Consider the following 72,089-nt stretch of genomic DNA (forward strand, 5'->3'; position numbering starts at 1 on the left):
CCTGACAATTCAAACTCTTCGATTTAGATGCTATTCCTCTTTATTTATTTTTCCTCAACAACTAAAAATAGCATAGGAAATTGATCATTTTACATGCTCGATAAAAATGGAATTAAATAAACTATCATAGAATTTTAATTCTAAAAGTGAAAGGTAAGAATGTCTACCATCAATTGTTGGTAAAATAAGGTGAAGATTGTGGCTTAGTGTCCTGTTTTCTGGCCATGTCCTCTAGTGTAACTAGTTTCCTTCTTTCATAAGAAAATGCCCATGGTTTTTAAATTTGAGGATGCTGCAGAAAGCTCTTCTGTGCTACTTCCTTTTCAGTTATATTTAATCCATAGCTAATCCTTGTCAGACTCCGTGGAACAGATGATTACCATGATGTGTAAGCTCTTGCTTGGCTTACTTGCATAATATTACTTTTGATGGAGTGTACCAACAGCCTTTTAGGCATGTTTTTAGTCCAAACCACCAAGTTATCTTCTTCCTTTTAAAGTGATTTTAAAGTTTCCATAATTTTAAGGCTTTTTCATTCACTACTTAGGTCTTTTTTGCACTCTTAGCATAATGAACTAAATGACTGCCTGATTTAAAATGGTAAATCCTTGTCCATTTCAGCTCACTAATGCCTAAGATGGATCATTATGTGTATATAGATCTTTACGCGTTCGCTTTCACTCTTGAAATTTTCTGACTTTTTTCTAGATTTATACTTCTTGCATTCCAGCTTCAATCATTAATAGATATTTGCAGATATTTGTTTTCTCTCAGTCCTCTCCAATAAGCAAAGGATGGCCCTGTAGTCTTTATGTGTGCATCTATGGCTGGCCCCACTGTGAGAAGACAGCTCTTCTTCAGTTCTTTTTAAGTGTTTCACACTCTGAGAAGCTCAACTTCCAGCACTGTGTCTGACCATGTGTCTGACCATGTGTTGCGGGTTTGAGTCAATGAAGACCACTGCAATGTCCAAGTCAAATTGTGGGAGATCTTTATTATATCCGGCTAGCTCAGACTCCAGGGCCCTGTCCACAGGAACAGTCTGCCAGGCTGACGTCCTGATGATTCTTTGGCTGAGAATTTTACAGCATTTAGGAAGCAAGTGGGTGCAGTGTACAGAAAGCAGAAAAGCAAGTCAAGAATGTATATAACATTCGTGAGTAACATTGACAGAAGCAGAAATAGTTCTCCAGTGCCCTATTTTATGTTTCTTCCCTGGATTTTGTCTTCAGCTAAGCCTCCCTGATAAGGGAAGAATAACACACCTTCCCTGGGAGAATGACTTACTGGTGCTTCTTGATAAGGAGAAGCGGGACAACTACCAAGCAGCATTTGAGGTGGTGATAAAACACATATTGCCTTGGACAGCGCAAAGCCGATCTGGGAAGGATTCATCAAGAAGTCTTTGGAGGATGAGAAGAGGAGGAAATTGTTGAGGTGTTTTAACCTAGCCTTAGGTTATTTAAAACGGGGTGACAAGAGTTCATCTACTTCTAATGCTATGCTGCTGTTCAAAGTTGTCCAGTATGTCTGATAATGTTCCGGAGGTATTTAAAAGGTTTTCAGCAGATAACCACTCAGAAGTGGACCATCTGTTCCTTCTTCATAGCCGGCTTTTAGTTTGGAAGCTCTGCTGAAAACTGTTTCCCTTGGTTCAATTCCAGCTGGATGAACCCTAGGAAGCAGCACCCAGCATCGGATGGAAGACAGGTTACTAACAACAGTGTATGTTCATGTGCAGATGTTACCACCTTCCTTGATCAAAGCTGGGCAGGATTGAGGCATTTGGTGAGAAAATCAAGGGTTGTAGCCTTCAGTATGGATTAGAACTAAACGTAAAGAAAACAAAATCCTCACAGCTGGACTAACAGACAGCATCACGATAAATGGAGAAAAGAGTAAAAGAGCAGATTAAAGGTTTCATCTTGCTTGGACCCACAATCAATGCCTATCAAAGCAGCGGTCAGTCAGAAAAGCAAGCGAAAGACAAATTGTAGTAGGTGAGTCTGATTCACAAGACCTCTTTAAAGTTTTAAAAACAAGATACTTTGAGGACAAACGTGTTCCTGACACCAGCCCTGGTCCTTTCAATTTTGTCAAATGCATGTGAAAACTGAACATTGAGTAAGGAAGACCAAAGAAGGATTGATACATTTGAATTATGATAATAGTGTTGAGAATTCCAGAGAATAAACAAATATTTCCTGTAAGAAGCATAGCCAGAATGCTCCCGAGAAGTGAGAATGGCAAGACTTCATCTAATGCACTTTGGACAAATTATCAGGAAAGACAACCCCCTGGAGAAAGACATCATGCTTGGTACAGCGGAGGCGCAAATAGAAAAGAGGAAGATTCTTGAACAGGTTGCAACCAAGGTCTCAAACCAAACACTCCTGAGGAGGGCCCAACACTTGGCATTGGTTCTGCGACTGTTATTGTTTTGTTTCTCCTGCTCTTCAAGAGCTTGAGGCACCTTGAGTTGAAACTGGCTTCATGGGACCCCAAAGCAACAACAATTTACATCTTTAGAATCAGAGTAAGGTAGCAAAGTATAGGAAATGGCTCAGGGTCCATATCTGACCTATTCTGGCATTCCTGTTGCCCTTTGGTGGAGGTTAGACATGCCTCCACCCTCCATCTTTCCATACCTATTCTGACACCACTATTCCTCCCATAATTCCCTACTTCCAAGGTCAGCGTAATGACCGCACAGAACTCACAGACATTCATGATGTAGGGGGGCTCTGAGAGAAGTTAACAGCTCACCAAAAGTCAGGATGTGTAGACAGCAAGGATTCAGCCATTGATCCACAGCAACAGCTCTCCTCAGCCAGAAACCAGCTCTCCATCCAGTCCCTGGCCTCGTGGTCTCCTGGTCTCTGCTTCTGTGGACCACGAAGCCAGCCTGCTGCTCTGCCTCACGCTCGTAGTCTTAGTGCTGCTGCTCCTTTGCTCAGTTTATGGCCTCCGTGCCCCCAGTCTCCGATCTCAGCCTGGCGCGGCCTCTGCTCTTGACCGCTTCAGACAGGGGTCTCACCCTCCACTGGCAGGCCTTCTCTCTTAATGGTCTTGGATGTCTTTCTTATTTTGAGATGAGTCCTCCTTAAAACCAAGAGATTGGCAACTAAAATGGACCAATTCCCCCTATTAGGGTTACCCACACCCTGTTTGTAAAATTCCATTCAGTCATTTGGTGGGAGTTACAGAGGCATGCATTGAAGAACCATATTAAAAATTTCACACTACCACATGAAGAAAGTGCATACATTTGGGGAAAATATTTTAATACATACTTCTCAGGTTATTTGCCAGAGTGAAATGGACTAAATGTGAACATGAGGAGTTTATGCATGCGTGTGTGTGTGCAAGTGTGTATGTACATGTGTATGGATGCAATGAATGGTATTGTCAGGTGACATTTTTTTTAGTTAAATCACTTTTTATTTTATTTTTTACTGTTTTTTTAATAAATCATTTTATTGGGGCTCATACAACTCTTATCACAATCCACACCTACATCAATTGTGTAAGGCACACTTATACATTTTTTTATATTCAGCGGCATTATTTGATACCACAAAGCTTGCTCATTAATGAGAAAATATGTAAGAAGTAACATTTCACTTTTTATACTTTTATTTCTCTTAAACATAATGGTAAATGCATTCATTATATAAGAGATGTGCACTGTAACAGGACTACTTTTATTTCTAAATTTATCACATTTCTAGCCCAGAATATTCTGTGATTTTCATCTTTTTTTGGAAGTTTATTTTTATTGAACTTGAGAGTACATACTTGATAAGGTATCTTGAGGGTTTTTGTTGTAACTGTTATTGTTCTTGCTCATTTGCTGCTGTATTTACAGTAATTATTGCTATTTTCTTTCAATCAGGATACACAGTAATCTACCACTTTTCTTTTGGAGTTTGTTTTTGTTCGTTGGGTTTTATTAATACTCACCATGAGAGGCCTCTGAGAGCCAATTGAGAGAGGAAAATATTATATCATAAATTAATGTGCTTTTTTACAATTTGGAATTTCTAGTCAATCCGATTATATTTAATGTTTTAATTTTGAAGGGAAAAAGTAAACTAATGATTTTTACAAAAGTGATAGTAGCATTTTCAGATGTAAGTCATTGATCCTATTGGAAGCATGTCATGGTAGGGGCAGCAAAACAGGGCCTGATGCTTGCTAATACCACATTTAAAGTAGCTGCACAGACACTAAATGATCTGGTCAAGAGAGCTTTTGATCAGAATATTGAGAATCTAAATATATAAGATCTCTGATATGTCAGGATATTAAAAAAAGAATGAAAATTTTACTACTAAAAACCAAAATAAAACACAAACCAACCAATTACACATAGTGATTAAAAGGGGAAATAGCAAATATTTTAGTGCTATATGAGAGTCGCAAACATATTTGGCCAGTAGAGAAAGAGAAAGGATCCCAGGGGGGTAAAAATATATACTAGTGCAATAAAAGGAATTATATAATTTAAAATTATATCAGTATATATATATATAATTAGTTTACATTGCATCTAAAAGTATACACATATATGATATATGTATATAACAAAGATCCATATGAGAAATAAACTCAGGAAATTTCATATGCATACAACTAATAGAAGTTTGTTAATACTTCAGTATTTCCTCAAATTCTACTGTGTCCTGTGAATCAGAATTGGCTCAATGGACATGAGTTTTTTTCATTTTCCTAATTCTTAGAGGACTTTCTTTAGTGATTCTTGGAGGCAAGTCTTGAATTCTTTCAACTTCAGTATTTCTGAAGAGTCCTTGATTTCACCTCTGGATAAAGAAATCTAGCACAAACGATGATTTTCTTAATTTATTTTCGTTCATCTTCATTCATATTGTTCCATTTTCTTCTAGTTTATACATCACATTTAAGAACTGTCCCTTTATCCCTACCTTAGTTTCTTTGTATGCAACATGTTCCTTTAATCTCTGATCTATAATAAGATATCATTTAATATTTCTATATTATGATGTGAACTAGAATAGTTTCCTTCACTTATATTTTGTTAAAGATTTGCTAAATTCTCGTATCTATTGGTTTATATTCACCAAATTTTGTAACATTTGACCATAGTTTTTCAAGTATTGCTGCTGCCTCCTTGCTTTTATTGTAGTTGCTGTTGGTAGATGCTGTCCAATCAGCCCAACTCATACTCACACCTCTTACAGCAGTAATCTCCCCCTGCTGGTCTCCAAGGGGGTTCCACATTTAATCTTCAACTGTTCAAGTTATGTCAATTATGGTGGCAATTCTTAACTATTTATTTGGATATGTGTCATTTAACCAATAAACGTTTTGTACCTTTCTCTAATATAAATCACATTTTACCACAATGCTGTTAGGTAGGTGCCTGCCATCAAACTGGTTCAAACTCACAATATCTTATAAACAAAAGAAGGAAATACTGCCTAGTTCCAGGCCGGCCTCACAATCTTTCTTATATTTGAGCCCTTTGTTACAGCCACTTTGTCAGTCTATTTACGTGATGGCCTTCCTCTTTTGTGCTGACCCTCTATTTTACTAAGCATGTGTCCCTTCCAGGGACTGGGTTCTCCTGATCCATATCCTTGCTTGTAAGGAGCATTCTGGCTATACTTTTTTCAAAATAAATATTTTTTTTCCTTCTGGCAGTTCAAGATACTTTCACTGTCCTTCACCAGCAACATAATTCAAATTTCTGCAATAGTAATACTTGAAATGTCTGCTTTATGAATATCATTACTCCTGTAGGTGGAGATCTGATGCACATTTGCATTTTATGTTTTTGTTTTTAACAAAGATTATCAAGGAGTAAGATGTAAGGTATTTTGTTTCTCAGCACACACTTATACATTTCAGGAAAGCACACACAAAAATTTTAATAAAATATATAACATCCTTGAACCTATTAAAATATTTACTCAGGATTTATCTGCTTTCCTGTTACTTTGTCAGTGATTATTTTAAGAGGTAAAATATGATCAAGGACCATTGGTATTGAAGGACAAATTCCAAGCTTCCCTTACAGTATTAATGAAAAACATCAAAAAGTGGCCTCTGGGAAATGAGGACAGTTCAAATGAAAAGCCTGAAAAATAAAAGCAACATTAGAGAATTCACTATTCTATGCAAAGAAATTTGGCAGACAGTTATGTGACAATGACTAAAAGTGATTCATACATAATGATACCTCTAAAGTGAATCACAGACACCACACATCTATGAATAGATTATTCATAGCTATAATATAAGAAAATTGATTTTATGACATGGCCCTACTTATTGCTTAGCTACATGAAGACAATGCTATAGCAAATTATGGTGAAAAATTTATATAGTTGCCAGCAATAAGAAAAAATATCATCTGGAGTCTTAAAGTTTGTCTTAACACAAGCAGTAATCTAAGAGAGTTTTCTGTGCACAAATAAGAACCACTCAAACCTGTGTGAGTCAAAGATTGCATTTAATAAAATTCAAATCTGAAGGAGGGAAGAGCATCAGATGACAATTGGCAGAGACAGTGGATGGCAGTGACCATGGATTGGGACTCTGGTGACTCTCCTCTGACCACAGTCCAGGAATAGGAATAGACTTGCGGTCAGAGAGAGGTCATTGTGGTCGATTATGGTAAATGCAGCTAAAATTTAACAGCTTATCATTAGCTCTCCTTTTGACTCACTTTAAAATTTATGTTTTTAATATTTTCTGCTTTCCTTTTCATTGAAGTTTTCCTATGTTATGTTATCACTTCATGTTCTTGTTTTGCATGATAATTTGTATATGAAATCCAGGGTAGGCAAATCTATAGAGACAGTAACTGGATTAATAAGTATCTAGGGGTATTACAGGGGATTTGGGGGAAATGAAGAGTTTATAACAATGAGTATGAGAAAAAGAAAACATTCTAAAGTTGATTGCAGTCATGATTTCACAACTCCTTTTAATATGATTGAACTATTGTATTATACATGTGAATGAGATTCTTATACAACTATTTTATAAAATGATCCATAGAAAAGTGCTTCAAAATGTTCTCTAGAAAAAAAGTGAAATAAAAAATAATAGAATGTTTCAAAATACTTGAAACCACATTATATTTGTGTACATTTCAAGGAAACATGTTACTACGTAATGCAGATACTATCAAACTATATCATTAATATCACATGCAAGTAGAATCTTGATGAAAATAATTAAAAGAACACTTAACACATAACTGCGAATTCAGGTCCAACTGAGAAGAGTATCTGGAATACAGTATTTTATCACTCATGTCAGATGGATATTTGCTGAAAGCAGAGAATATTAGAAAGATGTTTATGTTCATTTTATTGACTATGTTAAAGGCATTTGATGGTGTGAATTTAATTATGGATACAATTTTTAAGATCAGGAATTAAAGAACACTTAGTTATTCTCATGTAGAACTTTTCCATAGACCCAGAAGCAGACTTGTAAACTGAGCAGAGGAGTAGAGATACTGCATAGTTTAAAATCTCTGACACGACATACAAAATGCATGAACGAAATATCCTTTTACTATAATTATTCAATTTGCATCCTGAGAAAACATACTGAAGAGATGAACTCCACAAAGAAGAACCCAGCATCAGGAGTTGAGGAAGACTCTGTAACCTCTTAGATACAAATGACACAGTGTAAGCATGTGTACAGCTTTCTAGATGGATCAAATCTCAGCAGAAAGAAAACAAAAATCCACATGACCAAAGCAGTAAACCACATCATGACAATTGAGAGAATATTAAAGTTGTAAAGGTTTTCATTTAACTTTGATCTAAAATCAATGCCCATAGAAGCAGCAGTCAAGAAATCAGAGTGCACTGTACACATTGGATAAATCTACTGTAAAAGATCTGTTTAGAGTGTTAAAAAGCAAGGATGTTACCTTGACAACTGGCGTGCACTGATCCAAGCCATTGTATTTTTAATCACCTCTGATAAGTGTGAAAGCTGGACTGTGACTGAAGATGACCAAAAATTTATATTGCTACAGTACGGTGTTGTTGAAGAATATTGTATATACTATAGAAGGATAGGAGAATAAATAAATCTGTCCTGGAAAAAGTAAAGCTGGAATATTTCTTAGAAATAAGGATGGGCATAAGAGGTATTCAAACCTGGAGAATAATGATCAATGAAAATCAAACAGGCCCTCAACAAGGTGGACTGACATAGTGGCTACAAAGCAGGTTCAAACAGAGCAATGGTTTAGTGGCTGATGGATGACCTGACAATGTACACTGCTATGTTTGAGCTTAGTGTTGAAGCTGTTGTGTCTGTCCATCTGGTTGAAATGTGTATTTTAATCACATTTTGTCATTTTTTAAAGTAATATGCATCAAATCATAGAAAAATGTAAAATAGAACGACTGTTGCAATCATTTAATACACATTATTGATAAGGTTTATTCTTTTGAAAAAAAGAAGCTTTGGAAAATATTTTAAATGTCTTCAAAAATAGATTTTACAAAAATTTTCTATCAAAAATAATTTTAATCATAAAAGTATATGTGGTAGGAAATACAAATTTGGAAAACACAAAGCTGGAAATGCTGACATATCTTTAATGTTTCAAATTTGGGGGTATAGTATAAAAAACAGGGAGTAAATCACAGTTATATTCAGTTATAATAAAAAAGTCATTATGCATTTTTATAATCTCAGAAGATGAATATCTATACTCCTCATTAAATGGCACGACAGATTGACTTACTTATTATAGTTGTCTGTGTCTCCATAACCTATTCATTTACTTAACAAACTAAAAGATTCTCACTTACATTGTAATCACAACTTGTTAGTTCTGGTTTGTTGCTAATTATTTAATTAGCCATTTATGAATTCAGTTTGAAATTATAATGAAACCTTTAACATCACTCTGGGAGAGCAAAAGTTATTAGTGTCTTATTATATTAAAACATGATTATAAAATTCTTAATCTTGAGGAAAACTTTGATATATAAATACAGTTCATAAAATTCTTATAAAAATTCTACTATATCCTGAGGATTCTGGGAAGTCGGGTTTTCCTCCCTGGAGGTGGGAGACACACTCTCTCTCTGCTCACACCCTTCAAGACATTTCTGAGTAAAGCTAACCTGAGACAGTCTGAGTTATGGAGCTGAAGGAACCACATGGAGACCCCTGCCAGGGCAGAGATGCTCACAACACCATTGGACCGCCCACCCACTAGCCTGTGATCTTCCTGCATTCGGTGTCATTGCATGTGTTGCACAAATCTGAAGAGGACTTTATAGATTGGTACCCGACATATGGGCTAATATCGAACTTATGGACTTGATTTGGGAGGTTTTCTCAGATCACTAGACTGGGTATAAAAGGAGCCAGTTCAGAACCAGCAACAGAGAATTGTGCAACCATCAAAAAACAAGGGCCATGAGCAGAACCTGGATTGAATCTATTTGAAGTGATCGTGGCCCTGTGTGAAGTGGCAGAGGCAAGAGAGGCTACAAGCACTGAGATTTTGAGATAGAGCTGCAAGTCCTGGGTACAGAACAAGTAAAGCTAATGGTGCTGGGCAGGGAGGTGGGTTTCAGAGTGGGCTGCCCTGTGAGCATTGAAGGCTGCTAAAGGAGCAGGGCGAGGCCAAGAAGCTCCCTGGCTGAAGGCTGAGTATCACAGAAATTTTCTAGCTGGTGTGGATGTGAAGTGCTAAGGACAAAAGGAATGTATCCTTAATATTTTTTTGAAACTGACTTGTAACCTGTTAACTTCTCTAATAAACTGTATAATCACAAATTTTGTGAGTTCTGTGTGGCCTGTGAAATGGATTACCAACACCAGTAAATTCATATATTACCATGGGAAGGATCATTAGTGTAAGAATAGGGGAAAGATGGTTGGCAGGTGGAGTCATGTCTAATCTGTGTCTCAATTTAATCATTTTTGGGCGCATGTGCAATTGGAGTCTCCTTCACCACTGTGTAGTAGTAAGTGGTCAGGAGTAACTTCATGTTTCCTTAAGTATGCAGGTCAAGATTTACTGGACTCAGATGCATATATTCTAAATGCATTTTAAAAATAAAGCATTATTTAAAAAAAACATCTCCAATAAAACTTGGTTTATTCATTTATGTATTTTAAAAAAGAGGTTTTTAGAGGCCGATCTACACTATAAAATAGTATGACAGAAAATAAATATTTACAAGCTAAAAATATTTTAAGTAACTGAAAGTATACATACAGAATTATCAGCAGTTATTTCATTTTAGAAAATATAATGAAGTAACTTTGTATGGATGTTGGCAAGATAACGGGAACAAGGGTGGTTGAGCATCAAGGACTAGCAATGATGGCAGGCTGTTAGCATCCCGAAAGTGAAGGGGCTATGCAGACTTACTAATACCCTAGACATGACCGAGGCCAGAATGAGCAGCTAGATATGCTGAGTGGATTATCTCATTGACTTAACTCACTAAAATAATTGAAGGATATAAGACAGGACTATATAATGCAAGCCTCCCACTTCCAGGCCACTAGAAATCTACATACAAAGGAGTCATAATGTATTCAGTTCGCACCACTTGAAATTTTCAGAATAAAATTAGAACCCAGAGTATTTGAGTTGAAGAAATTTTGTCTACTTGTCCTACATAGTTTATTTAGTTATTTGGTGGAGTAGAACAGAGGAAGAACTCTAACTCTTCACTGAGGCAGAAAGCCCTGTCTTTCTCCCCTCTCTCCCCCCCTCCCCCCCACCAATTTGCTGGTGGTTTGAACTGAAGACTGCATTGAGGAGCCCAATAAGTAACCACTACTCTTCTTGAACTCTTTTCAAGTGTATGGATTCATTTAACAAGAATAATTAAATGAAACCAGAAAACATATTATTAATAATATGTTTTCCCATCTTTTTAAATTTGCTTTATTGCAGTGGTATGGAACTGAACCTGGAATATTTCTTTTCTTTTTTAATCATCTTATTGGGGGCTCATAAAACGCTTATCACAATACATACATACATACATTACGTCAAGCACATTTATACATTTGTTGGCATCATCATTTCCAAAGCATTTTCTTTCTACTTGAGCCCTTGGTATCAGCTCCTCATTTCCCCCTCCCTTCCAAACCCTTGCTCCCTCATGAACACTTGATAATTTATAAATTATTCCAGGGAGGGGTTATATGTAGATTATTGTGAACTGCCCCCCCTGCCCCTTCCCCTCCTGGCATCACTACTTTCAGTTTTAGTCCTGAAGGGTTTATCTGTCCTGGATTCTCTGTGTTTCCAGCTCTTATCTGTATCCATGTACATGATCTGGTCTAGCAGGATTTGTAAGGTAGAATTGGGGTCATGACAGTGGGTGGGGAGGAAGCATTAAAGAACTAGAGGAAAGTTGTATGTTTCATCAGTGCTATATTGCACTATGACTGGTTCATCTCTTCCTTGTGACCCTTCTGTTAGGGGATGTCCAATTGTCTACAGATGGACTTTGGGTCTCCACTCTGCACTACCCCACATTCACATTGATATGATTTTTTTTGTTCTGAGTCTTTGATGTCTGATACCTGATCCCATCAACACCTTGTGGTCAGACAGGCTGGTGTGTTTCCTCCATGTGGACTTTGATGCTTCTCAGCTAGATGGCCGCTTGTCTATCTTCAAGCCTTTATGACCCCAGATGCTTTATCTTTTGACAGCTGCGCACCAAAAGCTTTCTTCCCCACATTTTCTATGCACTCACTTTGTCTTCAGCGATCATGTCCGGAAGGTTAGCATCTTGGAGCACTAGGTTATTAGAACAAAATGTCCTTGCGCTGAAGGAGTATTTGAGTAGAATCCCATTATAAATCCCAATTTATAATGTCAGTACTCATATACATTCTAGTTTCTCTTAGAGAAGTATTTTGTTTATTGTAAATATATTGGTTAAATAAAAATGATAATACAGTTGAATTATCCAAGTGACAAGTCCCATATTTCTAAAATTTGCTTCTGAATATCCCCTCTTAATTCACCTTCTGTTATTTACTTCATTTTCTGGTATATCTATGTCACTTTAAATCATTTCTCAGTAAAGTTTGAATCTATTTAAAGCTTCTTATGCATTTATCTCAATATTCTTTCATAGTGGCATACAGTATTACAAAACAATTCATTACATTGGTTTATTAATCCTTCCAAATTGCAGTTTCATGTACTCAGTTAAAACTTTCATCATGGCTCATCAAAAATAGTTATTACATTACAAAGAGAATTCGTTTTAGCCTTAGAATTATGTCAGTGTTCTTCTATTCTAATTTGCATGACAAACAAAGTGAAGGTAAATGCTGCAGTTACCCTTTTATGTAAGTATTTGTGGAACGTAATATTAAAGAAGTCTATACAGCAGTTCCTAGATTATTGACAAGATCTAATCCTAACCATGATTTTATATATATATAAATACTAAATATATATATATAAATACTAAATATATATATATATATATATTATATATATATATATGTCAGACTTTCAGAGTGGCTGCTCTATGATGGCAAAAGAAATGCCTCCCTGATTTTTTAAAGTTACAAGGGTCCAGACAGACAGCCTAAGTGGGGGAATATGTATGGAAGCCCTGGTAAAACGTGATCTCTCTCTGTGCAGTGGTCACACAGCAACTAAAGTTGCTGCTCTCCGATTTGGAGCACAGTCTGGAGCAGCTTTACCCGGCTTAAAAATGGCAGAGCTCCCTGCTGGCAGATGGCGGCTGGCCAGGCTGCTTTGATTTGTGTTGCTCTCCTAAATTCCCATCAGTATTCCCATCTACTCTATCTGACTCCTGAAATAGTCCGCTATGCCTCGTCTGACGCTTGTCACAGTGCTTCTGAGAGGTAGAAAGATCAGGGATACCAGGGGTTGTCGCCACCGAATGCCCAAGCTGAACAAAAATTAGCTGGGCATGCCACAATAAAGGGGTTTGAAAGAAATCGGGCACACACTAGACTCCTAGGGGCCCAATCCAAAGCTGGGAATGCGCAGACCCAGGCTACTAGACACAGGTGAGGTTCAACCTGGGCAGCCCCACTGGGCAGCCATTACATCACATCAAGTTGCATCTGAACTCCTCCACCAAGAAGGGCCAATCCCCTCAAGCCCAAACCGGTAGCCAGGTGAGCAGCAGGACTGTGGGGAGGGCGCTCTCTTTGAGGGCAGGATTGCTCTTCCACGCACTCGAGTGCACTCCAGGGCTTGTGTCCTCTGTCTCTTTTTCTTTTTTCGTTCCAGGGCTCCTCTTTTGCTTCTGTGGACTCCACTTTTCAGCCCTTTTCCACGTGATTTTCTACACTCCTCTGAAATGCTCGTTATGGGTGGCAAACTCTCCCGCGGCTCTGCCACGCAGCCCTGTAGCTTGTCAGAAATAGCGTGGTCTTGCTGGAACTGTTTTACCTGAATCTTCCCTGTCCCTCAGAACAGTTGCTGGGGTTACAACTAGGCTTCTGCTGCGTGAATCCTTTTTTTTTTTAATCATGTTATTGGGGGCTCTTACAGCTCTTATAACCATCCATACATCCATTGTGTCGAGCACTTGTGTACATACATTGCCATCATCCTGTAGTCACGGGAGTTCTTTCAGTGTGGAGAAGCAAGAACCGAGGACAACTCCTACAGCAACCTTACAGTTTGACCAATCCAGGTCCCGTGCTGATTCTGGCAAATGGTGCAACTTGAAGTCTCTTTTTGCTTACTTCATAAGCCATGAGAAAAATGGTATAAAGGTGAATAGGCACTGTCTGTAAATCCTACTTCACAACACCGTAGACTACCTAGAGTTAGGTTTCCTTTTATTCTTTTAATATGTTTTAACCCATTCAACTTCGATGTCATCTGGCCTAAAAAATGTTTATACAGGTTTTTGTAAATGAAGTCATAGATGAGCAAAAGAACTTGCATTTACTGACATATAGTAAATCCATTTGAAAGGTACGAAGATTAGGGATAAATGGAGTTGTCTCCAACATATGCCAACACTAAACAAAAATTAGCTGGACATACCACAGTAAGCGGTTAGGAAGAAATCAGGCACACATTAGACACCTATGGAGACCATCCAGAGCTGGGGATGTGCAAAAGTCACCTCGACACCGGTGAAGGTCAACCTAGACACACACTAGGCACCAGCAACATTACATCACAAGTATGCCTGAACTCAGCCATGAGACGGGCCAACACTCTCAAGCACGCCTCCCCCAACCCCCACGTGGGGCTAGTTGGGGATAAACAGCACAGACTGCAGGACTGAAGCAGGTGTCACTATCATTTAGGTCTCTTGCAGCTGGGAGGGCGGGATCTCTTCCGAGTGCACAGCATGCAGCCTCTCAGGGCGCTCGCTCTCCTTCCCTTCTTATTCTGGACTCTTTCAGTTCTGTGGACTCCTCTCTCTGGCCGCTTTCTCTGTCGTTTTGTTGTTGTTTGTGTGTTTTTTGGTGTACTCTTCCAAAGTATCCATTTTTGGTCACAAACGTTACCACAGCCCCTGCCAGGCAGCCTTGCATGCTTTCCAGAGGTAGTGACAGGTTGCCAGACAAAGGGGGAAGCACTTCCCGAAGCCCGTGCTAAACGAATTTAGTGGTCCATACCACCATAAAGGAGTTGGAGAGAAATCAGCCACACTAATCAAACACCTATGGGGAAATCCAGAACTGAGCATGCTCAGACACAAGTCACCTAGACCAGGAAAAGGACACTTGGGCCCACACACCACGCTAGGCATCACAGCAACAAACAAATCACCGTAGTAGGACAAACTAAGAGACACGGTGTGCTTGTTTTCATTGTTTCTTGTCTTTTATTTATATTTTCACTAAAAATGTGTAAAACAAAGAAGGATATATTAACGAGTGGCACTTACAATTCACAGCCTCTGGCAGGATGGTTCCAGTAGGCATTGGCCTTCTGCCCTTCTCAATCAGCGAGGTTTTTCCCCAGGTCATTTTCAGAAGGTGTTTTTCTCCTCTCAGCAGCAGTGCATCATTAGCTTCATTCTTTACAAAATACAGTAACAAAAAAAAAATCATTAAACAAAGAGTGGGACCTGATTCACATTACGATCAACTCTTAATCTCATCCTGTTCCTGTCCCTTAGAAGATAAGGCTGACCAAAATGGGGCTATAGCCATATGCATATGAAGTCCAGAATTATAATATATATGGGTTATAACTGGAAGGGCCCTTTTAGTTTAGGGTAGTTCCATTAGTCCTAAGAAAAATTTAACTACATACAAGGGTATTTTTCTAGATATTTTAGGTGTTCTATTCACCATTCCCATCCCCAAAAGAAATATTTCTAGTTTCAATATTATATGATTTTATGACATCAGTATTGCTGAATAAAATTTTGAAATTAATTTATACTTAGAATTGATTAAATATACATTCCTAATTTATATTCAACCCACTTTTCCAAACATAGAAAATAGTTGAATAAGAAGATAATGTATTCAATTTTTATAATAATTTTTAAAAATAAAATTGTATTGTCTTTAATAAGTTTACACAGCATATTCAGCTTTAATTGAATAATTTTATACTTGTTCTATGACATTGGTTACATTTTTCAATAAAAATAAATCAGAAAATAATAATAGAAGAGAACAAATTATTAATGGTTAAAAGAGAAAACAAATGATAAGATGCTAAATTTTATCCTCTCAGAATTGACGTGATGGTAGTAACTTTTATTTTATTTTGAAATAATTTATTTTCTGATGTATTCTGTTTGTGGGCGGAAATTTTCACATCCCTGGTCAATGACCCAAAGGTATTCAATGTAGGCTTCTTCCCCATAAGTTTTCTGAAAATTAATGTTGGGTTTTCACTGTCATCCATAGCCTTTGCTATGGTCCTCTTTCATATTGAAAACATTTATGTTTGAGTCCATTGAGGCAGCCACTATATCAATCCCATCATCTTCATTGTGTCTCCCTGGGATAATCCAAACGAACCAACCCAGTGCCCCCGAGTCAATTTCAACCCATGGTGCCTTCCTGTACTACAGAGTAGAAATTCCCCATAGAGTTTCCTTGGCTATAACGTCTAAAGAAACAGATCACCATAATTTTCTTCAATAGTATTAGTTAGTGGGCTCCACCATTCTCCCTCCCCTACGGAATTTTCTTCATAGGAGTCAATTGTCATATAGGCTAAGAGAATGAGTCCTGAGTTCACTCACACAGTCTAGTGGCCCCACACCAAGCATACAAGCTGAGGAAGCCGGTGCTTGCTGATTCATGGAACAAAGGCATTTCGCTAGAAAAAGAAGGTTACAGTCCAGAGTTGTACGAAGCCGGCTTCTGGGAAAAGAGAGGGTAGAAGAAATAGTTCTGCTTCAAATGACTAGTTTATTTAGAACTCAATGAACAAGAACCTTTTTTAAATGAATGTTTTTCTTGGTGTTAAACAAATAAGTAGAGACTGGCATCTCTGATAAAACAAAGCAACAGAAAATCAGAAGTATAATGGAGAGAATTAGGGATATAGATAGCTAAGAACAGCTCTACTGGGCTCTTGGTAAATTCTGGGAGTCAAGAGGTTGTATATATGCAGTCAAATCAAAACATTTAAATTCACTGTCATGGAATCAATGCCAACTCATAGCCACCGTGTGAGACAGAATAGAACTGGCCCTTTGAGTTTCTGGCACTCTAATTCTTTATAGGAGTAGAACGCCTCTTTTTTTTTTTTTCCTCTTAGACCAGCTGGTGGTTTTTAATTGCTGACCTTGCAGTTATCACCTCAACGTGTAACCACAACACTAGGTTACACTAGATTGAGAGCAATCAGAGAGCTACCCCGACAGACTTGAAAGCCCATGTGGAAGAGTTCCCAGGTGTTTCCGCATGCTGATCAAACTCCATTTGGGATTTTACAAGTAGACTTCTTTCACAGTATGAGCATTTGATCTCTCCTATGTCAAGCACTTACAGTACCCAGCAGTTACTGTTTTTCTTAGCTTCTCTCTAAAAAAAACTTCTCATTGGTGTACTTTGGAGCAATTTTTAATCTTGCAAATGCTTACCCAACTACAGTTATAATATCCTCTAATAAATTCATTTACTTTCATTTTAACAGAATATAAGGTCTTATATCAAGTGTCAGAATTAAGTTTGGCGAGGCTAACAGGGCTATATGCCGTGTTCCCATAGGCTGAACTTGGCAGAATTAAAGTTTCAGCCCCTTAAGTTTAAACTCATCATTTTCTTTAAAGTGCACATCTCAGGGAGCAGCTCAGATTCAGGTGTTAGTGCACATGTAAGTTTCAATGCATTTTAAGGTTTCAATAGCATATGAGTTCACTATTTTGGTACAATTGGAAATGCCGGTTGTGTTGGACAGGGTTCCCTAGAGAGACAAATCAGATTGCTAGTAATTATATATAAATATATTTATAAAGATAGATATATAATATAAGAAATGAACCATTAAATTATATACAGATAGATAATACAAGAAATTAACAGTTAAATAATAAAGCAGTGAGACACTAGCAGTCATTTAAGGCTTGAGAGCTGCCAGTTGCCAGTCCTTTTCTGTTGAGAGAGCTGGGCTATAGGTACCCAGGCAGCAAACAGCAAGGCAAATCAGCAACTGTCACCAACTGTCGGTCCCCAGCTCCAGAGATGAACATTCCAATTTTGTGGGATTAAAGGGACCTCAACTTGCAGCGACACAGACCACAGGCTAGGCATCCCACAGGTAGTATACCCCTTTAAATTGAGGCACAGACCAAGCAAGGCGAGGCTCACGGAGCCATTTATCCCTCCACCCTTCAATTAATCCTACTTGTGTTTATCGACCAGGCTGGCACAATAAACTATTGCACTGGTTCTAAATTTTTACCCCCCAAAATAAAACCTCACTGCCATCGAGCTGATGCCAACTCATAGTGACTCTATAGCAGAGGTGGGAGATGCTCCCAGGAGCTTCCCAGATTCTAACCTTTGATGGGTTTAGGTAACAGACTTTCTCCAGCCAAGTGGTTGATAGTTTCAAAGTGTTGACCTTGAAGATCAGATTACAGCCCAATGCATAACCATTACACTAGTATAGGGTTGCTTTAAGCACCCTGGTTTCTGACATACAGAAACCCTTTGACCTGTTTGCTGTTGTAACACTGACATGTCTTTGTTAAAGAGTAAGAGGGGGAAGGGGGAGGGGGAGTGCCTGCTTCCATGCAAGACCCAGTTTCTAAACTAACAGAACAATCAATAAAGGGAGGTACAATACTAAATACTTATTCTACCTATTCTTTATCCCCCCCACCCCCCATGGACTTGACAAATGTATTAGGTGTAATGGAAAGTACTTTGAAGATGATAAGGTTGTTTTGTAAAAAAAATTAAATATGCAGCTTTGAAAAAAATTCATTTGGGGGGATATCCCCTTGTGTACACCCACATATACATATATATTTATAAACAGATTTAATAGTTTTGATGAAATAAAGTAAGATAGACATTCTTTTTTTTTACTTGTGGTTTTTTCCTATCTTTAAAAAAAATTCACCTGTGTTTCCTTTTTGACTACTTCTCCTTTTTATATTACCTTATCTTGCTCTTCTCATAATTGCTTGTCTGAACTCCACTCCCTGACCCAAAAGAAACAACTGAGAATATAAAATCAATGTTTTAAAATGCTTTTGCAACTTCATTCTGTAAGCTCCAGGATACTGAAAAAACCAAAACCAAACTCACTGCCATTGAGTAGATGCCAACTCCTAGTGATGTCCCATGGGTTTCTGAGACTGGCAGTTTACAAGATTAGCTCAGGGATAAGTACCACAAACACTCCTAATGAGCCTTGTGTATTCTTTCTTCCTTGGATCCACACAGAATTACCTAGCATTGGTAAAGATTTCCAATAACTGTACAATGATCCTTGTAAATTTTCTGAGGAATTTAAAATCCTTAAAGAAGCTTACCAATCAGTTTCCAGGTTTATATTCAAGATTCCACCTGTTAATAATGTCCATTATGAATTAAATGATGGCCTTACAATTACAATAATTACAATCTCCTAAGCAACAAAATAAGAATCCCCGATGGCCCTGTGGCCTAAGTATTTGGCTGCTAACATCAAGGTTGGTGCTTCAAACCCACCAGCTACTGCACAGGAATAAAATGAGCTGCCTGCTTGTATCATGATTTTACATCTTTAAAAGGCTGTGAGCTGAAATCAACCCAACAGCAGTGGATTTACCAACAAAATAATGTACACCCTTTAGAGCAACGGTTCTCAACGTGTGGGTCGCAACCCCTTTGAGAGTCAAACAATCCTTTCACAGGGGTTGCCCGATTCATAACAGTAGCACAATTACAGTAATGAAGTAGCAATGAAAATAATTTTATGATTGGGGGTCACCACACTATGAGGAAGTGTATTGAAGGGTCACGGTATTAGGAACATTGAGAACCACTGCTTTAGAGACAATAATTTTGGTAAAAATTGCTCACATGTAAGTTAAGGCTGAGAGAGAAGAAAATAAAAACCAGTCTAAGAGAGTCAAAATAGAAACGGGTATGCTGTTGCTGTTAGGGACCGTACAGTTGGTTCTGACTGCAGTGACCCTGTACACAACAGAAGGAAATTCCCCTGGCCTTTCGCCACCCTCACCATTGTCTGCGCCTGAGTTCAAGGTTGCAGCCACAATGGCAATTCATCTTGTCAGGGTCACCCTCTTTTTCGCTGTCCTTCCACTTGACTAAGCATCATGCCTTCCTCTCGGTAATGGTCTCTCCTGACAACACATCCAAAGTATGTAGGATGGAGTCTCACCATGCATGCTCTCTCTAAGGAACACTCTGGACACACTTTTTCCGAGACCAAACTTACGTATTTGTCCCTTTGGCACTCCATGACATGTTGCATGTTCTTCCCCAGCACCAATATTCAAATGCATCCATTCTTCTTCAATCTTCCTTAATCAATGTCTAATATTCACAGTCGTACGAAGAAATTGAAAATATCATAGCTTGGATCAGACACAGCTTATTCCTGAAAGTAACATCCTTACTTTTCAATACTCTAAAGAGGTCTTTTTCAGGAGATTTAACTAATCTAACATGTGTTTTGATCTTGACTGTTGCTTTCATGAATATTTATTGTGGATCCAAGTATGACAAAATTCTTGACAACTTCGAGAGTTTCTTCTTTAATCGTGACGGGGCTAGTTGTGGTGATTTTAGTGGTTTTGACACTGAGCAGTAATCGATACTGACAGCTGCAATCCTTGGTCTCCATCAGCAAGGGTTTCATGTCCTCAGTTTCAGCAAACACGGTGCCATCTGCATAGTTCAGGTTGTTAATAAGCCTTATTTTGATCCTGATAGTGCAATCTTCTCCATATAACTCAGCTTCTCTGATGATTTGCTCAGTCTAGGGATTGAGTAAATATGGTGAGAAGATGCAACGCTGATGCACGCCTTTCCTGATTTTAAACCATGAAGTGTTCCCTTGCTCTGTTTGTACTACTACCTCCTGATCCATGGACAGAATCCACATAAGCATGAGCAAGTGTCCTGGAATCCCCATTCTTCTCGTGTTATCCATAGTTTGTTATGATCCACACTTGAGTATATTCCCCTGGAACTTCAATAACTTCTTAAGACCAGACTAGACACATTGAACACTAATGTCAGAAGACCTGATGAGCTATGGAGTGGCATTAAGAACACCATAAAGACAGAAAGAAAGAAAGTAGAAGAGAAAGAAAGACAGGTTGTTAAGAAGACAAGAAAGAATGAAAATATCATAGTAGATGTTTGAAGAGACTCGGGAACCTGCTTATATCAAAGAGTAGCTAAGGGAAATAGAGAAATTATGAAGTCAAATAGCTAAATAGAAACATTCAACGGGCAGCTCAAGAAGAATAAATAACTTATTATAATGAACTATTCACAACCCGAGTTAGAAAACCAGGAAGTAAGTAAAAAAGCCATAGAATTATAAAGAACACACTCTTACACAGAAAGAAGTTGATTAAGAACTCTGAGCATCAAGTTGCAAATGGAAAGATTCTTTTGGTAAAATATTGAATGATACAGGCAGAATCATGAGAAGGTAGAAAGAATGTAGAGTCACTATACCAAAAAGAATGGGAAAAAACTCAGTTATTACAAGAAGTAGCAAATGATTGAGAACCAATAGTATTCACATAAGCAGTCCAAGCTGCCCTGAAAATATTGGTCAAAAACAAGACTCCAAAAACTGATGAAATACAAATTAAATGTTTCCAGTTGATGAAGCACTGGAAGTAGTTATTTGTCTATGACAAGAAATTTGGAAAACAGTTACCACCTGACTGGAAAAGATCCATATTTGTACCCATTCCAAATGATGGTGACCCAACAGAATGCTCAAATTATAGAACAATACCATGTATTACATACTAGTAAAGTTTTGCTGATGATCATCTGACACCAGAAATTCAGGTCAAATTTAGGTTAGGGGGTGGAACAAGGGATGTCAGTTGAAACTTGGTTTAAAGCAGAGAATATTGGAAAGGTGCTTACTTGTGTTTAATAGACTATACAAAGGCCTTTAACTGTGTGGATCATAACAAAAAACCCACAACTATGGATGCCTGAAAAAATGGCATCCAGAACACTGAATCATACTTATGCAAACCTATATATAAATTAATAGGCAGTGGCACAAATAGAACACAGGAAAACTGCAAGGTAAAAATGAAGAAAAGGGTGCATTGCGCATATTTGTTCACCATACTTATTCAATATGTATGCTAGCAACTAATCAGAGAAACTGCATTTTATGGAAAAGAATGTAGAATCAGAAGCCTTATAAACATCCTGTGATATAGAGATGACAAAACCTTGCTTGCTGAAAATGAAGAGGCCCTGAAACACTTGTTGACAGAAATAAAGGGTTACAGCTCAATATGAGGAAAAGCAAAATCTTCAGAACTGAACCAACAGGTAGCATCATGATAATTGGAGAAAAGATTGACATTTTCAAGGACGTTGTCTTGCTTGGATGCACCAGTGATACTCATGGAAGCAGTAGTCAAGAGATCAAAAGATGTATTGTATTAGGTAAACCTGCTGCACAATATCTCTTTAAAGTATTGAAAAGCAAGGATATTATTTTGAGGACTATGGTACACTTGACACAAGCCAAGCTGTTCTCAAATGTTTCAAACGCATGTAAAAGTTGGACATTGACTAAGGAAGACCAAAGAAAAATGGATGTCTAAATTGCAGTGCTGGGAAGAATATTGGACTAATCGGATAGCCTCAAACTTATTCTAACTTATGTAGATATAAGAAAAGAAGTGGCCTATAGTGCAATGATTCAAAAATGTTTCCCAAAGGAGTGAATACATGAAATAGATACGATTATTCCCTGTCATTCCCTACCAATCAGTATTTTGGAACGGCAACTCATATTTGTCCCAAATAACTAAATGCCTTTGAGAAATTCAATGAGTCAGCTTTTCAAAAAAGTTTTAGTGACTACGCCAAATCGTGTTTGACAACTAACGTACGTTTACAGAGGAAGACGCTTTGAAGGGCTGTGGTTGTATATAGTATTCCTGAGTTTATTTCCTGAAAGTACTGATATCTATTTCCCGTCAATTGGCAGCATCTTTAACGTCATACCCCCGAGAAAAGAAGAAAACTCTCATAGAAAACAACAAAGGTCGAGCAAATTACCAAATTTGATCTTGAGGAAAGAGCTAAACTCTAATGAGCAAATCAGTTTACTGTTTTACAGAATCTATCTACACAATGTGATAGAAGTGTCTGAACCTACAACATGCAGATGGAATAGTATTTCCTTTTGCTTGACTAATTATAGCAACTATTTAAGGATTTCCCAAATGTATCTCCCCAGATAATTACTTAAAGACACTGCAAAAGGCAGACATCGCTGAAATTTGGTTTTCTTACATATTATAAGCATAACTCTATGGATTGCTTCTTACTTTTTATTAAAACCAGGTCATTAAAATTATGTTCTTTCAAGAAGTAATGTGTTTTTTTAACTACTGGTAAGCGTCCTCTATGGATACAATGTTCTCTCCAAAACTCATTTAGTGATGCTCCTCCTGAGAAACTATATGACAGAATTCAACCAGGAAAATTGTTGTGTGTGAACAAAGACATTCTTGCATTTTTACCAATCTTTCCGCATAATTCTTTGAAATTGTTTCATTTTTCCACTATTAAAGATGAATGCTTTTCAAACTATGCTCTCATAAAGGGTAATGAAAACCTGTGTCTGATCCAAATTATGAAAAGACTGTGATTTCTCTCTCATCTAGAAATATAAAAAGCAAAGTGGAATCCTGTTACAACAACCAACCTGAGTTGTCTACGTGAATCATTGCTTTTGAATAATCAGCAAATGCCAATACCACCCCACTAACATGAGGATTTTTCTAATTTAAGCATTTTCAAAAAAGAAAACTGCCTATCTTGCAAGGTTAATATCTTATTTTTAGCATCTGTATTTGCTACACAGATTATTTTGAATTCTAATTAAAAAATTCAACACCTATGCAACCAAGTCATTTTCAGCATACTTTATCATGAAAATAGTAAAAGTTTACTTCTAATTTTATATTTAAATTAATTAGTTAATGGTCAAGCAGTTGTCAAAGGGCACAATATTTGAAAAGTGAAAACTCATAAAAATATGTAATCATTAGCAAAATACTTGCTTAAAAACAATTCCACAGATCTACTTAAATTTGTTTTAAGAACAAACTAAAATTAAAAGAATAAAGATGGCCATCTAGCTGAGAAGCAACAAAGCCCACATAGAAGAAGCATACCAGCCTGTATTATCACAAGGTGTTGAAGGGATCAGGTTTCAGGCATCAAAGAAGGAAAAATTATATCACTGTGTGGCCGCCTTCCTAATATAATGGCTGAGGACAAATGGGGGGCATAAGCGAATGTGGTGAACAAAACTGGTGGTTCCCGGCCATCTGGGGTCTTAAAGGCTTAAAAGTAAACAAGCGGCCATCTAGAACAGAAGCATCAAAGCCTACATGGAAAAAGCACACTAGCCTGTGTGATCACGAGGTGTCAAAGGGATCAGGTATGAAGCATCAAAGAACAAAAATCACATCATTGTGAATGAGGAGGAGTGCAGAGTGGGGACCCAAAGGCCATTTGTGGGCAACTGGACATTCCTTACAGAAGGGTATTGGAGAGGAGATGAGCTAGTCAGGGTGCAATGTAGCAACGATGAAATATACAACGTTCCTCTAGCTCCTAAATGCTTCTTCTCCCCAACTATCCTAATCCCAATTCTACCTTACAAATCCACCTGGACCGGAGGATGTACACTGGTACAGATGATAACTGGAAACACAGGGAATACAGGATACATGAACCCCTCAGGTCCAGTGGTGAGAGTGGTGATACTGGGAGGGCAGAGGGAGGGTGGAGTAGAAAAGGGGAACGGATTACAAGGATCTACATATAGTCTCCTCTCTGGAGGTCAGTCAACAGAAAAGTGGGAGAAGGGAGACACTGGATAGTATTAAGATATGACAAAATACTAATGACTTGTAAATTATCAAGGGTACATTAGGGATAGGGAAATGAGGAGGGTGGGGAAATGAGGCACTGATCCCAGGGACTCGAGTCGAAAGCAGATGTTTTGAGAATGATGATGGCAACAAATGTGCAAATGTGTTTGACACACTGGAAGGATGTATGGATTGTGATAAGTATTGCACGCATCCTCGATAAAATTATTTAATAAAAAGAATCAAGAGATTCCTTATGAAGTAATTTTTCACAATAATAAATGTGAGAACCCCTTGACCAATTCTCTAACTCTTCAGGAAGAAAGTTGTTCCGTAAAAGAAAAATGTGGCAGTCTGCTTCGGTAAAGGTTAGTGAGCTGGTCTATGTTGTCCTATAGGGCAACTACAACTCAAGCAAAATGAGTATTGTTTTGTTTGGGGTTTAGAAAAGGAAGCCAAGAAAGAAAATAGAAAGAGAGATCCTTCCACACGACTTGAACACTGGTGCAGAAAGGTGAATACTCTTTTTATCTCTAACCCAGTGGTTCTCAACCTTCCTAATGGTGTGACCCTTTCATACTTCCTCATGTTGTGGTGACCCCCCCCCCCAAGCATAAAATTATTTTTTTACTACTTCATAATTTTAATTTTGCTATTGTTATGAATCAAGCGAGCCCTGTGAAAGTTGAGGATGTATAATCTGATTTCTCTTTGAAAAATAATTAAGAATGGAATGGCTAGGTTACATAGTAGGTACCTAGTAAATGCTTTAAATTAAGAAATTTTAGTATATAGGTATATGACAATTTTTATATTGACAACGTATTCCAAAATATTGCCAATTTCTTATTCTAGTTGATTTGTATTTTTTCATATTTTCCTTGAAACTTTCTACATAAGCACACTTTATGAGAGCTATGCAGTTGAACCCAACTACATCAGATAAGTACTATAAGGAATAAGGCATAATTATATGCTTTCTGTGCACTTCTGAGTTTAAAGGTTGTATTTATGTGGCAAGTACTCGACTATTGGCTACATGTAAATAAATTGAAACCTATTAACTAAATACCTGTATGAAGAGTTTTTAAATTACCTTTAGTCAGAAATAGAATTTTTAAAATTTTATTAAACTGATTTAAAATTTACTTAAAAAGAAGTATACCTGGCTGTAATCATTCATTGTGACCCCACTGTACTCTGTACTCAACAATTTTTCTCTGGTTTAATTTGACTATTGTTGTTTTCTTGGTGTTTGGTTTTTTTGTGTGTGTATATTTCAAACACATGAAATTCAGGATAGGTAAATCTACAGAGATCATAACTTGACCCATGGCTTTTTGGATTTTGAGAGAGTGTTAAGGGAAGTTGGAGGGACATGTGGAGCTAATAATGAATATGAGGAGGAAGAAAATGTCCCGGAACTGAGTATAGTGATGATTACAGAAGTCTGTTTAATATGACTGACCTATGGATGTGTAGGAGAATTATATGTCAGAAAAACGATTTAAAGAAAAAAATAAGAGAATTAAAGTGCTGCTGTGGGGAAAAAAAGTTCAAAAAAGTATCTGAGTATAAAATGTATGTCTCCTACTGGTGCTACATACAAGGTATTTATGATGTTAGCATGTAAGTAAATCTCGCTTATATCAACCTATCAATAGCACAAAGATAGTTGTGACAACAAAAGTCTCTATGTCAATTCAGTAGTTATAATTATAAATTATTTTTAAAATTATTTTGATGAGAAAGAAAAAGAGAAAATGAAATACAACCATAGAATTAAAGCCAGAATGAATAAATATCATATGTAGGTAAAAAATAAGAATCTTAAATCAATAATAACTAATACATACTAGTCCTGAAATTAAAATGTTATGTTAAATAAACAAATTTTCTTCATTTACAAAATGGGGACACTCATGCTCTCTGGGGTTATGTCAGAAAAAAATCTATACAATGTTAGTTTTGGTCTTTAATGACAAAGTTTCTAGATAAAACATATTGATAAGAATATTTTGTCATGTACACTTAATACACACACATCTCATCATTTATCCTAGGCTTCTTATTTTCCAAAACAATAAGACAAAGACACAGTGCATTGACTTTAGTATCTGAGCCAAAGCATGACTCTACTCTGTTCACATTCTTTTTCTTAAGCCTTCTAAAGCAGTGAACTGTACAATTCATGGCATTTTTCTTATTCTTACTGTATAATATGCCTAGAAGAATATTTGCTTTGGTATAATTCACACAGGAGAGCAAAAGAAGGAGAGAAGACTTGTTACATGTGGAAGTTGAAAACTGAAGTGATTCACTGAGTCCAGAGTTACTGTTGGTTCAAATCACAGGAATAAGGTGAACTGAGGTAGTACTGAGACCTGATCATTTGAGTTCGCCCTTCAGAGAGCAGTAGTTCCAGTGACAAATACTTACATAGACTTTATGCACTTGGGCTGTACATTTGGTTTTGAACCAAGAACTGCTTGGTGAGTGGAGCCAATGTGTCCATCCATGAGATGTTTAAAATGGGTGTGATATTCAGCCCCACCCAAACCACACCCTGAGTGTGGGGATGTATGTTATCCCAGGATTCTTAGAACGCTACCACCATGCGTTATAAATACCGCAGAAAGAATCATGTGTGGTAGCAATCCCTTCATAGTGTGTGAGATGTATGCACATGACTTGTCTCTCTGACTCTCGCTTTCCTTATCTTGATAATAAGGATAGCAATACTTTTGTATTATTATTATCCTCATTATTATTGAACAGGATTTTTCTGAACACCAAATATTTTCACACTGATCCTACATATGCGAAGTTCCAGTGGCGTTAACTAGGGGCGTATGGAGCTCCGGACTGCACCGGGTGACACAACGAGAGGAAGTGAATTAACGTGGCAATCTGTAATGTTTATACACAGTATTTACACAGGCACTTACTATTAGGTTTTTATTAGACACACTTCAAGTCTGAAACTGAACGCACATCCAGACATCACCTTTCAAACAAAGAACAGACAGGCTTAGAAAGTAAATAGCGTGGAGGAGGAATGTACTCCAGTATAATAAGCCACAGGAGACTCAAACAGCTGCCTTTGACCAAACACAGAGCTCAGGGAAGCGCAAGTGTCGGAAAGGAGGATCACAGGAACTAGGAGCTCAGGGAGAGGGTAGGGAGAGCGCTTCTACAGTGAAGGGACTGCAGTCAATGAAATGGGTGCAAAATATGGACGAGGAAACTATTTGCGCTGCAATCTTTCACACCACCTACAATTTACTAAGCCTTCCCCATTCATTTCCACTTCAGTCAATGTAAATATTTTTATTATTTCTATTTGTAATAGCTATATTTGTGACTAAAGAAAAAAGAAAGGTAAATCTCACTATTGTCTTTTTACCAAACTTAATGAAGCCCTATAACTATATTTTGCTCACAGGAACAATTTACTCCATTTTCATATTTTTCCTTCCATTCTCTATTAGTAAAGCCACTCAGGTGTTTTTTGAGTAATTTATACATTTTTTTATTTTTCCAAGTGCAATTTGCTGTCATTGATTTTAAAAGGGTTAAAGCATGGCCACATAAAAACCTTCACATCAATCAAGTCACAATTGCAAGCTACTGGGTTCCATGTACAGTAATTGTACTCCATGCATTTTATTGCAAAGATCAGAGAAGGTGGAGAATCGCAACTACTTGAAGGCCAGTTTCTTGATGTCTTTTCAATTTGTTGCTGGTGTGCTTTATTGAAACATGTGCAGCTTCGATACGCAGATGGTCTACCAGTGGACTCAGATTTGACACCAAAGATTAAATGGATTTGGAAATACTGAATGCCTTCAAATGCAGAGTGCAGAAGACACTGCTGTCAGGGTAGAGAAGGTATAAGATAATTGAGACTAGCCATGTTTTATAACTACCTGACATATATGGGAAACTTTAATTAAAGGAAAACGAAATCCTTCCACAAACCTTTTCAAATCTCCCATATATATTTATTATTTCATATTTTCAGCACTTAAGATAAATTTAAATGTAAAAGAATGTAAAGCTCATCACTATTTTCAAATAACAAGAAATTATGCTTATAGCAAGTCAATGATACTCTCATACCAAGACAAAGCAAGCATAATAAAATGAATGAGAGTGAACAAAAAATATTGTTGGATTATACCAAATTATCTCAATGATTTAAAAGACTCTTTCACATCAGATGCTCAGCATCTACTCTAGAAAGATAAATAGCAAAGTGAAATAAAACCTATCAATGAATGAGTCAACTGAGAAGCAAAGTATTTTATAAAAATAAAATGTGGTAAACAGGAGCAAAATTTTCAATTTAATTAATGACATTTCAAAATAAAAAATTTATTATTATATTCATTTTAATTTTAAAACAAGACCTTTCTCTTATGCTTTGAAAATATAAATTCTTGTAGCTACAGTAGAAATATAGATGTCATAAGTTGTCAGATTGGATTCATCTGGGATATACCCATTTCATTGTTTTATCTAAGCCCCAACTTAGTTCTTACATCATGACCCTGCCCAAGACTCAGCTTCGTGAAATGATCACTGAATATATGGGTGTCACTGAAAAGTGTTGAAGAAAGCAGATGATGCCCATCTACCAACTGAAATAGTGTCTGGGGTCTTAAAGGCTTCTATTTAAATAAGCCACCAACTAAACCAGAGCCAACTAAGTCCAGACGAAGGAAGCACACCAGCTTATGTGACAATAACAAAGTAACAATACGGCGAACAGGAACGTGTCAGAGCTGCAATGATGAACACCCGATTTGTGGAAGGCTATTGAGAACAGTGAGAGACCAAACCCGTCTGCAGATGGCTAGTCAGACTGAGCCTCTGGCACGTCCCTCCAAGCCACAGGCTTTCCTATCAGGCAGAGACCATTGTGATCGTGAATACGCGGGATGGAACTCGGCACCAGGCCAGGTGTCCTCCCTTTAACACAACTTGAATTAGTAATAGGTGCAAGTGTCTCTCAGACATCCATGCCAGAAATGTCTTCCCTGGTTTTTTGAACATGAATGGGGTTCTTCTTACGCATCTTTTGTATTTTTGCCTTTATACTCATATGACCTTATCCTTACCACCTTCGTGAGATTTATCTCACACTGCTTTCTGTTGGTTTTTCGCAGCCATGAAGCACTGGAGGAATGGCTGTATGATGATAATAACAACTGTAACAAGGGGTTGTGTTAGAGACGGAGGGTGGGCTATATGGAGGGAATGGAGATTTGGGGAGTGAACAGTGAGGGTGGGGTGAGAGGTGGAGGGAGCGCTAGAACTGACAGCAATTGCACAGCTCAGTTTGAAGTGTCACACAGGTGTGTGGGGAAGGGGGCTCTAAGATAGATTTGGTAGTGATTGTCTAACTCCCCTTGATGTGATTGAATGATTGAACTGTTCAATTGTATGATATATGAATTGTGGATATAAAACTGTTGGGGAAAAATAGCTGTAAAAATGATTTAGGATCTGAACAACACATCAGTGGTATTTGTAGATATCTATATCTTTTTATCTTTCTTTCTGTCTGTCTGTCTTTTTTTGTCTATATTTGTATGTGGTAGGAGCATTCACAGCTAACCAAAATGCTAATGTCTCAAACCTACCAATTATTTGGCAAGAAAGCAATGAGACACCAAAGAGTTCCGTTTGGGTCTAATATAAACACTGTATATGTACTATGCATGCATGTATTTATATATGAATTATTCATTTATATTGAACAGTCAAAATTATCTGAAAGTAACAGGAAAATATTGGAAGTCTTAGTTCTTTTTTATTGACACTGTTTTGATAGACTATTAGGAATATATCTTCTTAAAAATGGCAATCCATGATCCAATAATAATAATTCAAATCTAAAGTAAATATAGTTTTTTAAAATCTAAGAATGTCAAAAATAGTAAATTACTATTTGAATTAGTAAAGTTGAGTAGAAAGAAGAATTTTAACTAGTATCAGAGGCAGTGATATGAATTTTAATGAATCATATGTGCCCTTCAAGTATTCTGTTATTTAAAATAAATTAGTACATGTGAAATCTTCAAATTGTTCTTTCAAATAACCATCATTGGTCATGTAACTATAACAACTAAGTTCAGTGAAATTTAAGATGTGGTGTTGCTGTTGGCAAATTGGTGTGAGCATTGTGGTGCTTACACGCACCAGCAGCTCCTCGGATCGTTCTGGCTGCTCCCACACAACGTTACAGCCTCAGAAACCCTACATAGGATTGGTATGTGGCAGAACCAACGGGATGAGAGTGAGTCTCTTTGTTTGGTTTTTTGTAGACGTTAGCATTTATCTAGGTTATTTCATTTTATAAGTTAGGAAGATTTCTATGTGCTGCTATACAATACCTATTTTCTAATCCTGGTGGATTTTTCTAAGTCCCTCCATTGCATTCCATTTGCCTACCAATGAATGCTTAAAAAAAAGTGACTCAACATGTGGGCTGGGCTTCCCAAGATCTTTTCATGGGGTCAACAAGGTCATTCTTCATAATAATACTGAATACAATTTACATTTACATGCATTCTCTGATGAGTACACACAGTATAAAAAGGTCATCGATATGGTTTTCAATATCTTATTGCATTAACCTTTAAGACACTACCACCTGTCAAGATTTAATGTCGTGTCAAATTAGAAGAGCTATGATTATCTAACCTTTTGACTCTTATCTGAATGAGAGCAGCTTTCCTGTATGCATATCAAGAATACAGCACAACACGATTGCTGGGAAACAAAGTGTACATGATAATCCATTGTCTCCCAGTCAGCGAAATGTGAAAGAATTGACAGTATAGTAAAACAATCACTCTTTGGTCACGGTTATCTTTAAATATATTAATGTTAACATACAATTAACTTGTCATTTGGTGCCATCAGAGGGGTTCTAATTCATAGAGACCCTATGTGAATATTTAAATAAATTAAATATATTTTAAATATCATTATTTTAGTATCTATCTATCTATCTATCCATCTATCTATGTTTCTGGTTGGTAAAGTAGCGGGGCAGTGAAAAAAAGATAGGTCCTCGACAAGATGAACCATTATAAACTTTGGTTATAAGAGCCATACTAAATAACTCACTACCCCTCGATAGAGAGCTCTACAACTAAAAATTTGAGAACTATTCATTAAAATATTAAGTAAAATATTTTATATTGGTTTAATTATGCTTAACTTTAGTCAATAAACATTTATCAAGAATAATATATCTTTAATCACAGACTTCTTAGTCATTGTTTTTCATTAGTCATTAATAAACTGCTTATAATATTATTTATAAAAACTAACAGAAATAATCGCTTTAATACAATTTTGAACTGGTAGAGTCAAATAGTAACTACTGATTAAAATAATTATGACACCTTTTAGGGTATGTGATCCCTTTTCTGGGAAAATAAATATTAATAGCTTATTGGGATTACAGTAGGGGATATTGGAGGAAATGCAGAACAAATAATCATGAATATAAGAAAGAAAAAAATGTTTAAAAATTTTGATGATTACACAACTCTTTTAATAAATTTAAACCATTGAATTGCATATGTAAATTATGTCAATAAAACTGTTTTAAAAATCTAAAAACAAGAAAGGAATTAAGGCTAACCAATTCTGTGTTATTAGGTCCAAACTTATGCAAGAATTTAGGTCCATAAACATGTCAGTAGCATATCTGAAACCAATGAGGCTACCAAAGGTATGGACAAGGGGATACCTCCAAGATTTGCTTTCTCCATAAAGTGGGAGCTCACCAAATGAAGATAAGACTTGTAAAAAATGGCCAGAAATTTTATGATGAAATATATTTTATGCACTATTTCTAATAAACCTTGATACCCATAGCTCTTCCCATCAATGAATCACAGCTCATTCACACTGCCATATAAAGTGAGTTCTCAAAAAAGTCCAAGAAAATATAACAAATACTAAACTATGAGTGTTCTCTAATCAAAGGGGATATAATACACACACACGTAAAAGCTCTACCACCCCAAATTGATTTTTTCCCCAAAATTATTAATTAAAAATTTTTTTACAAAACAACCTTATAATTTTCAAAGTACTCTCTATTACATTAAATACATTTGTCAAATCTGCAATTCCAATCTTGGGAGCATTTTTCAAACTCATCTATTTGGATGACTGACAGCACTTGACTCATTTTTTTTCTTTACTTGTTCTTTGTTGTCAAATTGCTGTCCTTTCAAGTCCCTCTGCATTTTCAGAAAGAAAAAGATGTCCCATGGAGCATTTTCAGAAAGAAAAAGATGTCCCAAGGTCAGATGAGTAAGGTGTAGGGGGCAAGGCAGGCATGTTTGTTTTGCCAAAAACAGGTGCACTGAGGTGGCTGTGTGAGCAGGTGCATTGCCCTACTGACAAGATCAGTCACCTGCCTGCCACAAATCAGAGCTTTTTTGTTACACACTGTTATGCAATTTTTTCAGAATCTTGAGAGAGAAAGCTTGATTAGTACTCTGACGTGGTAGAACAAATCCAAATGCACTACAAGTCAACATTTTCTTCGGTTTGAGGAGTTGATGGACATCCACAAGAGGTTTATCCTCAATCAACAGTTCATCTTTTTGAAACAAGAAAACCACTCATACACTTGAGTTTTTCCCAGAATGCTGACCTTGTAAACTGTTCAGCATCACAACAATTTCTAAGGCATTTTTACTGAGCAGGAAACAAAATTTCACAACTGCACACTGTCTCTTAAATCGGTCATAATAAAAAACGAGGTTCAAGTGTAACTGCTTATACAAAAATTTCACTGTGACCCGAGATAGCCTTTCCATGCGATGCCACTGGGTGCACTAACTCAGAGCAAGTTGCATGATGCTTGCCTAGCAGGAAAAATGCATACTACAAATGCTTTTTGATGTTTTATGGGGGGGGGGTTACCCATGTTTATATAAACAAATTTACACCTTATGTTACTAGATCTCATCTCCCTAAACTCTCTCCCCTCTCAAAAAACAATCCACAGCAAACATCTTTTAGATGCTGAAACATAATTAACCTACTCTTGTTGTTTCTGTTAGTTCCTACTGAGTCTATTCTGATTCATGCTTACCACATTTGTGCAGAATGAGGCTTTTCTTTAATTCTGTGAGTTTGGGGAAGTAAATATCCAGGTCTGTCTCCTGAATAGATTTGAAGCACCAATCACTTAACTATTAATAGTGTCAAACGAAGAATTTTAGTACATATTTTTAGAAATTGGGAACAAATCTGGCCATGGTCTATGGCTAACTACTTTCTATTTGAGAAACACTTGTATACTGCCTACCCATTTTACTCTTGCTTAGGGCCTCTATGCTAGGTGTTTATTAAGCCCATAATATTTTTTACTAGTGTTAGTTCCATAATTGGGTTATTTGGTGATTCATGTCTTAGCTACATATCTCATCATCAGGGAGATGTGATCTATGACTACCATAATTAAACTGGCTTCGCCTAATGCTTTCTACCAGAATATCTCTCTTGATAGAGACATCCCTTCTTACATGAAGGATAACTTTGTACGTCTGAATCAACTTCAACTAAAAGGGTGGCACAGTATCTCCTGGTTCTCTTTGACTTTCGTAGGTAAAATAACTTTCATTTGTGCATGCTACTCTGGTCTGTTTATCAAATGACTTGAAAAGATATTCGTATTGAGTGGAGTCTGAAAAAGAGGAGCTTCTGTACCAGGTTCAGGCTGCTGTGCAAATCATTTTACCATAATGGGCATTATAAGGCACCTTCAAAATGTCTGTGGAAAAATAAAATGAAAAGATAATGGAAAATTCACACAAACTATTTGAAATCCCTTTATATAATCTAATGATTCAATAATGTTTGTATCTACTTCACTGGCAGGTAGAGATGCTTTCTGGGGTCTTTGGCAGACCCATAAGAGGAAGCACAGCACATAGTTTTAGAATTCTAGAGAAAAAAATGCTGTCATTAGCATTGGATAACACTCTCTTCTTAAGAAACAGCTCTTGGCTAGTTAGTGGGTCTTCGTGGAGACCAAATACATAACCATGAGCCAACTCGTCACTGTGTAGCTAGAGTTACGTGTAATGAAGTGGGTATTGTATAACTCACCGATTCATAAAGTTAAACCTGCAAAACTACACCCCATCATTAAATAACAGAATGAGAAGAATCCAGGCTTAAATAGTACCTGAAAAAAGAAATCACACAAAAATTTTCCTAACTACCCAAGGTCCTCACCCTGTCACATTGCTTTCCTCCATCCAATCTGAAACAATGACTTCATAGGAGTTACTCATGATCAGAAGAAAACGTAGGCCTGGCTTGGAGGTGGTTCTGCATATACAAACATCATTCTGAAGTGAACAGCAGCACCATCGCAGCCTCTTTTGCAGTCCTCCTTGAAGAATAGTGGTGAAGAAGTTCTTTGAGGAGAACACCATGGTATTCTTTTGCTTGGAAGGAGATGTGATCAAGTTTGCTATTATATATTGAATCATGGCCTAAATATAGCCAATGGTTTGACTAGATAGTTAAGGTCTTGGAAGAACATGATTTGAAAATTGGTGACAAGGAATTATGGGAAAGAACTCACTTCCATAAAATCAATGCTGACTCATAGTGGCCCCCTGTGGATGGCTAACTCAAAGTTCAGTACTTGGAAACCACCAGACACTCAAGATGAGAAAGATGAGGCTTTCTACTCATGGACAAATTTACAGTCTCACAAATACACCAGAGGAGTTGTACTCAGTACTCTGGTTGTTATGAGTTGGAATTGACTCCAGGGCAGTGAGGTCTCACACACACACACACACACACACACACACACACACACACACACACACACACACACACATTTACTTCAAAAATCCATGGAAAAAATGTCATTACCTTCTAATTCTCATTTACTTGAACCTTTCGGTTTCTGTGTGTGTGTGTGTGTGTGTGTGTGTGTGTGTGTGTGTGTGCTTGCATATATTTCTACCATGTGCCTCTCATTGTGTTGTACTATGGTGGCTGGTTTGTGTGGCACTGTGATCCTAGAAACGATATCGCTGGTATTTCCAATGCCAGCAGGCTCATCCAGAGTGAACAAGTTTCGGTGGAGGTCCCCGAATCAGAATAGATGGAGAGGACTGTCTCATGCCAACTCTACTGGACAGAGTGGAACTGCCCCTGGGGGGTTCCAAGACAGCAACTTTTTCTGCAAATAGAAATCTCTCTTTCTCCTATAGAGCAGATGGTGGTTTTGAACTACAGACCACTGGATCAGAGCTCAAATAGTAATAACTATTCTGTTATAAATCAGCATCTGGCCAATGACAGTGAGTGATGAAGAAAATACAGGCATCCTATTTTGGAGAACGCAGACTCTGAAAACAGTATGTACAGTATTGAAACATTGCTGGATTTAGACGCCTAATGAATGGAAGCAGAATATTGGCAGAAATAGTGCCACAGGATGGGCTCCTCAGGCCCTGCTGCATTGGAAATATGACTGAGGGATATTTGCTTTTTCAAAGTAGAGTTGACCATAGTAGAAGGGATGGAGTAAGTCTGTGGGAGGAAAACGTTCTCTATCTTCATTTGCTGAAAGGTCACATCACAAAATTTGAAGAATGGAAGAAATTCATATTTGTACCCATTCCAAAGAAAGATGACCTAACATATTTCTCAAATTGTAGAATAATAACAATAATATCAGATGCAAGTAACATTTTCCTATCACCAACAACGGTTGCAGCAGTATCTCCACAGGGAGATTGCCAGGGATGATTCAGAAGGAGACATTGAAGAAGGCATATATCATTGCTGATGCCACTATACTTAGTCAATCTATGTGCTGAGCAAATAACTAGAGAAGCAGGATTATGTAAACAAGAATGAGGCATCGGGACAGGAGGAAGGCTAATTAACAATTTGAGATAGGCAGGTGATACAACCTTGCTTGTTGAAAATGAGGAGCACTAACACACTGCTGATGACAAAGTGTTCAGGAGTGTTGTCAGGAGAGACTGGTCCCTGCAGAAGGACCTCATATTGGTAAAAGGGGGAACAATGAAAAAGAGGAAGGGCCTGAAGGAGATGCTTCGACACAGAGGGCCCGACATGAGCTCAATCACAGAAAACATTGTGAGGATGGAACAGGACTGGGTAGCTTTCCCTCATGTACATAGCATCACCAAGGGTCAGGAATGTCCAGATGACATCTAACAAGACAAGAATATCTATACAATTCAATGATTTTCCTCATCCAGAAAATTCATACTTAGGCATGTGTAACCTTCTTTGACATTACAGTATTAGACAAATAAAATAGTGTGAAAATGTAGGCAAATCTCCTGATACATTTTTGGCACATAACAGACATTTATTTAATAATAGATTCTATTAAGGTTATAATTATTATGATAATTTATCAATGAATCACCTGTGATAAAAGCATCAGGCTCAACATTAATACAAGAGCTGTAACAATCTTTCAAAGAACATATACATCATTGCCATAAACAATTAAGCTATATTTTACTGTGAAAATAAAATACTAGTAAATCAAATCTAATATCTTGAGATGATTTAAATACACCATGATGATTTTTTCACTTCATAGAATCAAGTGAAGCAGAAATATGTACTGAGATATTAATTTCTGTTTTATTCTCCCTGTATTCCCCTTGACTTTTTGAGTAGATGAGACTGTTGTCTTCCTTACCTGAAGAGATTTGTGAACGAAATGTAATAAAAGAGGACGTATTGACTTTAAATTGCGTGAGTAGAGAAGGGGAGATGTTCTAAATTTCCAAATATATAGCATTAAAAAACATGTTTTGGATGGCTCCCTGAGACTCTCAGGGCGGTGAATATTATAATGTCCACATGAACACATGAACCGAGATCCTGGAACTATTATGAGTATTCACTATGAGCATAGATTTTAAGCCCAAGTTTCAATCACTAGCAGTGGAGCAGAAAGCTTCAAGAGGCTTTATAATTTTGGAAATTAGAATAAAGAAGAACCATGATGAGCTAATATATAAAGACCCTTTCTCTAATTTCTGACCATCACATAAGACTCTTAGATGCGTATACAATCGTGCTATTGTTGTTTGTTGCTAATTATGAATCATGATGACACATGAACGGAGAGTAGAATGGCTTGATAGGGTTTTTAAGGCTGTAACTTTCGGAAGGAAGCAGATGGCCAAGTTACCTTTGGGTGGCTTTGAACCTGCAACTTCTCCATTAGCAATCAAGCTCTTAACCATTTGTGCCACAAAGGAAATGTAAACCATAGTGACTGTGAAAAAAACTTAATAGCTGAGATTGATATTTTCCTAAATTGCTGCCAATATCCAGGTTCTGTATTAGATTGAGTCTGATTTATGGAAAGTAATATAAACGTTTAAAAGTGATGTATTTTCCTGAGTTGTGACACAAAGTTCATACAAAAACAGTTTAATATTTTATAACATATTATAAATATTTATCACCTAAAATTACGAAAGTTAAAAACATTTAAACATGGCCAAGATTAATAATAATGAAGATTTAGCTGTCACTTCTAGCCATCTTGGGTGTAACTAGGTGGCTTTCTTGAATCTTTAGGAAAGAGAGGGAGCCCAGAAACTCAGTCAGTTTCCTAGAGCCAGACCACGGAGAGATGAAGACCACTGATTTTGTAATAAGAATCTTTCTTTCTTGAGCCAAGGATTGGCAATAATATGGCTTATACATTTAATATCATTCTTTCTCTTATATTTTAATATTTAGCTATAAAACCTTGGGCTGCTAACCACTAGGTCATCATTTTGAACCATCTGTGGGAGAAAAATGTGCCCGTCTTCCTCCATAATGATTCAAATAGCAGAAACCTCCAAAAGGCAATTCTACTGTGTCCTAGAGGGCGCTCATGAGTCAGAAATAACTAGGGAACTGAGATTTTGGTTTTTGACATTTAAAAGTATCAATTGAATAAAACATAAAAGCGGGAGAGGAAGAAAAAAATTAATGGAGTATGAAATCCTCAAACCAATGTGAAATATGTTAAAAAAGAGATGTCATGCTGAAGGGCTGGTTGATTAGTGCAAATGTTTTGAGTTCAGTTATCCAGTTACCCTAGGGAGTAGATAAAGAAAGTTGTCAATCTCAAAATTGAGAGCTCATACTGATTCATTCTGGCCTCACCTCCTGTTTAGAATTTGCATTTCCACCCCTGAATATACTGAATCAAAATAAAAACCATCTAGTCATTTATAAAATTCACTAGGAGCTCTGATTAAAATGTAAATTCTTATTTAGTAAATCCAAAAATGAAATCCAAAATTTCAGCTTAAGGTCATACCTGAATAAGCCAGATCAAAAATGTGTTCCAAACAAACACTCTTGCATGCCGGGCTCCATGTATTAGTTGAGGACATATCGACAAGGCCCTGAGAGCAGAATGGACCTTTTGTTTGTCCTTCTTATATAAGGTATGGTTGTGTCCCGTAATCTTTGGAATGATGCTCAGTGTTTTTAAAGAAATGAGCTCTAGAATGCCAGCTTTCTATGGGGTTTAAGTTTTGGGGAAAAAATCTGTAAGTTCCAAGCACAGCTGGTTTTCTAAGGAGTAGATTTGCAGTATAAAAATTAATGCAAAAAATTGATCCATATGATTACTTTTGTCCAATGGTTTGGTTTTATTGCTCCAATTAGTGGGTATTAGTGACTCTAGCTTATATCTCCTCTTGTCCTATTTTCATAGCAAAAGAACTTGTTTTTTTAATTTATGACTATCATGTAGACTCTGCATATAACTAGGGAGAAAATAAATTTCTGTGCTATAAAATATACTCATACTTATTCTATTCGTTTTCATGTATGCACAGATTGTTTATCGTGTTGTGTTAATGTCAATGTATATCTGGATGGGACAGAGGAACATAAGCAAAAGATCTATGTACGAACTCATGTATTGTGTTCATTTTATAAATATACATACCTTGTTAAAAACATTTAAGCCAAGGGCTCCCTTATTTCTTTATTCAAGATGAACTGTAGTAGTTCGGGAAGAGTATAATCATAAAATCTATTTTCATCATCGATGTGAATTATGGAACTCATCTATGAATGAGTGATTAGATGACAAAGCATAGAATTATGAGGAGAATATGATAACTACCATGGAAAAACTTCTGGGAAAGAAGCTATTAGATTTGATTCCACCAGAAGAGTCACTGGAGTAATGAAGGAAAGCAAAGTCAAGGAAAACGCAACATAAATATTTTAAATATTCTTGGGCAAAAATTAATTTCTACATAAATAACTTTAGCTTGGTTTTTTGTTTGCTTTTTTTCTGTTTTTTCATTATATACCGCTGATTTTATATTAAATAAAAGATTTTAGGGAACAAAAACTGAATGGACAACATCCATTACCAAGTGTTTGCAATTATAATTTATTTATCTGAAAGTTCATGCTGCAAAGGATTAATTCAAGTGTCTAGTACTAGGTGCATTTCAAGAAAAATTGGCTCTAGTACTGTAGGTACAAACCTGATTCAGCATTTTTCAGTTTTTTAGTTTTCCTTAAAAAATCAAAAATCCAGTCTGTTTATCTTCTCTTGGAGCAGCAGAGGGATACATAAACTTTCTTTTATTCCAAAAGTAGGAATGACATATTTCTTAGTTTCTCTGCTCAGCAGCAAAATGAAAAAAGAAAAGAAAAATGTCTGCAGTTAGAGCAAAAAGAAATAGAATATAGGGGATTTAAAAAAAGAAAAGTTCATTCATCCTCTCTGAGAAAATGGCTAGGACAGATAGACAAAACTGAGATATGACAAACCAGGAAGAAAGTCAATTAAAGTTTTAGAATTAAGAGGTAAATTGGAGCCGTCTAGCAAAATGACACATGGAAGCAAGTCACATTCAGAGCTCCATGTGATTGGTTAGTCTGGGGATAAGGAGGCTTCATTGGGAACAAGGTCAAATAATTAAACACCATGACTACCTGGAACTCATCCTGGAGATCAAAGAGAAATACAAGAATTAAGGGAAGAGGTAACAGAAGCAGAGAATAAGGTAGTAGACCTCACAAAAAAAAAACGGAGAATAAGTGGATAATCATACCAGCAATCTTGAGGATAAACAGGCAAACTTCAACAAACAGGAAAGACAGTCAAACAAGATAATTTAAACGAGTCAAGAAAACTGCAAACAACAATTGATACTCTAAAGAGGAAGGATAGTGGAATAATTGGGATACTGGAACAAGACACAACAAAGAAGTTAACAGTAAAAGTAGTGATGGAATTCTTGGAAGAATACTCCCTCAACTTAATGAATGAGAATCAGACAATCATACAGGAATCAGAGAGGAGCCAATTAAACTAAACCCCAGGAAGAATTTACCAAGGCACATCATCCAACTTTGAGGAAAAGGAAAAAATCTTAAGAACAGCTAGAGAAAAAAGGAAGTTACCTATAAAGGTAGTCATATAAGAATATGCTCAGACCTATCAGCAGATATGAAAGAGAGAGAGAGTTGACTAACATCTTCCAAAAGTTGAAAGATAATAGTGCCTATCCAAGATCCTCTATTCCCCCAAACTATTTATCAGGATAGGTAGAGAGATAAGAGTCTTCCCGGCCAAGGAAAAACTCAAATAATAAGGCAAAAGAAACCAAGGTCTGCAAAATCCTTGCCAATTCACTATGGTCAGAAGACCAACATTCACTGAGCACAAATAGGAGACCACCACGTAGCACACCTCCACCCAGAAGTCAAAACACTGAAAACAATCTCCAAAATAACATTGCCTCAACAATGAAGGAAGGCACAAATTAAGCCCACTACACATACACAGCACAATGACAAGGAGGGAGGGAGGAAAACATACAACATGAAAGGTTCAAAGTGAAAACAAAGAACCCACAAATGGATATAATAACTCTGAATGGCAATGGTCTGAATTCACCCATTAAAAAACAAAAGCTAGCAGATTGGCTTAGAAAGCAAACCCAGCAATATGTGACCTGCAAGAGGCAAATTTTAAACTCACAGACAAAAATAGACTGAGAACTAAAGGCTCAAAAAATATATACCAAGCAAATAGCAATTTAAAAAGAGGAGGAGTTGCAATCCTAATCTCTGACTAAACTGATCTCAAGGTGTAACCATAACAAGAGATAAGAGAGATAATAACGAACGGGCACAATATAAAGGTCAAGGGATCTACAAGGGACCAAAACCAAGTGTTAGCCTGGGTAAACTAGAGAACCAAAACTTATAGACACTCATGTGTATAAGAAGGGTATCGGGGAGGAGACGAGCCAGTCAGGGTGCAATGTAGCAATGATGAAAAATACAACTTTCCTCTAGTTCCTAAAAGTCCCCCCCCACACACACACACACTATCATGATCCCAATTTTACCTTGCAAGTCTAGCTAGACCAGAGGATGTACACTGGTACAGATAGGAACCGGAAACACAGGGAATCCAGGGCGGATGATCCCTTCAGGACCAGTGGTGGGAATAGCAATACTGGGAGGGTAGAGAGAGGGTGGGGTGGAAAGGAGAAACCGATTACAAGGATCTACATGTGACCTCCTCCCTGGGGGACGGACAACAGAAAAGTGGGTGAAGGGAGACATTGGACAGGGAAAGATATGACAAAATAATAATTTATAAATTATCAAGGGTTCATGAGAGAGGGGGGAGTGGGAAGGGAGGGGGAAAATGAGGAGCTGATGCCAGGGGCTTCAGTGTAGAGTAAATGTTTTGAGAATGATAAGGGCAATGAATGTACAAATGTTCTTTACATAATTTATTTATGTATGGATTATGATAAGAGTTGTATGAGCCACTAATAAAATGATTTTAGAAAAAAAGAAAGAGCTTTATATATAAGAGCAATTGAATATTGAGGAAAATGTCCTAACCCAATCCAGATCAAATCCATAAATCCCATAGTAGCCCATATATCTGATACCATTCTATGAAGTCCTCTTCAGACACGAAACACATGTAATGGCACTGAATGCAGGAAGATCACAGACCAGTGGGTGGGAAGTCTTGTGGATCCAGTGGTGGCAGAGGAAACTCAGTGCTGAGAGGGTTCTCCATGTGGCTCCTCCAGCTGTAGAGCTCTAGTGTAGCTCCATGTGTGCTTTCAATGGGAATATCTTGCAGGGAGTGAGCCTGTGTCCCGCCTCCAGTGAGCTATTTATCTCCTTAGCACCTCCAAATGAAGTCATCAAGGTGCAATGATTCATAAACTAACCTCCACCTCTTCACTCTTAATCCTCTTATATTAAAAACAGATTATATAACCATCAAACCACCTAATGAGAAACCCCAAAATTCATCAATCAGATTTGTCAAGCGATGAAAAAAGAAATCACACACTAAACAATCATAGTAGGTGACTTCAATACACCACTATCCAAGAACGATAGACCACTGGGAAGAAAACTCAACAAAGAGGCTACAGAACTAAACTCTCTAATTAGATGACTCAATCTGATAGACATTTTTAGAGCTCTCCACCCAAATGAAAGTTCACATGGCACATATGTGAAAATAGACCACATGTTGGGACACATGTCGAGCCTGAGCAAATATGAACACATAGAGGTCACTCAGATGTCCGTCTAAGACCACCATGCCATAAAACTGGAAATCACCAAAAGGACAATCAAAATAAAAAAGCAAGGGCAACAATTGCAGGATGAATAATGCTCTTTTGTGAAATGAGTGGGTACTGGGCCATATTAGAGACGAAATTGGGAAGTTTTTAGAAACTAATGATAATGAAAATACAATGGGACACAGCAAAGCAGTTACTACAGGATGCTTGGTAGCAATAAATACACATATGAAAGAGAAAGAGAGACTTATGATTGTGAAGTCATGCCAAGACTTCCATCAATTAGAACAGTCAACAGAATGATCCCACTAATAGGAAAAGAAAATAAATAATAAAAATAAAATGAGAGCTAAACTAGTTGGAGAACAAGAAAACAATGCAATAAATCAATGCAGTATAAATCTGGTTCTTTGAAAGGCTTAAACAAATCAAGAGATCATTGGAAAACCTAACCAAAGAAAGGAACGCGCAAACGTCAGTAGCCAGGATGAGGGATGAAACAGGAAATTACAACAGACAATAACAAAATTAAAGAAAGGCTAATTACACAGTACTATGAAGGTTTGTACTCACTTGGAAGACATGGACAAAAATTTTCAAAAACAATCCCTCCCTAGATTATCCAAGATAGATGTCATGGACTTTAATAGACCCATAGCAGAAGAAGAAATAGATAAGGTTATCAAGAAACTTCCAGCTAAAAATCTCCCAACCCAGATCACTTCACAGATAAATTCTATCAAACATTCAGGGAAGAACTGACACGAATTCTACACAAACTCTTCCAGAGCACAGTAAAGGTCATCAAAATCCCAAATTCATTTTATTAAGCTAGCATAAGACTGATACCTAACATGGGCAAGGATCCCACAAAAATAGTGATCTATATCTCCAGATCTTTCATCCAAGGCACCTTGGGAACTGCCCATCTTTCCATAAGTAGTCAAACCCTTAGCTATTTACCCTGCATTGGGGCTGCAAAATGGTTATAAACATACAGATTTTGTGTGTGGAAAAGGGATAAGCAAGTTTTCAACTGACTAAATATAACAATATTATGTGTTTCTTCATTATCAATTAATTGGAAAGTCATTTAGTGCTAATAATTTTTAGATGCTACTGCAAGCCTTTACATTACCACATGACATATAAGAATACATGTTATGATCCACACAATTCTCTTCCAACACCCTTGTGTTAGTCTGAGTACATTAGAGAAACAAATCCACAGAAAATCATATGTGTATAAGAGAGAGGATTATATAAAAGGTAAGTGTACATTAAGAAAGCATCTCAACCCAGTGTTATCCAAGCCCATAAGTCCAACTTTAGCCAAATGTCTGACACCAATCTACAAAGTCCTCCTCAGTATCACAAAATACACGCAATTACACCGACTTCAGGAGGAAAGCTGAATCAGTGAGTGTGGTGTAAGCATCTCACAGTTGGCAGGGGTCTCCATATGGCTTTTCTAACACCCATGGTTGCATCGGGGTAGGTCCATGTGACTTCTCCTCAGAGATGTCTTGCAGGGAGTGAAACTTGCCAGCTGAAGCAGGGAACTGCCTAAGGCAGCTGCTCCCTGGTCTGACCATCAGAAATCAAGAGTCGCGAGAACTAGAAAGGCAAGGCTCACAGAGCCATTGACCCCTCTGCCCTTCAATTAACCCAACATTTGCTTCCTTCAATTAACCCAACATGTGTTTATCAGATTATATATTCATAGAATACAAATCATTCTAAGGTGTGATTTTTCTAAAGCACAAAGTTCTTAAACTAATACTTTGTTGAGGAATTTTGACTAATGGAAAAGAGCAGGTGATAGTTGCATGGAATCTTGCATAAGTATTAACTATTATCTTCTACATAAAATATGAATTTTAAAGTTAAGTGAGAGGGTGTAAGTCCTGGATATTTTGTAGACCATCTTCTTCTGTTGCTAAATAAATTTAGTCAGTAGTACTGTGTGAACTTATAGTAATGAATATTTCATTCAAATATAATGTTGAAATATTCATCAGCTTTCAAATAGCATTAAATATTGGCCTAAAGCCCAGATGTTTCTTAAGATTCTAGCCAATAAAACCAGTTTGAAATTGTAAAAAAGGATTTTATGTGTGAAAATGCTTTGATAGTCTATGCTTTGTAAATTATCAGATAAATATATTATCTGTAATTATCTATAGCTCTGTGATTTATATCAACTTAATCATGAGTATTAAGAATAAAAAATACACTGGGAAATTATTTTAGTACCAGGTAAGATAAAGTGGGAAAAGAAACAATTATTGAATCTGGCATTTATTCTACATCTCAGTGTCTCATTGATGAGCATAGTAAAGCCTCCCATGTATACCAAACTCTTCAGGTGGTAAAGTTCTGCACATCAGGACAATAAAACATCATTAGTGTTAATCTTTCAGGTCTTATATTCTCTTTGGGTTAATTTATCTCCACTCATCTAGAGAGTCCCCTCTGGGATCAAAAGCATAAAGCTTCTAAAAACTTGTACTACACAGGGGAGTCTGAAGAAGATAGCTACTATCCACGGCCAAGGAATATGACTTACTGGAGAAATTAATTTTGCATTTTATCTCAGTAAACCTCTCTGTGAATGTTTTACACACACACAAGGAATAAATTGTATGGACTTATAATTAAATAGGCTGCAAAAGAGTCTAGCTTAAGGTACACACATGTGAATCAGAAACACAAATACTAAAATCTCCCTTGACCCACTTGCATCATTTGTCAGCTGTGTCACTGCAGTTTACCTCTTCCTGAAAGAATGGGGCTGCCTGCATCTGAGTACACATAAACAACGTAAGCATCAACGAGCTATATGCTGCACTCCATGGAGCCCTGCTGGCATGGTGGGCTAGTCACTGGAGTACGAGCCCTGGGGCCGGCAGTGCAGACTCACCGTCCTCTCTGCTGGAGAAGCAGGTGATGTTCTGCTCCTTTAAAGATTAAAGCCTCAGAAACCCTAGATAGCACTGTTTCTCTGTCCCATCATGGCTCTAGGAGCTAACATCGACTCATCAGCAATGAGTTATTAAACGAAGCCAAATAAATGAAGACTGTGGGAAATATTAATTTTCACGTCCTTCCCTGTGGGCAGGAAAGCAGCCCTTAAATTTTTGTGGCTCAGTTAAAGTTGGAAATTATTCCCAGGTCACTAAGTAAATGATAGTTCACACAATTAACACAATAGGTCCATGTGAATACAAACAAACCCCTTAAATTTTAAACTGGGCTAGAAAGCTAGCTATTTAGAGGAGTTAAGGATCAATTACTTGAGTTAGCATACTAATCAGTTTCAAGCCAAGAGTGAAAATAGCTTACCAACTACTGCACTCACATTTTTACTATGCATGCATAGTAATCCATGTCGCAGCCACCAGTACCCACTGCCATAGAGTTGATTCTGACTTAGTGTCCCTCTATCGCGTGCCCAAAGTTATAAATCATCATGAAAACAGACAGCCTTGTAGTTCTCCCTGTTGTTAGGTGCCATTAAATTGGGTCCAATCCATAGTAACCCTGTGTGCAACTGAATGAAACACTGCCTGGTCCTGTGCTAGCCCCACAAGTGTTCCTATGCTTGGGCCCATGTGTTGATCCGTCTGGTTCATGGACTTCCTCTTTTGGCCACTCCTCTACTTTATCAAGCATGATGTCATTCTCCAGAGGCTGGACTCTCCTGACAACGTGCCCAAAGTACATGAGCTGAAGTCTCACCAGCCTTGCCTCTAAGGGACATTCTGGCAGCACTGCTTCCAAGATAGATTTGTCTGCTCTTTTGGCAGTCCGAGGTACTTTAGTATTCTTCATCAGCATCACAATTTTAACGCACTGATTTTTCTTCAGTCATATGTCTCCCTAATATATGTCATGTGTTTATTATATGTTAGTTAATAAACAAATATTTATCCTTGCTTAGATTATGGAGATACTATTATTAAAAGTAGGGCCTATAATCACCAGGACTTTGCAATAAAATTTAAAGTATTAACTTTGATATGATAAAATTTACCTACTAAGGTCTTTGATTCATGAAACTAAAGTTGTATTTTTGTTCTTAGCGGCTAGTGAGTCTAGCCCGACACATTAAACTGTGAATTTTACAGAATAGAACTGCACCACAGGACGCTATTGGCTATAAAATGTATGGAAACCCTTTCCTCGACCTATTGTACTGCAGGGTCATTGAATGGGACTGAACCATCAACCTTTCTGTTAGTAGCACTTTGCCAAGCACTCGGGCGCTTTATAATTTAAATCTCACACTAGTTTATGAAACGCCATATGGAAGCTTCAAAATCAGGCCTTTTTTTCTACTTTGTCTATTTCTGATCATCAACATTCAATGTTTCCAATTCCCACAAGCTTGTTCCCACCAGCTCATTGTCATCACTTCAAAGATACCTTTGAACCGTGAACAGAGTTTCTGTGACTCTAGTGACATTTTTATTCAGACACATCTGAACAGAAAAGTTTCAGGGGATTAAAACCACGTTAAAACACATTTTGTTGAAACATATTTTAATAAGAAAAAAACACAGAAATCTAGGGCTCTCAATGTCAAAGAGATAAAAATCTTATCAATATATCAATCCAATGGTGAAAATTCATGAAAGTAATGAAACATTCATTCAACAATGAGCTTATATGCTCTCACTAATGCAACAATACTTGGACCTCCAATACAGTACAATATTGAAAATGATTGGCAGTCATATACTAAAAGATAAATGCAAGGTGACTTTTGTTGTCAGACCAGAATTATAAGCATGAAGGAAAAACATATTTTTAGTGACCTTAAGGCCTCTTTCTCTGCTTCCTGTTTTTATTCAAATCAAAGATAAATTCTGAGTGATTTTTAAAATATTGCTCATTCCCAGTTTCTCTGTTTTGTAATTTCTTCTTAAATTAGTGAAATTATGAATGATTTACCTGATTCACATTTTCATGAGTTCTTTCATGAAAATATAAAGATGTATCTAACAGTGAGTAAAGGTTTTATTTCTACAGTTGAGTTTTAAATTGATACAGGATGAAATAATATATAAAATATGATAAAAATTTACCATATAGATTACCCATATGGAATTGTTATATCAAGTCAGTTCAAATTCATAGAGACCCTATGCGAAACAGAACCAAACACTGCTCTGCTTCAGCGCCTTCTTGCAGCCACGATGCCAATCTCTCCACATAATAAATTATTTCATGTTTTAGCATTGCTCTGCAGAGTGACCATTTTTCCACTGATACTTGCATGTGCTTATGTTGAGTTTCCACTTCGTTTCGTTCTTCATTATGTTCCCATGTCAATATCACACTGTATTTATCAAAATATGTTCATAATAAATTCTATGGTCTAACAGTCCCAAATCCTTTACCTTGTTCTTTTCAGGGTTTTTTTTTTTTGGATGTGTTAGGCCCATCAATATATATTTTGGCATTAAATAATCTTCACCGTTTTTTATAATTGCATTGGATTTCTAAGTTTGTACATTTCAATGTTCTAAATTTATGCATTTCAATGCATCATATTATTTTTTATGAAGTCAAACATTTGCTCCCATTCCAAATCTGTAGACATTTCAAAGTATCTGTCTTGTGCTGGTTTCTCCAGAGATACAAATCCAGTGAGGCCTGTTTATATCTAAATATATATAAAAAGATTTATTTCAAGGAAATGACTCGAGCAGTTGCGGAAAGTTTTGGAAACTTGGCATTTACAAGTACCTTCTTCTAGCATCCATTCCCTAGTCCCTTTACCCTCTACAAGCACATCAGCTGATAATGGTGCTTTGCCTGATTGGGTGACTCAAGTGCTCAATCCTGAAGAGTTTGACCCAGTAGAGGTCATGACAGTAGTCAGGTTATGAGTTGCTGTCATTTTCAATTGAGTTGTATCCCTTGGCATGATAGTACTTCAAAATTCCCTAAGGGAACATCTGTATTCTGGATACACGTTTCCTTAGCACTATTATGTCATGTTAATGTATTTCTTTCCCTTGGTAATCATGAGCGGTCATACCAGTTAACATGGTAAATTTTCTTCACTTGGTGATCTAGAGTCATGAGGAGTACAAAGTGGCCTGAAAGATGTTCTTAACTTCCAATTCAACGGAGTCAGTGTTGTGTCTCCTGGTGGGGGATTTCCACCCATTGAAACTAGGCACAGAGAACATAGGGCAGTGGAAACAGGAAGCAAACATCTTACAAGTATAAAGCCACTGGAAATATTGAGAGTAGCACCACTCTCACTTCTACCTCTCGACTCCTGGATATGTGAATCCTGGCTATAGGAGAGAGTGGACAATTGTTTAGACCATATACAGTCCCTTGGGAGTATTGTCCCTACCCTACAAGACATTGCCACTTAATTTTCAACATAACTGTGTCAGTGGAAGGTTATTTTAATGTTTTTAACCCCAAGTGGGGATCATGATAAAAACAATTATTTTCATTAGTATAGGTCCATTTCATTTGCTGTAAAAAGATTCCTGTGACCAGAATCAACATTGTGGGGGATATCATGAGGATAGATAAGATATCTTAAAGTTTACAGATAGCCATTTAGGCAGAAACATTACATAAAGGGAAGGGTAATCTAGAATCAAAATAAGTATCTTTGCTAGTAAGAACAAATGTTGCTCTTTCTACAATGAATTGGCCCAATGTATAACAAGCTATCAAATTACAGAAAGAATCATCTTTCATGCCATTTAAGACAAACAAAAGACAACACCCACTCCTGATAAAGAATACAAGAACATTAGTCAGTAGATTAATTCTGATGTATCATGGTAACAAGATAAGAATACCTTTTATCAGCACACTTGTTGACTATCATCCTGAAGTCTTAGTTAGATTTGTGATGCAAGAAGAGTTAAGTAAAGGCATCCAAACTGGAACCCCCAAAAGTAAAACTCACTCTTTTTGAAATTAAATGATCTATAAAAAAAAAACTTCCAAACACTCAGCAAGAAAATAGTTGAACTAATCGAAAGATTCAGCAAAGTAGTAGGTTACAATATCTGGAAGCCAGTCAGATTTCTTTATGCTTGTTAGAATTCTGAAAGGGAAATCAAGCAAATAATAGTATTTAAAAGAGCCAGTGAAAATATGAAATACTAAGTAATTCTAAACAGAGGGGGAGGGGAAATTCCTCTTCAATGAAAATGACAAAACACTACTATAAGAAATTAATAGGAATCTTCATAAATAGACTTGCTATGTGCAGATAGGAAGACAACGTTGTAAAAATGTTTATAAAAGCAATCTACAAACATAATGCAATCCCAATCCTGATTCCAACATTCTTTAAAGATACAAAAAATTAACTAAAAAATCAAATCTCAAATTTATATGGAAAGAGACTACGGTAAGCAAAGCACTATTAAATAATGAGAACCAAGTGGAAGGTCTCTCACTTCCCAGTCTCTAAACCTCTCAAAGTGCTCCAGCACTCAGAACAGCCTTGGTACTTGGATATATATATGATTTCTCAGCTGGGAAATACCTCAGTTCTTGGCTTCATATGAGAAAGAATGCATGCCGAAGCCTGGTTTGTGATCCAAGTGGGCTTTTACAAAGGACGGAAGACGTTTCAGGTTTTACAGCCACTGAACACGGCAACCTCGTGAGACTGCGCCCCCAAGCGTGGTAGCTGAGGCCAGCGAGACCACAGCACGGCCAAGCAGACCCAGGACAGGAGCCCACCGGTAAGGAAGGGGAAGAAGAGGATGGACTGTCTTGCAGTCCAGGTATTTGAGGCCTATGGCTGGGAGGCATGGCTGAAGGTAATGGTTGAATTAAGTCCTCTGGTTGAATTAAGCCCACCTGGGCCACGTTCAGCCATCCAGGTGTACGGCCAACCTGGCTTGACCTTGATTTGGCACGTGCCCAATAGTATTTATGGATGGTTAGGGCTCACCTGATTCTCTTCCAACGTCCCGTAGGGTGGCCTTCAGGCATGGAGAGGGCCAACCCCCTGTCCCTGTTTCTTGCTACCTAACATATATATATACCAAATGAAATAGATTTGGAAATCCAGGTTTAAACAACATCCATCTTTGAACAAATAAATAAATATGGAAGAGATCGTCCTTTATATGGTATTAGCAAAACTGGATATTTATTTTAAAAGAATGAAACAGGACCCACATTTTATGAACTCAACCACATGGAATCACTCTAAGTTTGAATAGACTGCCAAATGAGCCCACATAATGAAATGAATAGAGGAAAAATAATCATTTTGGCTTAAATAGGAAGATTTTTAGAAAGTGATATTGGAATGTTTACTAGTAGTGTTGTAACATGGACAGATTTAATCATTCAAACATGAACTTACCTAAAAATGTCTGAGGTGACTCCAGAGTGATCTGTTTTTATATATGATTGGTAAAAACGGCTTAAAATAGAACCAACATGGAAAATAGTTTTAATATCGTTCCCAAACTAAGCTCGCGGTCATCGAGTTAATACTGACTCCTAGTAAGCCTGCACAGGAGAGGGAGAACTGCCCGTGTGAGTTTCTGGGACTGTTGCTCTTTGCAGGGACAGAACCTCTCCTCAGTAGCTGGTGGTTTCCAACTGCTGACCTTGCAGTTAGCAGCCCAACATGGAAGCACGACAGGACAAACGCTCAGGTATTCAAAACTTATTTTTATATTTATACACATTACTATTATAGATAACCACACAGACAACCACATTTAAAGTTGATTAAATTCACCAGCTAATGAAACCTGGCTCAAATACAATAATTTTCTAATCCAGAAATCCGGTAGAAGCATAAAGAAGATAAATGAAAAATTTTTGATGTGGTGTTGATATGATATATTGACAATGCTTTTATATCTCCTAGATTTATAATACTTATTTTTGAGAAATGACAAAGTCTATAATAGAACTAATTAAGAAACTCCTTTTAATTCGTGTTATAATGGACTACTAATTCTAAGGGAAGAAAATTCATTATAAAATGGAACCATTCATATGATTTCAATGATTCATATTTGCACTGATGAATGACCAGTTCAATCAATCTGCATCTGATGAGAGGTTGCCATTCAGTGTAACTTTATAATACAAAGCAGAATTGTAATGCTGAATAATATATGGCACTGAGGTGGTTTCTTTTCTTCTGACTATGGAATAACTTTCTTGTATTTAGAAGGACACTTTAATAAAACATTATATTGTATTCAATTCATTGCCCATTATCATTAGAATGTTTTTCTCTGTGAATTGTTTTTATTCAGTCTAAGGTCATTCAAAAAGAACAACGTTGTATACTGATGACTCATGTTCCTATATACATTTCTTTGATAATTTCACAAGACAAAAATAGATGAGTTCATAATAGCTCCAGTCTGGTTTTCATGGGCTTTTTTTATCTGAAAAAATAATATAATATGCGTAGTATCCTTAGTTCAAATCAGAAGTTCAATATAGTAGATTCCCCTATAACTCAGAGTAATAGTTTTCAAAATCATTATTAATGCTGAAATTATTAATCTTATGCACAATATATAAGACTCCTCCCATGAAATCTAAAATAGTAAAGTATAATATGAAAAATGAACAGCAATTAATATCTTTGGATATGTTTTAGTACGAATAAACTTATTCCTTCACATATAAGACAGAAATGAAAATTAAGATAGATAAGGGTCATGCTTCTAAAGAAATTTTATGGTGCAATCCAATTTTATAATGTCACATAAATCTTTAAATTTACAAATAAATCCATGCAAGACTAGATTACACCAATGAAGTCCAGAGCAAAAGCGATGGAATGTTTAGCGAGTATTTCCATTCCTTTGGATCTTTTCTTAAAATTTGTTCTAAGTGTTAGAATATTAACTATTTTCACGACATATATCCTCAAGTAAGATTAACTAATTAAACATGGTATGAATAAATGATATATAAAATATGTTTTGGATAAAAAGGATATTAAAGGTGTTTCACAAATATATTTAAAAATAAAACTGATAAATAATAATATATTTCTATGAATAAAATGAGGTTTTTGAACAAAGATTATTGTAAGTGACTTTCAATGTGCAGCTTAAAAGCTCTTCCTGTTAGTTAATTTTTCATAGGAATAAATTATAAGAAGTATCACTGAAGTGTTGAAAGTAGTCTCAAGGTTTACTCTAAAGTCATTTTTTCATAATAAATAAAAAGAAGTAGTTTCTTTTCCTTTGTGATACTGTCAAATTTTCTAATATACCTTACCTGTCACTTCTTTACAGATACATCCTCCAAACCTATTAAGTTACTGTCCTCCCAGTGTAGGCATGAATCAGGCAGTTGGTTTGCAATTGACTATTCACATAAAGCTGAAGTTCAAAGTCACACAGTGGCATGCACAAGACCAATCATTTTAAAGACCATAACAAAGAAAACAACATGGAACAGTTCTACTCTGCAAATCATGGGATGATGGTGAGTCTCAATCACCTGAACACCAATGGGGATTGGTTTGTTTTTTTGGTTCCACTAACCATGCTTTTTTGATTCTAAGACATACTGTCCCAATTTATTGGACAACTCATACCTAAGTACCCTTCTCTTAAGCATGCCTCTTTCTCCAGAATTGTTTTGAAGTCTGCCTCATTAAACTTAAAATTCCAGCCTCTTCAAGAAGACGTTCTTGAATCCGCCTCACTACAGTTAAAGGAACAGGTGTAGTAGTCTTATATACATTGTTCATGTTTCCTTAGTCACATATACTTCTCCTGCTTTTGTTGGTAAACTTAATTTTTTCACTCTAAAAGAGGATATATACTAAATGAGTATTATTTTCTAGTCAGCATTTATTTCTAAATACCAACCCCCCAGTGTTCTGTACATAATTATTCAGCAACTAAATAATGGAACAAATATAGTGCAAAACGTTTATATGTTATTAAATAATGGTAGACAAAAACCTACATTATCCCTTTTGACTCTGATAATAGCCTCAATAATTTATGTGTTTTTTTGGGCTCTAAAACAGATAGACAAGTCATAGCTACACAGGTCCCAGGAAGGGAAGGCTAAAATACGGATGTATATTTAATGAATCATAGATCATAACTATGTGTTAAAGCTCAAAACATACATCATTATAGAAATAATTGAAGTTCAATAGAGTTTGGGACTTGGAATCTTGGAGCACTCTTTGTGTGATTTTATTTCACTTAGATTCACAGCCAGCACCACAGAAAGCAGCAGGCAAGACCTCAAATGAGGAGCGGGCAGAGTTTCGCCTATTGTCCATGGAGTTGCTAAGAACTGGAGCCCACTCACCGGCACCTGACAACAATCACAACCATGTTTTCTAAAGGATACGATGCTGAGGAGTAAGACACACCTGACTCAACCCATAGTATTTCAAGGACCCTCAAATTAATGAAAATAAGGTAATGAATGAATAAGAGAATTGCTGTTTTGAATTACGCTTTCGGCAAAGAATATGTAAAACCTTGAACTATTAAAAAAGCAAATGAATGTGTCATAGGAAAAATGTATAGCCAGCAATCTCATTAGAGGTGAGTAGGGAAAGATTTGTTCAGGTATATCATGAAGGCCAATTTCTGCAGAAGGACATCATGTTTGCTAGAGTCCGCAAACCAGAAGACCTATTTGAGATAGATTGACACAGTGTGTACAAAAATGTGCTTAAACAAAGCAATAATTGTCATGATGGTGTGCACAGCCGATTCGTGATTCTGTAGTTCTCACGCCATGATTCCCCAACAGAAAATATCTATTTAGCAATTAACATCAATTTTATATAAATTAATATTAATTGTGTGACAACTAATAACTTAAAAATAAATGTGTATATTAGAAGAGCCTACTTTTTCCTCAACATCATTACTGATTTTTTGCCTTCTTAAAGATTAAAATTTAAAGCTATAATTTAGAGCATGTTGATTTCAAATGTGGAATTAGATGTTTACTCATGATGTTCACATAATTATATATGTGGATTTGATTCATATCATTAGAATTTCAAAATTGTTGGGAAGAAAAAGGATGGTAAGACTTTTTACTGTTGTTGAGTACCACAGAAGCAATCCAACGCAAATCCAAACACATGCCGTGAACTTGATTCGGCCTCACCCTATCCCTATATAAGGTTTCAGAGGCTGTGAACTTCATGGGAGCAGATATAGTTATCATTTTTCATTAGACCATCTGAGGGATTTGAACTACCTACCTTTTTCTTATTAGTCCAAGGCTTATACAACAGGGTCAGCAGGGCTCCTTATTTTGACTCATGATGACCCTACAAGACAAATTAGAACTATATCAAAGGGTTTCCAGGACGTTATATTTTTATACTTCAGATATCCAGAATATTTTCTACAGCAAGCCATTGAAAGGCTTCATTCACTCTACTGATATTTCTGTTAGCAGTTAAGTGACCATTGTAGCAACAGTATCCCTAATAGCAAATCTTAGTATATTAGGCTGGTTTATCACGTGTGTGTGTGTGTGTGTGTGTGTGTGTGTGTGTGTGTAGAGATAGGTAAATAAGTAGTAGGTAGGTACATAGACAGCCAGACAGACAGATAGCTGTTGTTCAGTGCCTTCTAGTTGTAAGGTGATATCAGATGTCTCGCTTTTGGTGGGACAGTCCCGATTTTTAACAATTTTTCCCGCATCCCATGGTGTTTTAAAAAAGTCCCGAGTTTTTGGAAAGAATGCACGATAATAGGGAACGGAGGGAGAACAGGAAGGGAATATACGGTTTTCGACTGCCATGTGGCTATTTCGCCAGGATATGAATTTTATATTATTTTTGTTAATTTCATACTGTTAAACTTTAATAATAACAAATAATTGTTGAGAACTGATTATCAAGAACTGCTTATCAAAGTTCGCATTGTTGATCAGTTGTTAGAATTCCACCACCGTTGTTTGGGCTTAATGAACAATGGCATTTTTTGGCATTGGCAACGACGAAACATTTTGTGACTCTCAGATGATACACATCATACTGCGTGCTAGTGCTAGTTAAACAAGTGATGTCAACAAATCAGCTATTCAGATAATTTAGATAAGTAACTTTTTATTTATTTCATAAGTACATAAATTTTCGAGAATTTAGCAGATAGTATTCATATTATTTATATTTTATAGTGGCGGCAAAAAGTCTAGCACCAGCCTTGAAAGTGACTTATGACAGGTTACGGCAAATTCAGAGAAAAAAATAATACAAGTTAGTATTGTTATTATTTAGAATGAAATATAGGATTAAAATTAAAATAATTTTAAAAATATGGTTACTTTATAACAATCAAATTAATTTAATTTATAAACTAACAATAACTTATGTTCATGTAATTATGTACCTAGTTGCTGTGTTTTTAAGCAATATGTATATAATTTATAATTTAAATTTTTTAGATTTTAACATAATGAGTAAGAAAAAAGGATGCAAATTCAATTATGATCTAAGAAGTGAATTTTGTTTTATGAAAAAACCAAAAGCGATTACATGGTAAAATGTGAGAAATGTAATGGTGAATTTTCTATTTCGCATGGCGGGAAGAATGATATTTCAAAGCACTTGGAGACACAGAAACATAAAAGATATTTAAATCCTGCTGCATCTTCCTCCAAAATACAGGAATTTTTTTCGGGAAAACAACTTATGGAGACAAAGAAAAGAAATTAGCATTAGCAGAGATCTTATGTCATTTGATGCTATTAATCACAATCATTCCTTCAGATCTATGGACTGTACATCACAAGTTGTTAAAAAGTTAATCAACAAAAAATTTGCCTGTGCTAGAACAAACTCTGAGGCAATTGTGTGTAACGTGCATTCCCGATATGCATTTTCAGAATTAAGCAAATATCTAGAAAAAATAATTTTATATCCTTATATTCTGATGCATCTAATCTTAAGGATATAAAGTTATTTCCAACCATTATTAGATTTTTTGATTTAGAAACTGGAATAAAAATTAGAATTTTAGATTCTGTTTCTGTGCCCGGTGAAACTTCTGAATTAATTTTCAGTTCCATTATTAATATTTTGGAAAAAAGCAATTTAAAACATAAAATGATTGCATACTCTGCAGACAACCTGAACGCAAATTTTGGAGGAAAAGTGAGAAGAGGTACAAATAATATTTTTTATAAATTAAACAAAAACCTTAATCAAAACATTATTGGTGTTGGTTGTGCAGCACACATAATACATAATGCCCTTCAAACAGCTGCTGATTTGTTGCCCATAGATGTGGAAAATATTGTTATTAAAATATATTCTCATTTCTATATATACACCGTGTGCTTTGAAATGCTTAAAGAATTTTGTTAAACTGCGGAAGTCGAACATCAGAAAATACTTGGATACAGTAAAATGTGCTTTTTAGCTCTTTTGCCAGCTGTTGAAAGAATTTTGAAAATATACGATCCTTTGATATCCTACTTTCTATCACAGGATAAATGTCCTAGAATTTTAGAAGAGTTTTTGGAAAAAGAATCTTCAAAAATTAGGCTAGAGTTTGTATACAATCAAGCTCTTTTTCAAAATGCTATAAAACTTATTAAAGGTGACAAAATTTCAGTAATCAAAGTAGGAAATGAAGTTAATAATTTAAAATTTCAGTGTCAAAAGCGGTTAGAAAATAATTTTCTTCCATTAACTATCTGTAATAGTATAAGCCAGCTAGAAGAACAAGGTGCAATAAATCGTGCAGATATCATGAATCACGTTAAAAAGTTCTATAGCAAATGCATAGATTATTTAGAAGAGTGGACGGTAACTTACAATGATATTGAACACTTTCATTGGGTTACATTAAAACAAGAACTTAATTGGAATGATGTGCAAACACCATTTGATCAGATTACTCAAAATTTCCCATATAGTAATATTTCTGAAAATGATCTTTTTTATGAGGTAGCATTATTAAAATATATATATTGATAAAGAAAAGGTTAAATCTTGGGCATCAGCAAAAATCACAATAGAGAACAAATGGTTAGAAATATTTCATCATTTTGAAATAAACCATGTTTCATACAATAATACACTAAAAATTGTGGAATATTTACCAGGAACTAATGCTGTGACTGATAGCGTATTTTCCATGGTAAATAAAGTGTGGACATCAGAAAAATCACAATTAGGTATTGAGACTTTGGAAACCATTTTATGTGTGAAATATAATTTAACAAATTCTTGTGAAAATTTTCATGACCTTTCAAACAATGTTAGCAATCTACTAAAAATTCACTCAAATGAGAAATATGCCAAAGAATAAAATCATACTGTACATAATTTTTAAAGTATTATATTTGTAAATTGTACTTATGTTGAAATTTTAAAAATATTACAATACTTTTGTTGCTTCATATAGATCAAATTTTTAATCACGAACTCCATTGCCCCCCTATGCCAGTCAATGGTGTCCCGCTTTACCAATGTTAAAATCTGGTCACCTTAAGTTAGCTCCGATTCATAAGGTCCCCATGAACAACAGAATGAAACACAGCCCATCACTACACCATCCTCTCAATTGTTTTGTTTGATCCCACTGTGTCAATCAATCTCAACCACGGTCTTCCTTCTTTTTGCTGTCCTTTTAATTCACCAAGGAGCTCTGGTGGCATAGTGGTTACTCACTGGGCTGCTCATGACAAGGTCAGCAATGTCAACCTTCAGCCACTCCTTGGAGAAAGGTTGGGCTTTCTACTCCAGTAAAAAGTTAGATATTGAAACTCCCAGGGCAGTTCTACTCTGTCCTAGAGGGTCACTACGAGTCAGCTTCAACTTAATGGCCGTGAGTTTTTGCTTTTCTACTTTACTACGCATGCTTATATTTTCCAGGGGCTGTTTTCTCCTGCTGACATGTGCAAACTACTTGAAAAGAAGTCACACCACCCTTGCTTCTAAGGAGCATTCTGCTGTAGATCTTCCAAGACAGATCTCTTTTTTCTTTGGGAATTCTTGGTATTTTCAATATTCTTCACCAGCACCATACTTCAAATGCATTGATTCTCCCTTGGTCTTCCCTATTCAGTGTCCAAATTTCAATTGCATTTGGGGTAATGGAAAATGCTATGGCTTGGGCCATACTCATCCGAGTCCTCAAAGCAACATCCCTGGTTTGGAATATTTACAGTAAGAGCTCTTATACAGAAGATTTACCAAAGGCAATACATCATTTTATTTCTTGACTGCTCCTTCCATGAGCATTGATGGTGCATACAAGCAAGCTACAAATCATTGACAACTTCAAAAATTCTCAGGTTATGTTGATGATATCTATTGGTTCAGTTGTTTGGCTTTCAGTTTCCTTTACATTAAGTTGTAATATACACTGAAAGGTGTAATCCCTGATCTTCAACAAGAACTTTAAGTCATTTTCACTTTCAACAAGCAAGATTGTGTTATCTGTAAATCACAAGTCGATAATAATCCATCCTCTAATTCTGTTGTCCAATTTCATTTTTCCAGTTTCTAGGATTATTTTCACAGAATACAGATTGAAAAAGCATGGTAAAGGGATACACCTGGAACACCCTTTTCCGGATTTTAATCTCTACGGTATTCCCTTCTGTGAGCACAATGAAGTGTTTTGGAAAACCCATTCTTTTCAGTACTATTCATCATTGATTATGATCCATGCAGTTAAATGACTTTGCCTAATCAATAAAACAAAAGTAAACATTTTTCTGGGAATCCTTGCTTTGAGTCAATATTCATGTGACATCAGCAATGATATTCCTTTTTCATGTTCTATTTTGAATCTAGCTTGGATTTCCAGCAGCTCTTTGTGAATGTAAAGCTTCAACCAATGTTGAATGGGATTCAGGAAAAATTCATCTACACGACATATTAATGATATTGTTTGATAAATGTATTAGTCTGGGTACTTTGGAGAAACAAATCCACAGCAACTTCTGTATAAGAGAGAGTTTTATGTAAAGGTTACGTGAGCATCAAGAAAACATCCCAACCCAGTTCTACTCAAGCCCACAAGTTCAACATTAACCCATTAACCCATATGCCCAACATCAATCCACAAAGTGCTCCTAAATCACATAAAGCAGATGCAGCGATGCCGACTGCAGGAGGAAAGCCAAATCAGTGAATGTGTAAGTATCTCAGCGTTGGCAGGTCTCCACATGGCTGCTCCAGTACCCAGGGCTGCAATGGGGTAGGTCCATGTGGCTTCTCCTTGGGGATGGCTTGCAAGAAGTGAGCCTTGCCAGCTGAAGCAGGGAACTGCTAAGGCAGCTGTACCCTGGTGTGATCATCACAAAGCCAGAGACCTGAGAACTAGAAAGGTGAGGCTCGCCAAGCCATTTATCCCTCCACCCTTCAATTAATCCCACATGTGTTTATCGTCCAGGTTAGCACAATAAACGAACTCAATCCACCCTTTGTCAACCTGGCACCTGTACATAATTCTTTAGCCTTACAATTGCAATTAAGTAACACCTACACCTTAACCCTATAATCCTGTGAATTCCCCCACCACCACCTATGAGAGTTTGTAAGCCAACCACTTCATGAATTTATCACCCCCAATTTTGGGTATCCAATTTAATAACTTATGCATTTTTTGGATCTACCTTTCTTCTGAATGCATACCAATTGTTTGGCAAGGTAGCTGTTTTCTAAATTTTTTGACATAGACTAGTGTGTGTTTCATCATTGTATTGAACTCAGAGTAAATATTCCTAGGAGCCTAAGTGGCATGGTGGTTTACTTGTTGATCTGAGAATTGGAATGTCAGCAGCTCAATCCCACCAGACATTCTAGGAAAAAAGTAAAATTTTCTCCTTTCATGAAGATTTACTGTCTCAGAAACTCAAAGAGGCAGCTCTACTCTGACATATAAGGACACTATCCATCAGAATTGACACAACAGTAGTAAGTTAAGTACTCCTTTTATGTTAAATAAGCCTTTTCCGATTATTTTTAAAAAATCATAAATCAAGAATCAAAAGATACTTGATGAAATATGGTTTGGTTCTGGTTTTAAATCAAGACAACATTACATGATAATTAACTGGAATATTTACTATGAAGTGGCACATATTCTCCAGTTCTTCACACATGGCAGAAAAAGATTTTAAAAAAAACCTTTCAAATACTTTCATGTATACTCAAGATTTTATACTAGAATACATCATATTTTAGAATCCCCAGTCATAATATTTTGACTTAATTTGGGATTTATTAAGCTTCAAAAAATTAATTCAATCAAATCATTGAATTTCAAATGTTGATAATGATGCTCCTAGATGGTTTTTCACAACAGATACCTAGTCATATAAATTGAGGAAAGTGTACATAAAAATGACGAATTACTTGGGACACCTATCCCAAAGCCAGACCAAATATACAGGGTTACATATGGTAGCCAACTAAAAATGAGGTAGGGAAATGAAAAAAAATTAATAAGAAAAAATTGGTAGTGGGGGCACAGTGTACTAACTTACCCAAGGGGAAGGTATAGTTTATATCTTCACAGGGAAAGAGGGACCAGACTTCAACCCAGTGCTCCAAGATGTGAACGCAACATACCGGCATGGAGTAGGGATCCAATTGAGAGTTTTGGGGGGCCGCTCCAATCCCAACTACTACAAGGACACCTGCCCCTCATCCCAGAAGAATTTATTTCGAAGGACAGCATTGAATCTGCAGCTCCAGGAGAGGGATAGATCTGATAGGAGTGCATGGGAGCAGATGAAGGAGGAGTGGTTGGAAAGGGGTTACCTATTACATATAACCTCCTCTCTGGGGGATGGACAATAAAAAATTGGGTGAAGGGAGACGTCGGACATCGCAAGATATGAAAAAATAATAATTTGTTAATATAATATAATAAAATAATAATATATTATTATTATTATTACAATGATAAAATCTGATATACCAGAGAACAAAAATGCTATGTAATTAAAATTGTTGAACTTATGATTCTGATTGAGAACTGGTTATTTTGGTGAAAACAAAACAAATAAACAAAGACCTGTGTGTTAGTCTGGGTAGACTAGAAAAACAAATCCATAGAAACTCGTGTGTATAACAGAGATTTTTATATAGAGGGTTATTTTACATTAAGAAAGCATCCCAATCCAGTTCATTCCAAGCCCATAAACCCAATATTAGCCCATATATCTGATAACAATCTAGAAATTCCTCTTCAGACTCATGAAACACATGCAATGATGCTAAATGTAGAACGATCACAGTCCAATGGGTCGAAAGTCTTTGGATCCAGTGGCACTGTAATCATCTCAGAAGCATCTCAGCTCTGGATATGGCTTCTCTAGGTCCAGGGTTCAGGCTGCATCAAGGTTGGCCCATGTGGCTTCTCCTCAGGTATGTCTGGCAGGAAGTCAACAGAGAGAGAAAGTGTCTCCCTAAACATCTGGTATATGAATGAGAAATGAAAGCAGGGTAAAACATAAATGTGCTCCATCATCATAACAATGGAGCAAATTATGAAACATGTCATGCCGGCTAAAGAACTGATTATGAATTTCACACCAAATTATAGGAAGTAACAAAATGATATCATGTTAATCAATAGTAAGATAAACATTCTGTGATGCCTACCTTCCTAGTACAATCAATGAAGACAAAATGGGTACAAAAACAAATGTGGTCAAGAAAGCTGATAGTGCCCAGCTATTAAAAGATATAGCATCTGGGGTCTTAAAGGCTTGAAGTTAAACAAGTGGCCATCCAGTAGAGAAACAAGAAGACCACGTGGAAGAAGCAGAACAACCTGTGTGATCATATGGTGTCTTAGGGCCCAGGTAACAGGCATCAGAAGACCCTTAACAAACAAACAAAAACATATGGTTGTGGATGAGGGGGGTCAGAAGAGAGACCATCTGTAGACAATGGACCTTCCCCCACAGAGGAGTCACAGGGAAGGGATGAGTCAACCAGTGAGCAGTAAAGCACCAATATTCCTCTTGTTCTTTGAGGCTTTCTCATATCCCACTATCATGACCCCAGAGATGCCTCTCACTTTGGACTAGACTGGAGCATTTACAGGGGGTATAGATAAGAGATAAGAGCTCACAACACATGCAACCCAGGAGCAGGAACAGGAATAATGATATCAGAAGGGTGGAGAGAACTAGGGGTGGGGGGAGGAATGTGGAATCAATCATAATGATCGGCACACAACCATACAACCCCTCCAGGAGAAAGAACAGGAACCACGGGGAGAGGGAGACAGCAGTTGGTGTAAGATATGAAAATAATAATAATTTATAATCTATCAAGGGGTCACAAGGGTGGGGGGGTACTGGGGAGGAGGGAAGAGGAGCTGATACCAAGGGCTCAATAGAAAGTAATTGTCTAGAAAAGAATGATGGCAACATATGTACAAATATGCCTGATACAATGTATGGATTGCAGTAAGAATTGTAAGAGCTTCCAATAAAATGATCTTAAAAAAGTAATAAGATATAAATATATTTAAGTGTTCTAATAACTTGGAAAGTAAATCAAGTGACACTCCACCTCTGTAGGAGAAGAGATTGTAAAAGTGGGTATGGAAGTGAATATTGACTGGTATATATTGTGTTTACTAAGTTACTATTTTTTTTAAAGTTATGTTTTTATAACAGGCAATAATTAGTCAGTTTTCAAGCAAATGTGGAAGTAAACTACATCTAAAAAATCAAGGGCTTACAGGATCTCAGAAGGACACATTTTCTGGATCAAAACAAGAAGTAAGGTTGAACAGGAATTTAAGCAAAAAAGATTTATTTCTGTTTCCTTGGGAAAAAAATAGGCCTTGGCCTTGATGCCCAGTGCTAATAAAATATGCTGATTTCTCAAGCGAGATGTAGTTTCTCATGGCCCAAAGTTGTCTCTTTTCAATGACGGGAAGAGTCTAAGAAAATAAGCAGATTTTACACTGAAGTATCACAAAAAATATGTGTTGGCTCACAAAAATGGAAAGAACAGTAAAATGAACTTACAATTTTTCCTACTTGTAGAAACCTTTTTAGTTTGAAATAGTTTTAAGTTTTCAGAGGAGTTTAAAATACAGTCACCTGGTAATGAATCAAAGCTAAGAAATCCATGCAGTATAGTATTACTAACTGAACTACACACTGCAAATGGAACCAGTCTTCCCACTGATGTGTTTTTCTAATGCATGATTCAATGCAGAATAAGAGATGGCATCTAGCAATTATATCTCTTATCTGTCCTTTATTTTGTGACAATTTCTTATCCTTCTCTTATATTTTATAATCTTGGCATTTTTGAAAATTACTGCCCAGGTAATTTTTAGAATACTCTGTTTTGTGGATCACCTGAGGCGTTCTCATGATTTGGCAGGAGTTTATGGATTTTGAGTGAAAACCTTTCTTATCATATCAGTGTGTAGATGTTAGCTATATGACACCTTTGATGATTCAAAGATAGAAAAGTTGATTCTTTAAAATTAAGGTACAGTTTGCCAATTTCCTAATAAAATGTATTCTTGTTCACCCTTTGCCATACTCTATTCATTATTTTAAAAGTCATTAAATTCACTACACACTCACGAGGAGGGAAATCATATATATTTTTAAATATTCCATCAAGAATATACATTTCTATTAAAATAAAATGGGAACATTTGACTAAAGTAGTCTTTGAAAGCTATAATAAAAGTTGTAAAGTAATTTTGATTGTAAAACCTAGCTTGGATATTTTTTACTATGATTGCATATTTGAGATAGTTTATTGCGCCAGCCTGGCAGATAAACACATGTGGGAATAATTGAAGGACAGAGAGATGAATGGCTCAGCGAGCCTCGCCTTTCTTGTCTCTTGTTCTTTGATCATCGGACCAGTGTGCGGCTGCCTTGCTTGTTCTGTGTCTCAATTTTCAAGCTACACTACCTGTGGGACACCTAACCTTTGGACTGTGTCGCTGTAATTTGAGGTCCCTTTTAAGATCTGCTTCGCCACACCATTGGAATTTACATCTCTGGATCTGGGTACTGACTGTTGGTGACCAGGTTGACAGTTGGTGGCCTGCCTTGCTGCTTGCTGCCTGTGCTGAGATAGACTAGCTCTCTCTACAGCGGACTACCTGGTGGCCCTCAAGACTTGAAGGACTGGCAGTGTCTCACAATTCTCTCACAGGAGTGAGTTGCACTGAGCCATTTGTACTACTTTATGAATTAACAGTTCATTTCTTGTATTATCTATCTATCTATCTATCTATCTATCTATCTATCTATCTATCTATCTATCTATAATTTAATTGTTCATTTCTTGTGTTATATATCTATCTATATATAATTATATATAATATATTATATAATAATATATGTTATTATATATAATAATATATAAAATTATTAGCAATCTGGTTTTGTCTCTCTCAAGAACCCTGTCTAACACAATATTCTCAATTTAGCAATTAATGGAAAGAAATGCATGTGATCATTGATGTAGAAATAAACTAGGACTGGAATGACAATTTGCCAAAGTGTACTATTGAACGCAATTTATCATTAAATTTGACATTGTTCCCTTTGTGTTTACAGATGCATACATAAACATATATGCATATGTCTTCATTTTCTATCAGAAATACCAGAAGTGGGTGGCTTTTATGAGGAACAGAAACATTTTTTCACAGCTCAGGAGACAAAAAATGCAACTTCAGCAGTGACCCTACTGAGGCCCTTCTTTGTCTAGTTTAGCTTTCAGTGTCTTCCACTAATCCCTATAATTCTTTGGTTCATATGTTCATCTGCTATTTCCTCTTCAAATAAATCGGTCTTCCTCCTGTGTCTACAGGCGTGTTTCTGTATCTTACCTTATTCTAAAAATATCTAAATGAGTACATGTAGAGGTCATCTCACTTGGCAAGCTTAATTAGCATAACAAAGAACATTATATTTCTTAACTGGATTATATCCACAAGCATATTAGTTAGAGTTATAATACATGCTTTTGGTGGGAACAATTTAACGTATAACTGTGTGTGTGTTTTCAATTTACCAGAGTTTCTGGGTGGTACAAACAGTGTTTGATTACTAACCAAAAGTTGACACTGTGGAAAATATCCTAAGTGATGTTCTTCCTAAATATTGCAACATTGAAAACACTATGGAGCAGATGTCCTCTGAATACTTAGAGTCAGCATTTCAAAATCAACCTCATGGAAACCCAAACCCATAAGATATAATTTTTAGCATATATATATATATATATATATATATGTAATTTGATGAAACAGTTGAAATTTAGAGCAGAAAACCCTGGAGGTAAAGAAACATGGGAGATATGAAAAATGAAGCATGCAAGTTTAGACTTTTGTTAAACTAAAGTCATTAACATAAACACTACAGAGAATGACTTCAGTTCATGGTATATTTTATGACAAAATAACATTCTCAGATGCTTATACCAAAAGGAAACATCAAGCTTGGAGAAATGACCTAACATAATTTAAGCTTTAACACTTGTTCCAGAATTGCCACTGGGTCCATCAACCACCTGTGCAATGATTTTCAGCAACTGGTTGTGTAGCAATAGAAATGGAAGCTGTTTATTTTTATACTCATTAAAGCAGTAGAACCATGTGAACACTAAGCAGAGAAATATCAGATTTATAATAGCTCCATCATAAAGTTTGACGCAAACTCTCAGTATGTTGATAACTTTATGTTGAACACCTACACTGTCTATAGTGTTATCATAAACCAAAAAAAAATGAACAAACAAAAATGACAAACTATAGTTCCTGTAGATCAAGACAAAAAACTTATTAAAATTTTGCAACCATTATCATAGAGCCTATCTTAATAACAATGATATTAGTACATGAATTTGAACTGTATTTCATGTAAGCAGCAAAAATTTAGAAAAAAATATTATCAAGTAACTAATTATTCCAGAATCTGAGCTCTTTACACAATAATTTTCTTTCTTTTTTTATTTAATAATTTTACTGGGGGCTTATACAATTTTTATCACAATCCATACCAACATCAATTGTATAAAGCACATTTGTTTATTCATTACCCTTATCATTCTCAAAATATTTGCTCTCTGCTTAAACCCTGGCATCAGCCCCTCATTTTCCCCCTTCCTCCCTACTCCCCCTCCCTAATGAACCCTTGATATTTTATAAATTATTATTTTGTCACATCTTACACTGTCCGATGTCAACAATTTTCACAATGTAACTAAGAACACTGAGTTTCCAAAAGTCAAATCTCTATCCAACAAAAGTAATATTTTGGTACATGGATAGAAAACAAGCATTTAAGGAGATCATTGAGGAAGAAATAGATGATTTTTTATTGATAATGAAGCCCATAGTCCACTAAAGCTAAGGCAAATTATTCAAACATTGTATACCTTATATATTTTTTCAGCCCCTTATTTCTTTATCTTTGTTCTCCTTCTAAGCCATTACCTTCAATGTTGAATAAATACATCATTTTCAAAATTGAAATACCACTGCTGGAACTAAATAATTGTTACTTGGTTAACAGAAATTCTTTCTAGTGAATACAGCTGTATAAAATCACTGCTTTAAAATTCAAAATGGATTCAGAATTTTAGTGTGAATTCTCCTTTGGAATTTCTTGAGTATTATATTTAGGATATTTCTCAGTCTAGCTTCCAAAGAAACATGACTTTATCTTAAATGCTGACTCATTTTGAATATGAAAAGTGGAGCTTTCGATGACTACAAGAAATGTGTCCATTCCTCCGCTTCACTATTTTATTCTCCTTTAGATTACCTTTCATTTAATCCAGGGAAAATTCTAGTCAAATTCCTTTCTGTTGTTCCCTAAGTTATTTGATCTATCTTCCAGAAAGACCTCTGAGAAAGGAACTGTTATTACAGATAGGACTCAGAACAATTCTTCGTTGTTAATAGAATGACCTCCAGGGGAACTACAATATCATTTTGCCAAGTATGCCCAGGAGTACTTGTGCTGAGGCCCTATGTCCATATGCAACATTAATTCTTAACATATTGATATGAGTACATAGTTCTATTCCCCTCATTATATATATGTATGTGTGTATATATATATATTTACATATGTGCATGCCTGTATTTTGACCTCTATAAATGGCCTTTGCCTCCTGGTTCTTTCCCCTGTTTCCTTTTACTTTTCTCTCATCACATCATAATGTTCGGCCTTTATTGGGGTTTAGCAATTCCTTGCTGCTACATAGCCCTTGATTAAACCTCACTAGATATCCTATGCCCTTCTTTACATTGATTTTAGTTCACATGTTGTTCCCTTGTCCCTGGTTTGGTTTCTCAATACCCACCTTCCTTTCTCTCACCTCTTCTTCTCCCGTGTCACCCCCAAACCATTTGTCCCATTCTTTTCATCTCTGAATTATTTATACCACCTATCTGAACTAGATAGACATGCAGATACATTAATAAGTGAAAAAACCAGGCAAAGCCAAATAAAACAACAAAGGATGTCAAAACCAACAAAACAATAACAGCAAAAACAAAACCAAATAACAACAACAAAAAGAAAGCCACTAAAATCCCGCATCTGGAGACCCAATGACTGTAGATAATTGGACATCCCCTCACAGAGGGGTCACAGGGAAGAGATGAGCCAGTCAGGGTGCAGTATAGCACCGATGAAACACACAACTCTCCTCTAGCTCTGTGTTACTTCTTTCCTCCCATTATCATGACCTTAATTCTACCTTACAAATTGGATTAGACCAGAACATGCACACTGCTACAGATGAGAGCCCGCAATACAGGGAATCTAGGATAGATAAACCCTTCGGGGCCAACAAGGAGAGTAGAGATACCAGGACGATTAGGGGAGGGTGGGGGGAGAAAGAGGAAATCAATCACAAGGATCAACCTATAACTCCCTCCTAAGGGGACGAACAACAGAAAAATGGGAGGCGGGCAATGGAGGATTGATGTAAGATATGGAAAAGAAAAAAAATCTATAATGTATCAAGGGTTTGTGAGGGATGGTGGGAGGAGGAGGGAAGAGGATGAAATGGGGACCTGATATCAGGGGCTCAAGTGGGAAGAGAATGCTTTGAAAATGATGCTGGCATATGTGCAAATGTGCTTGGCACATTGGCGGAAGGTATGGATTGTGATAAGAGAAGTTTGATCCCCCAATAAAAGTTTTAAAATAATAACAAAAAGAAAGCCACTGACAAAAGCGGAAAAGCCTACAAGTAGTTCAATATCTGTTTGTTGGTCTTTACGACTGTTTTCCAGGAGTCTGGTGGGGTACCACACTCTGTCTCCCAAATCTATTTTTGGTATTCCCCAGGGGTTTCATCACTCTCCTCCCCTGATGCTCTGCTGCATGCCGTCAGTGCCTCGTCCCAGCGTGATGGGGCCAGACCATGCACTGTTCCCACCCTGTGTCTCCACAGCTGTCCCCCGCAGCCCCATGGTTCAGTGAAGGATGCCAAGTCCCACGGTGGGACCAGCCCTATGGTCCTCCCTGTGCGTTGTCTGCTCTGAGCAGGAACATCATCCTCGGGGCTTGGCGGCCCAGGATGTCCTTTTCTCCCTCTCCATACCTTTTAGTTTCTCCTGTGTGCTCTAGTTCGATGGCCCCCTCTCCCCAAGCTGTAGCCCCAGCGCTGTTCTCTGAGGTGCATTCTTGTGAGAGGGGTGTGTGTTCACATAGTTGGGGTTGGGCCGGCCGCACAGACCCCTCTATGTTTCCCTGGTACATGCCAGAATGTTGTATTCATGTCTTGGCACATCAGGTTGAAGCTTGGTCTCCCTCTCTCCCTCTCCTATGGAGATATAAACAATACTCTCCCCTTGGGTGGGTTAGTGCACTGCTCCCCGCTACCCATGTCTTTTTATTTCTTTTTTCTTACCCCCCTATTATTTAATTGACTGCTGTATGTATCCCTGGATTGGGTTCGGCCTCTGCCATAGCTGCTGGACATCACCCCAGGGATGTATGTGGCTTTCCTCCTACGCCACATTTTTTGTTTGTTTGTTTACATCAGTGGACTCTTATTGTACTTGTTGTTTTATATTGGATTATTTCACTTAGCAAGATTAATTCTGGTTCTTCCCCTGTGGTGATGTGCTTCATGTGTTCATGGCTACTTTTTAGTGATGTGTAGTTCTCCATTGTATGCATGTACCCCAGGTTTTGATCAATTCATCTGTTGATGGAAATTTGGGTTGTTTACAACTCCTTGCAATTGTGAACTGTGTCGCAATGAATATTGGAGCACAGATGTCTTGCCGTGGTTTATTTCTTGCCTCTTTTGGGTATTTGCCCAGTAGGGGGATTGCTGGTTCCTATGGTAGCTTAATCTCCATCTGTTTTGGATATTGCCAAATCGATTTCCATAATGGCTGTACATACTTACAGGTCCACCAGCAGTGGATGAGAGTTCCTATCTCCCCACAGACTCTGCAATACTTGCTACTTTCTGATTTTTTTTTGAATTGCACTATCTTTGAGAGTGTTAGGTGGTATGTCATAGCTGTTTTCTTTGACTTTCTCTTATGGTTAATGGTTGGGAACATTTTCTCATGTTTATTGGTCATTCAGATTTCTGCCCCTGTGAAACTTCTGTTCAGGGCCTTTGCCCACTTCCTTAGTGGGCAGTTAGTTTTTTTCTTATTGTAAGCTTGCAAAGTATTGTAGAATTTAGTAACAAGGCCTTTGTCTGATATGTCATTGCTAAAGATGTATTCCCAGTTGATGGGCTCTCTGATTACTCTCTTGGTGAACTCTTTTGATATACACAGGTGATTTATCTTCAGTATGTCCCACTTGTCAATTTGTGACTCCTCTGAATTTGTATCCTTCCCTATTTCCGTTAGCCTATGCATTCCCTGTGCCAATGTTCTCAAGTTTGTCCCAATTTCCCCATTAATGGCCCTAATAGTTTGGGATTTTACCTAAAGGTCTGTGATCCACCTTGAGTGTATTCTTGTGCATGGAGTGAGGTAAGGGTCTTGGTTTGTTTTTCTGCAGATAGATATACATTTTTTTCCAGCACGGCCTATTGAAGGGGGCATCTGCTTCTCATTAGACATTTTTTGGGCCCTTATAAAAAGCAATTGTCTGATGTTTTTAATTCTGGAATTCCATCTCTTTTCCATTGGTCTGAATATCTGTTTTTATACCAGTACCCCACTCTTTTGTCCACTGTGTCTGTATAGTACGTGCTAAAGCCAGGTAGAGAAAGCCCTCCCACTTTGTCCTTCTTCTTGAGGAGTTCTCTGCTAATTCTGGGCTACTTCCCCCTCCATATGAAGTTGGTAATCAGTTTTTCCATTTCTTTGAAGAAGGGTAATGCTATTCATATCGGGATAGCATTAAGCTTATATAGTGCCTTGGGTAGAATTGATATCTTTATTGAGTTCCAATACAAGAGCATGGAACCGTCTTCCATTTGTTGAGGTCACTCTTGGTTTCTTGTAATAGTGTTCTATTGTTTTCCTCATACAAATCTTTTGTTTTTTAGTCAGGTATATCCGTAGATATTTCAATTTGTGCTTGGCTATTATAAAGGGTGGAACATTTTTAATTGCCTCTTCTGTGATCTTGTCTGATGTGTGTAGCAGTCTGATAGACTTCTGTTTTTTGATCTTGTATCCTGCCACTCTGCCATATTCCTCTATCACTTCAAACACTCCACTTGTGGATTTTTGATATATAAAATCATATAATCTACGAATAATGATAGTTTCGCTTCTTTCTTCCCCAGATGAATACCTTTGATGACTTTTTCTTTGTCTGATGTTGTTAGCTGGGGCCTCCAGTATGATGTTAAATAGGAGTGAGGACATGGGTCATCCTGGTCTGGTCCCCTTTTCCAGTGGAA

The sequence above is a fragment of the Tenrec ecaudatus genome, chromosome 14 (assembly GCF_050624435.1).
Source record: "Tenrec ecaudatus isolate mTenEca1 chromosome 14, mTenEca1.hap1, whole genome shotgun sequence".
Taxonomy (NCBI): Eukaryota; Metazoa; Chordata; class Mammalia; order Afrosoricida; family Tenrecidae; genus Tenrec; species Tenrec ecaudatus.